The 72,089-nt window shown below is 43.7% G+C and overlaps 1 protein-coding gene across 1 annotated transcript; it reads left to right on the plus strand.

Moving 5' to 3' along the window:
- The first annotated feature begins 14,458 nt into the window (after positions 1-14,458).
- Positions 14,459-23,777, plus strand: HOXB13 (homeobox B13). The gene is made up of 2 exons (XM_053263602.1): positions 14,459-15,302; positions 23,320-23,777. The coding sequence occupies exons 1-2, from the start codon at positions 14,624-14,626 to the stop codon at positions 23,604-23,606; spliced, it is 966 nt and encodes a 321-aa protein (XP_053119577.1). The 5' UTR covers positions 14,459-14,623; the 3' UTR covers positions 23,607-23,777.
- The last annotated feature ends 48,312 nt before the right edge of the window (positions 23,778-72,089 follow it).

A 72,089-nucleotide genomic window follows, 5' to 3' on the forward strand; every position in this document is an offset into this window, starting at 1 on the left:
ATCCTCCTCCTCTCACTATTCAGTTCAGTTGTAGGGAAGCCCAGTCACTTATGAAGCCATTCCTGCCAATTTATGAAGCCAACTTTCTAAGTTTGCCCAATTTATGAAGCCAACTCCTGCTAACTTGGCAAAGTAACCTGTGCTAACTTGGCAAAGAGGCACCTTTTAACATGATGATTCTCTTTATTTAGCAGGGGGAGAGTAACTGGCCCTATCCACCCCCAGCACAGTACCTCCAGTGACTGTTGCTGGTATCTATCTCATGTTTCTTTCTAGATTATGAGCCCAATGGGGACAGGGATCCATCTTATTTCTTTATTATTTCTCTGTGTAAACCACCCTGAGCCATTTTTGGAAGAAATCAAATAAATAAATAAATAAAGTTCATCTTCCCTCAAAGCGATTGTACTAGTGTGCAAATGCACACAATTTGTCTAGCATCTACTTGTGGCATTTTCTGATGCCATAACAGAGAAAACACCAAGTTTTCAAGTGGGGAGGGAGAACTTCAAGAATCTAATGAAGCACAATCTGTTGTGAGGCATCAGAATGATGCCATCTATGCCATACCTTTAAAAATCTCCTTTTATTTTTATAACTCGTGTTATATGTAATTTTGCTTTAAATTAATAAAATATGAGAATTGAGAAAAGAAAATAATATTGGCATTATATTAAAGTGGTTTCACGTATGCTTTTTCCTAAGTAGAGATAATTCCACTTCACATGCAAAACAAAAATATATATGATGAAATCATTGTTTTTATACTTGACAAAACAAGCAAACATATGATCTACCCCCAGGATCAATCACACAGGCTATTTGCTGCAGGTATGCTGCAGAAAAATGCACATATAATAAAACATAATGAGGTAGACATATCATGCACGTAATATGTACACCTACATGCTTTAGCTTTATAAAAATCTTGTAGCATGTGAACATGCATTCAATGTAGGAAAAATACAGATACTTTCACAGGCTAATGTGCTGCTGTAATAAAGAGGTGGTGAATCTTATCCAGTAAGTCATAACCAAAATATAGTGTCCAAGGTTATATGGAAGTTTTACCTATCTATGATGGCTTGGATCACACATGCAATTCATTACTTCACTTGTGTAGTCACTACTTCACTCCCATCACTGCTGTAGTCATGAATTGATAAACACGTATTTAGGAGCTAGCCTGTGGTTCATACATTGCATGTTGGAACTTACTTAGTCACGACCGGGTTTTGTAATCCATTTTATTTTCATATACCTTGTCTGTTCCATTGTTTTTCTCTTTGAAAGTAGTTTTGTTGGCCAGGATATTATACTTTTCATTCAAGGCACTCACAATGAGCTAATACCCTGCTTTTAAGGATATTTACCAAAGCCATCATCATCATCATCATCATCATCATCATCATCATCATCATTCGATGTCTATACCGACCTTTCCTAACCCTAACCCTAACCTTCCAAAAATGCTCAGGACAGTTTACACAGAGAAATAATAAAGAAATAAGATGGATCCCTGTCCCCAATGGGCTCACAATCTAAAAGAAACATAAGAGAGACACCAGCAACAGTCACTAGAGGTACTGTGCTGGGGATGAATAGGGCCAGTACTCTCCCCCTGCTAAATAAAGAGAATCACCACGTTAAAAGGTGCCTCTTTGCCAAGTGAGCAAGGGTTCTATTCACACATTATGTTCAATGCATGTAGAGATCTGTAGTGCACACATGTACAGATCTGTATCACATTCAGATATCCACATGCTATGTTGAACCCACCTACACAGCAGTACTCTTCCTATCGGAATCCTGCAATAGAGGGGGCCTGGACTCAAGTTCACTTGTAAAATGAATGCAAGTACAGCAATTCACACAGAAACATGTGTGAGGATACAGACACCTGAAAACATCTGCAGCACAATGTCTGAATAGAGTTCAAGAAGTGAGTCCCGCTAAAGTCAGTGGGATTTACTTCTAATTAGAATTGACTGGGAAAGTTACATCTTCAGCTGTCCTGCAACCTCCACAGTCTCCATTTACTGTAGTCACGTCTGCTTCAACTTAACATGTTCGTGTATGGGGTGGATGTGCGGGTGAGAGAGACAGAAGGATTGTCTAGGTACGAAACTACGAATATTTCCACTGCCTATGGAAAGCCGGGCATAGAAAAAAAATTGAGGTGGAAATTGTTGGGACGGGAGAGAATGGGATTGGGATGTATTACTAAGAACATGGTGACCAGTGTTGAAACACATGACGTATCACTATTAGTGGAGCTACAGAAGTGATAGGATATACAGTATACTATCCTCCACCTCTCCAATCCTACCCCTTTTCAGAAACCATACATAAATCTACAGTTATTCAGTATATTCTCTGTACAGTGGTGTGCGCGCGCCTGCCCATGAATATATTTACTTATGCAAAAGAATGCCAGAAGATCCTAATATTTCTACACTCTGTGCTTGCATTCTTTCAAACAGAAGTTTGCTGTTCTGCTCGAGGTCTGTATATAAGTGCAAAGATATTTGTTTCACAAGGTGAGATGACTAATATTCGTTGCATTGTCGTAAGAAAAGAAGACCCACTTGACAGACCAACTTGCTATTGATAATAACGGTTTTCCACTAAAGAGTATCTTCCTATGTCTATAGCAATGGAAAATCGCCTCCTCTCAATCTCTCTCTCTGTGTGTCATCCATTTATCTCAGATTGCTCCCCCCCCGCAAAAAAGGCGTGTTTATTCGTAATTATCCTCCTGATTCGTAATTATCCTCCTGATCCAGTTTCAAGCAACAAGCCCACCTCACACCAGTACACACAGAGCGACTATGTGGGGAAAGGTGGACTACTTATAAAAACACTTTAATCTCTGAAAGTTACTAAAATTTACTTAATGATTTCCACTAATTAAAAAGTTATTACTGCCTGACGTTGTGAAAGAGTTCTAGAATGCTGTCTGAAGTTATTTTGGGATGCAATGGGGATTTTCTAAAAAGAAAAAAAAATATCAATTTTTATTTCTATTGTCATGCATTACCAGTAGTGTAAACTATCAAATGTAGTAGTAGTATGTAGTCAAGAATAGCTCAAATGCGTACACAGAGAGAGAGAGAGAGAGAATCTCATGGACAATACTCCCATTGCTTTTGTGGTGGAGTTACTTCTATGAAAAGCGGGAATTACTTTTGAGTCCGATATATAAGCACAGTGTTTAGTATACATCTCAGTCGTAAACTTGTTATTTGGAAATAAGTCTCAGTAATTGACATGAGACAAGTGGGACATACTTCCAGATAATTATGCTTAATTTTGCACCCTTAAATAGGCAAATCCATTTTGGATTCTAGACATGCTTTCAGGAAGGAGCATCATAGTTAATATTAGATAGTAAATCAACTAACCGAAATAAACGTCCTTGGAAGCAAAGTTTATTTCGATAAACTTACTGCCAAGTGCCAAGTTAGTGTAGGCAAGTAAAGGGTGGAACCTTCCATTTCAGCCCTATACGTTTAACTTGGAACCACTGGAATCATTGGGACAAACATACGGCCCAACCCAGCAAAACTTAAACAAACTTATAGTCAAACGTGCTTAAATCTCCCATTGAAATCAACGAGACCTTAAAAAGGCTTCCCTTTGATTGGATCGCACCAAAGCGTTTAGGATTGGGGTGGAAATTCCCATTTTATGTCCGAAAAAAGCCGTATAACTTTCACTATATAGTAGTTCCAGAGAATTGCAAGCTGGCTCGACACCTTGATCCTAAATGCATCATATTAATTTCCAGGATGCTTACTACTTCCGTTGAAATGGTCTTAGAACTCTTGTGGAAATAACATTAACAAGAAAGCCGTCGCGACAGCAGTAAAGTTTAGTAAGAAATACTTTCCATCGTTAGATCATCTGTCCTGGCCGACAATCTTGAAATCCTGCTCCACAGTCCAGAACGCTGCTCTTTCCTCATAGCAAGTTGCTACTTAACGGTGTGGCGGCACCGAAAGATTAACCAAAGCTTTGTGAACTACCCTCATCACACGTATGGAGTATAATCCTCAGTAAGCAGGGTATAGATGGATATATAGAAAGAGAAAATAGCCATTTAATTAACAGCCAGTTAATTAATTAATTAATTAATTAATTGCTGTGTGTAAAACCGCTTTGGAAACTTTGGTTGAAAAGCGCTATATAAATACTCGTCGTATTCGACGTATTCGTAAAATAGTCAAGTGACTATCTTGAAAATATATAGGATAAAACTTTCAATGACGATGCATTTAGAAGGTAGCAGAAAGTGGATGAAGACGGACCAACTTTCTTTTCTAAGGGGAATCCCCACAAATAAACAAAATACCCCAATGTATCTGATGTATACTGCATTTAACTCTCTTTCCAGAAAAGGGAATATACAATTTTAATTTTAATTCTGTGGGTGCTTTTAATTCTTTCTTTCTTTCTTTCTTTCTTTCTTTCTTTCTTTCTTTCTCAACTGCTTATAGGGAAAGAACTTCAGGGAAAATTTCTACAAGAGACTCATATTTATTTCATAATCTCAATAGAAATTACGGACTACGAAAGGGGGGGATTAGTGACTGCTAGGTGTTTTTTATATTATGGGTAAATATATGCACACCCATTGAACTTGGGGGATTTACCTGTGAGTAACCATCGCTGCATTCCTATACACTCGTGGGACTGATTTCAGTGGAACTTTCCAGAAAACATACACAGGATCCATCTGTATGGGTGAAACTGAACCCTCTTGAAAGTAATATTAATAGCAAATCACAGGAAAAGCAATCATGGGTACAAGAGGAAACAAAACTAATGATCAGACTGTGTGGAAAATCGCATGAAGTGTTTTTAGGCCATTTTCTGTTCAGGTAAAACAGAGAGCTAATTCTCTCCCCCCCCCATCCTAATGAAAACTGGATTCAGTTAATTAAATTAATAATCAGGCAGCGTGAAGTCAACTGGGATATACACCGTTAGGCTCCATTAATTTCCTCTCCAACAAGCAGAGCAATTAAAATGAAGTCCTGACTCCTGGAATATTAACTGACATCTAGTTGAAGAATATAAATCCAGAAGATGAGGGTTATAGGACGACTTCAGAATCCGAGTACTTCAGCATAGCTGGGATGTAGATCCAGAGGGAGAAGGGCCAATCCCTTGTGGGGAAAGTGGCAATGAATATAGACAGCTGAATATTGACTTCACATTTTAGTTTATACTTACAGTTTTAATAAACAAAGCTCCTCAAAAATCTCTTCAGGGTAGTTAAGATCCGTGAAAGGTTTGGTTTTATATTCCATCACTGGGCATTATTTTATTTTATTTGGCAATTTTAATAATTTCCACTTGTTTTGATGTCTTAGGAGATTCTGATTGTCAATATCACTCGCAGACAATCCAAAGGACACTTTTATTTGGATGTAAGTCCTACATAAATCAGGGGGGCAGAATGTATACCGCAATCCAACTATTAATCTTTTTTTAGTTATGCACTTAGTTTTCAAGTTCGCACTTGAAACCAGCATATAGAGTTCCCTCCCCTCCCATATTTCCTATGTCTATTTCAGTAGCATTGCAGAAAGGACCATAGATCCTGCCACTGTTCTGGCCTATAAATGGATGTCTGATTCTGTTGAGAAAGACGAATAATTTCCCAGACAGGGTGTTTGTGGGGCCTGCTTTTGGAAACGCCACCCCCCCCCCCCAGCCAAACATGTCTACTTGACTTCATTGGCACTAACTTCCAAATAAGTGTGCTTAGGATTGCAGCCTGAAATGGTTTTCAGAAACAGGGTTATGCCCTTTTCAACAGTATAGAGTTATATCCTATAAGCACTCAGTTTATGCTTATACGAAAGCAGATCCTTCCAAGCTTTTGAAGAGTTCTCCCGCAGTTTACTGAACTTCCCCCTGCCAAACCTAATAATCCCGTATCTCCCCCGAAAAGTACCTTGCCTCCCTCCGAACAACAACAACAACAACAACACACTGTGAGAAGTTGCTCCTCAAACTTTCCCTTTGTACCTGTGCTTCTGTATATGGAACAGAGCAATCCTTTGTATGTTTAGTCCCACTGAATTAAATGAAGAAGCTTACTCGCAAATAAGTGTCCATATTTAAGACTGCAGCCTAAACGTCGGGAAAATATATTTGGTACCGTAGGGTTTGGTTTTCTTGTCTTTAAAAAAAAAAAAGACCTTCCAAGACTATACATCTTCAAAAGTATAACTCAGGGTTTTTCAAACCGAGATAAACTCTTGGAAATGTGTGTTTAGAGCCTCTGAAACAGGGCTGGCCAGAGAAATATTGATTTCTCAACCAAGGGCAAATCCTTTTGTTAAAGGTGGTCTTAGAGGTGGCTCTCCTTTGTTTTTTCTGATCAACTATCCTCCTATTATCAGAAGGGGGAGGGGAGGGGGAGAGGCCACATGAGCAGAGAATTTGCAAAATATTCTGCAGAACCTGCATCAGATGTAGTTTTTTTAAAACTTATGACTTAAACTCACAACATAATTGTATGTAATAGCACTAGTTTCTACTCTTCTTGCTTTAATTTAGTTACCTTTCCACATCACAAGTCTCTGCTTCCCCTGCCATCCATGTTTCCTTGGATCGAGGGTGGCCATATACATTTGCACTGTAGCACGTAGCCTCTTAAAAGAGTTGGGAGGGAGGACGGCGGGGGGAGCCCCTTGTTGCTTTCAATCTCCCCCGCTGGTTGCCTCCAGGTCTGAAGAGGCAGGGGCTTGGATGAGCGAGTTCCACTAAAGGGGGAGCAACAGACACGAGCGGATGCAACAGGAGTAAACAGGCTCTTGACTTTCAACTTGACCTTGAACTTCCATCGCAGACCTGACCCTTTGTGGGATGGCACATCTTGAGCCTTTCCTCCGGCCTCTTCATTTCTTATCCCCTGTCAGCATACAGATACGACATTTTCCCGATAGCTAAAAACGAGAGAGACCAAAAGTAGAGTTTCCCTATCCTGGGGGAGAGAAGGAGACTTCATCTGGAGGCGAGATAGCTATTTTTGATCCTTAAATAAAATGTAGTCTTCTGGCCACAATAATGTCGAAATTCAGGAGAGATCGAGGAAATAGCTAGCAGTTTGGGAACGTCAGTCTACATCGCTATTCTAGCCACAGATCAGTTCTTAAATATTTTCAAGTGCTCTGAAAACTGTAAGGCAAAAATGATTCCAGTTTGTGGTTTTACTCTGTAGAAATTCATTGGGGTGGGGTGGGGGAGAATTGGAGAGGGGGAAACAAACCCAATTCAAATGATATTTTTCTCACCTCGAAGTCAACTGCAAACTCTCCCTTCCTGCAAATATACAACAGCATGTGTATAGTTGTCAAAGTAATGGCATGCCTTTTATAATAAAGATCGAGACGTGCCTGTTGCTGGTTTGGAAGTCGTGTTTAGACTCGGGACTAAATGCTTTTGAGAGTTGAACAGGAGGAGAAACTTTGCTCAAAACACACATTCAAGATCTATACCCCACTGATATTTCTACACTTCTGGAAGCCAGAAAAACGGGGCAGGCAGGTTAATCCATTAATTAATTAACGTAATGTTATTACTGTCCCTGTTCCAGTTCCAACAGTGAGCACGGTGTCTTAATACTAGCCATGTCAATGAAGACAGCTTCATCCCCGCCTAGAGCATCACAATCTAGGTCGTTTCATACGTAAAGCTAACTTAGGTTCTTGCAGTGGGCAGCCTCCACTGGCTATCCCGGTATATTGGATTTTTAGAAGTTACTTGTCAGGACAGGAGGAGTTCACATCTCTCGATGGTCATCACTCCATGACCTCAACATAAAGTATGTGGGAAACCTATGATCTTCATACTTCTCATACATGCCCCTGCTAACTGGGCAAAGAGGCACCTTTTAACGTGGTGATTCTCTTTATTTAGCAGGGGGAGAGTAACTGGCCCTGTCCACCCCCAGCACAGTACCTCCAGTGACTGTTGCTGGTGTCTATCTTATGTTTCTTTTTAGATTGTGAGCCCTTCGGGGACAGGGTTCCATCTTATTTGTTTGTTATATCTTTGTGTAAACCGCCCTGAGCCATTTTTGGAAGGGCGGTATAGAAATCGAATGAATGAATGAATGCACAACTTCAGCTGAGTCACCGAGTGATGCCTATGGATTTGTGAACAGTTCCTTTATCCTGTTAGATGTAGTGGAGTTTGCTTCCCGGTAAGCAAGCTTCCAGGTAACATTGCGATAAAAGGCGGTCTTTCTCAGCCAGACTAATACCTGGGGAACGAGTCTGCCAGATGGTAAGTCGCTGGAGAGGGAGAACATTCAGTTCCCTCCACCTACGGGCCTTTTGCTCTTTAAACCGGACTTCCAACCCTATGTTTTGGCACCAGATGCGAAAGGAGACACAAAAGTCTTCTGTGTAGGTAGGACACAGGTGCTCAGGGGTTCACACACACCTAAGAGGCATCAGTGGGTGTGTCACGCCAAGATCTAACTGCGCTGTGCTTACAAACTCATGTCTGCCAACACAGTACAATTTTTAATGCGCTTAGGTGTGTCTAACATCCAGCCTAATGAAAAACTCTGAAAAACTCGAAAGCTTGCTCATCACTATGTGACATTTTCTTTGGTCCTAACAGTGGTACTAATCTACTTGGAGATTTTGAGGCGTCTGTTTGCTTACGCTCCTACCAAGGAATTTAGGCGAGAAGAGGACATTGTCTATGCCTTCAAAAGTTTAGGCAGTATTTCAAAAAGTCTCTGTGTGTGTGTGTGTGTGTGTGTGTGTGTGTGTGTGTGTGTGTGTGTGTGTTGCTGCTGCTGCTACTACAACAAATATTTATATACTACTTTTCAAAATAGTTCAACAAACTTTGTGATTGTTTAGATAAAACACATGCCTCCCCACAAGATTTAGGAATATAATACTTCCGCTCTGTCAATCATTCCAGACGAAGGAATAAAACTTGACTAATTCGTTGTTTGGAAGGACCGCAAAATTAAAAATTAAAATTATGGGAGGGGGAACAATAAAACCCCACTTCGGATTCCGATCCAGTTTGCACAGGCTTTATACATATTTGTAAAGTACTGGATGATAAATGCAAAAACCAAGAGAGCCTTTTTAATTGTCAAACAGTGTGTAAAGTTTTGTTTGTTTCAGTTTCATGATATTTCTTCAGTTAAACTCAAGGGATATTGAATATTTTCTCTCAAGGATATTTTCTCTCAAGGAATGCGGTAAGGAGGATCACAGTTGTTGTTGTTTTTAAATCTGGCCAGTTCGTGGAAAATTCTACCTAGAGCTTCTCACCAGGGATTAATCTGTCGAAAAGGTCTGTCTGGAAACACCACCTCTCTTCCCTTTCTTCCCTGTTGGGTGGGGACTGTCCATAGTTATTCATTAGAGGAAGGAGCGCGCACTCCTCACCCCTTTCTCCAAAGAAGAGCTATGGAGAGTCCTCACACAGCCATATGTTGTAGGGCTGAGCTCTGGCACAAATGAAATCTTACTTGTATTTCAGTCTCACTCTCAACCCCACCACCGCCCCATCTGCAGTATTAGAAGGAATGACCTACCACAGGCCAGGGTGCAGATCCCACCCCTAATCCTTTGAGGAGTTCCCCCTCATTTTACTGAACTCCCCCACGCAAGAACCAATAACCCATATCTTCCATTTCCCTCCCACCCCCAAAGTATCTTTCCTCCCCCGCCCCAAAAAAAATTGAGGAACTGCTCCTCAACCTTTCCTTCTGTCTGCATCCCTGGTACACGCACCGAATTGAGAAGACGAACCAGAAAAGGCTGATAAAGGCATTCAGTATTTATGATACACGACTCGTTTGCCTTGGTTATCCGAAGAAGTCACTCGCCCTGAGGCAGAGTCCCCTGAAAGTCTGTGGAAGTCACCTCAGTGAAACCTTGGTTGTGTGAAGGGACTGCCAAAAGAAGAGTGTGAGGAGGCTCAGAGTCTGAGGAGCTAGGTGGCCAGATTTGGCTTTTAAAAAGCCAAATTCTGGCTTCCGGCCCATTTGATCCACGAGTATACCCCTTAGGTTCTGGCAACTCTGTTTGCGGATTCCTTTAGGTGATTTCACTCTATTCCCACCACAGGACTGCTCCAGGCCTTTGCAGAGGAGTGGGTAGGGGTGAAACAAGTTTATTTTTATTCTCAGTTTGTACAGGCCCTAGACCCAAGCAGGCGCCTGTCAGTGAGTGTTAAAGAACAAGCTAATAAGTTGTCTTAAGGATCAGGCAAAGTTATTCACTTAAAAGGGTTAGATCACTATTCTTACAAGAAAGGGCTTTACCTGTTGCGAATGGTTTCGTTGGGGAAACTGATGGTATATCCCAAGATCTACAGAAACAGAAGAGCGCTCTCTCGCTCTCTCTCTCCATCCCCGTTCTGGAAATCTGGAATAAGCTTGATTATTTCTAACCTAAATTCAGTATTATTCTGGAACATGATTATAATTACCATTCTGTGCACTCCTGGCTAGTATCAACAATTCAGTTTTTGTTGTTCGCAGTTGTTCCTGTGGAATCTCCAGGAAGCATCAAACATCAACATGTAAATCTAAGCATATTTGCTTGGAAGTTTTGCCTTCTTGATTTGGGAGAGCTTTTTCCTGAATTAGAGGGTTTCGGGGCGCAACTTTAGTCTATCATTACAACACACGCCTAGCGAGGACCTGTCATTTGAATGGACTAATAAGCGCACCAGAATAGTGTCCGTTGCCAGGGTTATATCTTTATTGCCTTCTGTGCTTATTGCAGTAGCGTAGGCTTGCAGAGAATACTGTAATTCAGTACAATTTCCTTGACGTATTAATATATTAATTATTAAAAGTTTAGACTGCCTTTCAACTAAAGGTCAATGTGGTGGGAAAGAGAGAGAGAGAGCAAGAAAGAAAGGCGTTACTGAATCCTCAAGAGTGCCAAATCATGCATTATTCGGAGTCCTATGCGCTATATATCAAGGCTGTTCTAATGCAATAATAAGATAATAATAGATAATACTCTAAGCACGAGTATGATCTCGTTTTAATTTTAATTTTGTCAAGACTTCCAAGAGTCGATATCGCTATTATTATTTGAGAGGGGAAGCAGAGTACCTTCTTTTATTCATCCTCATGTTAAAGTCTCTCCCCTCCCCCATAATTTAGTAGACGATGTGTGGGTTGGTTATCACTCTGCTGAAATAACAGGACCAGGGTTATACCTTACAAGCTGTGGGGTGAGTGGGAAGGAATTTTGGCTTCTTGTATACTGGAAATAGTGTTTGTAATAGTTTATGCTTTGGGAAAATCAATACAATGGTGAACAAGAGCAGCAACAAGTAGATCACAGTTATTTCTCATTAACAGATGGGGAATCGAGGCTGAGATATCTTGATTTGTCTCCGTGTAACTCATTAGATACCTGGCTTTATACCAAGTCTAATAGGAGTTATCCCACACTTTATGGTAGTGCCACGTATGTAGAAACACACACACAGAGATTCATTCGCGCGCGCCCTTCCTCCCTTCCCCCGTCCTTCCTTTGGGTTGTAACTGATGTAATAAGCAGATGGATCTATTAAAGTTTTGATTGCATTTTTAAAATTGCCCCTCAGTTTGAAGGGCATGGGAGGCCACAGAAAGACACTGGTGTCCTTCCCGTGCCAAACACGATTTTAAAAGCGAAATTTTAAAATAGATGTTTTTCTTCTTGTTTGTTTTGCATACAAAAATATTTGATATTTTCCATTTCAGTGTGAAACCACTGTGGATTTTCCTGCAAAAAACTCTCTCTGTCTCTGTCTGTCTGTCTGTCTCTCTCTCTCAGTCTCTCTCAATATCAATCTCTCAATCTCTTTATTTAAAATCTGGACCTAAGAAAAACTATGTTTAATTAAATCCTATTAGTTTCAATTAGGACTTGTTAGTTTCAAGTAGGACTTAGTTTCAAGTAGGACTTGAAACTAAGTGTTGGCAACACTTTTTCTGGGTTTTTCTCCCATGTTATGATTCATTATTAATTTAGCTCTCTGTTTTGTAACCATAGCCTTATACAATCTTTAAGGCCATGGTGTGGTGAGGGAGAAAATTTTGTAATCCTCTCAGCAAGCTAACAAAGAAAGTTTTTACTGTACTAATGTCCATTTTGCAGAGGTTGAAAGAAAATCATTATTTGCCCCAAGTCACCGCTGAGCTCGTGAAGGAAAGAGGATTTGAACTCGGGCCTCTCCGGGTCTGTCTTGGGTCCTTCACCTCTATGGCAGCATACATAACACGATCAACAAGTCATAACACCAGTGACATTCAGAGTGTTTCTCTCCTACACTGGATGACGCTTCCTTTGAAGGAGCAAACTCAGCAGAAAATTGAAATCGATTAGGGCTGAAATTCTATGCAGAGTTTTCTGGGAGAAAGGCATGCTGAACATAGAGCTTTCAGAATAAACTTGCACAGGATTGCATGCCTAGAAATTGGAATAAAAATCTTCCTTTATTTTAGTTCCCGCTTTATTGATTTATAGATTCGCCATTACGTTCTGCGATGTATGCCTGTGAAAGGAGGGAGAATAAACTCACATTTAAAAACCTGTTTGTGGATTTTAAGCATTCAACAATGCTTAGGAAAAAAGAAGCAATGCCGTCCTGAATGCATTTCAGAAGCAAACTTGTTTGATGCTCTTCCGGCTTCTCACTGTTTCTATTCGTAAACACATGAATAACAAGCATTCAGAAGGGGAACAAAGAAACTCCTGCATTTAAACAGTAGAAACATGGTTTGACAGTGGCTACTAAATAAATAAATGTCGTCTTGAAGGGGAAATAGTTGTTAAAAAGAACTAGTGGAATTCTAGTGGACCTTGTGGGGAAGAAAAATAGTTGCTTTGGGGTGAGAAGCATATTGCAGCCTGCAGGCCGATTTACGAATGGAAAGGTAGATGGGCGTTGTTAGTGTAGCAACTGTTATCAGTATTTGCTCTTTCCCCTCCTGTTCTCAACCCGAGTTGTATTTAGACATGTATATCCTACTCTAAACTTATTTACTTTTGAACTCAGTCTCATTGATTCCAGCAGAACTTACTTCGAAGCGAAAGTTATGCTTCTAATCAGTTATGCACCTTGGACCATAAAACATTGACTTATTTGCATTTTTATTTTTATTTTTTCAGCATCCAAGTGAATATGTTTAAGATGTGGTGCCAGTTACTAAGGTCACAAGTTCTGTATTGATTAATCCATACTTTGCTTTCCCTATTTTCTTATCACATGCATAGGGAATAATATGAATTCCTTCCTTATTTCTTTTCTCTCTCCCCCCCTTTCTTTTTCTCAATATATCAATGTCCTGTTTTGCATGCCTCATGTATTAACCCTCACTTTTCATTCCTAAAATTAAAAAGACTTGGGTTTTATTTCTGAAGCACAGTAGTTTTATTTCTAAAGTGCTTGAAACTGAGTCCATGTGTTCATTTGCCTCCGACCATCCAGTATAAATTTTAAAGAAGTATCCGGTCTGGTTTAGAGCAATATCTCTGAATTATAACCTGCAATATGATATAAAAGAACACAACTGCAAATAATTTGTACAGAGCTCAGAGTTTATGCCCATGTATCTTATCAGGAGCTTGTCCTTCTTTCCTTCTTTCTTTCCTTCCTTCCCTTCCTTCCTTCTGATGGCTTTTTCATACTAATTAAATAAAAAAAACCTTAAAACTGTGAAACTTTAACATATACAATCCTGAAAAGAAGAGTCACCACTGCACTGCACCGTCCACGGCCAGCCATGCAAGGATCAGGAAACATCCATCATGTGTAGATATTAGCAGATATTCTGGACTTCCATTTAAACAAAATCTGCAAATGTGCCGGAAAGATAGAGTGCAGTCCATAGGCCATGGAACTTTTATTTATCTTGCATACATCAGATTTGAGGTAATCCTTATGAAAAAGCGTTCCGAGATTGAGTCTTTCTTTCTTTCTTTCTTTCTTTCTTTCTTTCTTTCTTTCTTTCTTTCTTTCTTTCTTTCTTTCCCTCTCTCCCTCTCATTCTTACTTTATAAACTTGTGTTACAGACTGTTGCTTCTATTACAAGCTTTTTCTACATTAGCGAATGTTTCCCCTTCCACTGCATTATGCCTGTTCCAAATGGGGGAGCGGACACTGGTGTGGCGTAGCCCCCTCCCTTAATCTTGGCAGCTTGAAGAGAAAGCAGCAACCCGCAAAAAATGATATCCAAGCCCTTCCTGGCCAGAGGTTTGTCACGTGCTGGCTCCCCCGCCTCTCCGCGTCTTGTCATAAAAGCATTTTTGCTTCCCCCTCCTCATCGCCTCCCTCTCCTTGGCCTCCCCACAACGTCGCCCGTGGATGCGTCTCAGCCAATGAGCGGGCCATTCTGGGAAAGCCACGTCCTTTGCGTCGCGCGCGGGGTGGGGGGGGGGGAGAAGGAGAGCTAACCCTGGCAGCCCAGGCGACCCTCCTTTGGCAGTCGCCAGCCTTTTAAGACGATCCCCCGCCTCGCCTACCCCCCAGTAGTCCCCCACTCGGTCCCGTTAGGCCGGCGAAGCGGAGCGCCCGCGAGAAGCGGCCGCCCATGCCCCGGACCGCGGCACGCTTCGCTGGATGGACCTGGAAGCAGCCTTCGGAGAAGCCCGGAGGAGCCTGGATGAGGCGCCCCACAAGAGCATGGACGGCTTGCTGAGCCCGTCCCCTTTCCAGGCCAGCAGCAGCCACTGCCGGAACGTGGCTCTCGGCGGCCCCAGCCCCTCGATGCACGGCCCCAGCTACCCTCCCCTGGACGGCGCCCCTCCGGGCTCCGGAGAAGCCTCCGCCAAGCAGTGCATTCCGTGCCCGGGGGCCATCCCGCAGGCAGCCTCCTCGACCACCACCGCCGCGCCCTTCTCCTACGGATGTTTCGGCGGCGGCTACTACTCGTACCGGGTGGCGCGGAGCGCCCTTAAGCCGTGCCCCGCGCCGCCGCAGGCCGGCTACCCGGCGGAGAAGTACGTGGACGCCTGCAGCTCCGCAGCCAGCGCGGCTGCTCCCGAGGAGTACCAGACGCGCCCGGCGGAGTTCGCCTTCTACCCGGGCTACGCGGGGCCTTACCAGCCCATGGCGAGCTACCTGGACGTTTCTGTGGTCCAGACCATAGGGGGGCCACCTGGCGAGGCCAGGCACGAAGCGCTCCTGCCCGTGGACCCTTATCACGAACCCTGGGCCTTGGCCGGAGGCTGGAACAACCAGGTGTGTTGTCCGAAAGATCAAAGCCCCGCAGGACACTTTTGGAAAACTGCTTTCGCAGGTAACGAATGCCGCCCACATCCCTCTCCCCATCCCTCCTTCAGCTTCTGGGCTGGTTGCTTGGGTAGGTTTCACCCTGAAGTGGGAAGCAGGTGGCCCCTGACAGGAGAGGGGCTCCGGGCTCGGCTCTGCCCTGGAAGCTCCTCTTCTTCAGGTAGGGAGCGAAGAGTCTGTGGCGCTGGTGGCTCCCGAATGTAGTGGACGGCGGCGCTTGGAAGCTGTGTGCGTATTACTCTCCACTCCCATCTCCCCCAGGGCTACATTGGTCTAAATTGCCATTCCTTCTCCACTGAGAACTCTCTCAAGTTATGTTGTATGGTGTGTATAGTGTATATATTATATCCACTGAGAATTCTCTGAAGTTATATTATATTATATTATATTATATTATATTATATTATATTATATTATATTATATTATATTATATTATATTATATTATATTATATTATATTACTTCTTTGAATGCTCAGCCGAAAAAGAAACCAATTTAGACCTATACTATACTATACTATACTATACTATACTATATACTATACTATACTATACTATACTAGTCGTATTCTCTGCCGCTTTCATTTAGCATAATAAATCACCATGGGAGCCTTCGGCTCAGTGTGTATGTGTGTGTGTGTGTGGGGGCGGAATGGATATATATCATGGGTAGCGTCCAAACTAAGTTAATCATGACCAAGTCCAGTTTAAATTCATAGAACTTGAATTGGCCATGACCAACTTGACCCATTTATTTCAGTGGTGCTAAGTCATGACTAACTAGGCTGGATACTGCCCTAGATGCATACAGGGCAGAGCAGTTCTCATCACATTGGAGCCTATGGCAGAACTCCCTTTAGACAACACATGAGGGTTCTTCCGCTGATTTCAAATACTGAGTTGTTCTCTGTATCGCAGGAATGTATGAGCTCTAACAACTGTGTGTGTGTGTGTGTGTGTGTTTTCCCCCAACGTAAAGAGTACGTTAATACCACCCAGGGAGGTGATTTCCTTTTTGTTCTTGTTATTTTCAAGTTTCAAATTGAAAAACCCGAATCCTTGGGTTATTGTTGCGTCAACTGCCGAGAATGGCTCCAATTTAATCTGAACCCAGTTTCCCAATGCTCGGGCCTTGGACCGTGTGAACGAATCCTCAAGACGAGCTTGTCTCTGAGCAAGTGCAAAGTGCCTTCCCCGCACCACCGTATAGCCCCTAAACCAACCCCGAACACAACTGGGATTAGGGTGAGGGCTTCTACGCCGCAGACCATGAACGGGACACAGCAGGCAGGCTTAAACTCCAGCACCTGTTATCAGTTAAGCACCGATCAAACCCCAGTAAATCAGCCCAGTCTCCAAAGAACTGCATTGCCACAGATGTAGAGGATCCAGGGGTGCAGCTATAATTGAGCGGATGGCCTCCAGCTCCTGAGCGGCCCCCAGCTCCACCCCTTCATGATCTCCCTCACTCCGAGGGAGGGAGGGAGGGAGGGAGGGGGCGAACACGGCCCCCACTCCCCCACCCACACCCCTGAGAGTATCCCATCTGAGATCAGGTTTCGCCTCTCTGCCTTGGGTTGTTTTTCTCTCTCCTTGCTTTATTTGCTCTTTTTTGCTCCTTTGGTTTATTTGTACTGCTCAGGCCCCGATCCTTCCCATTCCTTGGAAACTTATTTCCTCTTTGGTAGAGGCTCTGTCAAAAGTGCTCTGTCAGAGGAAGGAGGTGGTTCCAAATAGTACCTCCTGGCACATGGTGGTAATTAGACTGCAAAGTGCAGTAGCAGAAATTGATGCCATTGCTATCCTTAGGGATCAGAGGGGCATAATAAGGCATGAGGGACGGGGCAGGGGAATAATTTATTTCAACAGGAGCTTTGTTGCTGGATTCTAAACCAGTTTACTTGTAAGTCCACCCTATGGAAATGAATGGGGCTGACTGTTTGCTCGTCAGAGTCTGTGATGGACTGCAGTCGCTTCAGTTCTTTCTTTAAAATCCTGGTATTTCAGCTTTATACTGAGATGTATATACTGTCTGATGAAATTAAGCAATGGCACAGGAGTGGAAACAAAGGACTAAATAGCAGAAAATCAAAATTTATCCTTAAGAAAAGATTGGGAGTAGATTTATAAGGAAGTAAATACATACACTTGCAAAAATGCATAAATATCTCCAGTGGGTCTAGTGGACTCCACCTGGCGGAGTGATTATTCTTTTGCTTATGCTATTCATGAGGTGCTTGGGAGGGTGTGGTGCATTCCATCTGGTTGCCAGGGGGTGGGCTTGATGACTGTTGGAGGGCCCCTTCAGTCTCTGCAATTCTCTATGCAGTGATTCTTTATGCAGGCCCTATTATCTTTATGCAGGTCCCTTTCAGTCCCTGTGATTCTTTCTCTTCAGTGACCACTTGTAACTGATGTTCTATAAGACTTCACCATAAGGGGTCGTGGAAACCTTCCTCTGCCCACTCCCTGAAGCCACTGAAATTTTTCCTAAAAACAAATCATGGAACCATACAAAATATGATAGTAAATAAAATTCTGCCTGGTGAAGTGTTCTGTGAAACCCAAAAGTTTGCATGCTCCTATATCAACTTTAGTTACTTCCATAGAAACACACCATTGTACCTGCTTTGTATAATGCATACCATTAATGTGAATAATGATATATGAGTAACAATGCAACAGGCAAAATTTTCTCTGATTAAATTAATGCAGACTTTAAATGATTATGTAATCTACATATGGCTTTTAGATAATAATAATAATAATAATAATATTCAAAATGCATTGGTTTTCAACATTAAACAATTTTGAATACAACAATGTTTAATTGTTGCCATAAAACTCAGACTCCCTGATTCTTCTCCCACCCCCCACTCCCCAATAACATATTCCTGATCCTGCTTCTTTGCTAAACTAAATTTAACAAAATTGATTATTACTTCATTACAATCCACCGTCACATCTCCCACCAAATGGAGAAAATACAAGAGAAAGAACGTTGTTGCTGTTCTGAAAATGGTTTACACAGAAAAAACAAAGAAAGTAGTTTCTATCCCCAAAGGGCTCTCACTCTAGAAAGAAAGCACCACCACCATTTATATACAAGCTAGACACCAGCAACAGCTGCTGGAGGGATGCTGTGCTGGGCCTGGATAGGGCCAGTAGTTCTCCACTTTTCTTTTCTTTTCTTTTCTTTTCTTTTCTTTTCTTTTCTTTTATTTATTTATTTATTTATTTATTTATTTATTTATTTATTTATTTATTGTTAAATTTATATACCGCCTTTCATTAAAACAATCCCAAGGTGGTTTACAGCAAAATTTAAAAACAAGATTGTAAAGAAGACACAATTAAAATATTAAGCTAAAATATTTAAAATATTTATATATTTTTTGTAATATATATACACTTTTAAATGCCTCTTTGCTCAAGTTAGCAGGAGCTGTCTTCAGCGAGAACGGTCCCTGAAGAAATAAAGAAAGGGGACGGAAGGAAATGAATAAATAAATATAAAAAAGGAGAGGGAGGGGGAAGGGGAAGGGTTTCATTTATTTGCCAGATGTCTTTAGGCACTTTGGAAAGTAACTTAGTCATAATCTCAAGGAAGTCCCCCACATTTGCGATACCAATGAACAATGAAAGGACTTCTGGCACAATTCCGTATCCTAAACAGTTTTTACTATCCCACAGAATATTATTATTATTAATAAAATATTTATTTATCACTTTTCAACAACAACAATAACAAAAACGTTCTCAAAGTGGCTTACATAGCAAAAGCAGTGAGAAAATTGTTCCCTGCTCCTAAAGATCTCACTGTTTGAAAAGGCACAGAAGGGAACACCACACCAGCAACAGACACTGACAGGGGTGCTATGCTGGGATGAAAAGGGGGGTTGCCTCCCCCTAGCTAAATGGAAGAGTGCCAGCCAGCTCTTGAAATGGTGCCTCTTTGCCGAATCAGCAGGGGTTATACTTGGGCATTAGGATTTCATAGCACTTTTTTCAAGGCTGGCTTTCAGCAAATAAAACAATGCTCTCCAGCCTCCCACTATTAATAACATAATTAATCCACATTCTAAGAGATGCACAAATGCAGCCTTAGAGCAGAATTCTGTCAGGTTGCCTTGAAATTAGTGGCCAAGTTCCTTCCTGTGGATTGAAACTGGGGTTGAGAATTCCTCGAAAGCATTAGTACATTTTATTAATGGGCACATGTTCCAAGCTGCAGCATAATACTAGCTTTGTTTCAGTAGCCTCAATTGCCACATTGTCTATATCCCAGCTAGTATCGAATAAGTTTTTTTTAAATTCAGTATATTGCAATATTTTATGCCCTCGGCAATTATTTATTATTACTGTATTATTGATAGCATTTCTAAACTGTTTTTCTCTTTAAAAATACACAAGAACATGTACAGAATATATGCCATAATATTATTTACAATTCAGTATTATATTCACTATGTACTGTAGGCGCCAAGCCAGTACCAGAATTTTCAGATTTAGGAGTATACGTTACAATGTCCCATGTTCTCATTGAATATGAGTATAATTTGTGTCTGAACTATTCATTTGTATAGTATTTATTTATTAGTAAATTCCATAAAGTAATACAGTAAGATCCAGTATTTTGCATTCCTTGTCTTTAGCCACTAACAGAACATAAAAAGTAAGGGCATAGCAGGAAGTTCTCTTGCACAAGATCCACTGAAATGAAGGAGACCAGTGCAAGTGTTTCTTATGCATTTTACTTGGCACTTGTGTTAGATAATTTTCCACTGGATTGTGTCCTAGTGCTTTGATTCAGTGATGTACTTTGCAGTACTATTACCATCATTATGACTGATTGCACACTTACTGCACATTACTGCACGTTGAGTAGTTCAATACATGAACTCATAACCATTCAAATTCAGCAATACATCACCACCACAACAACAATATATGCTCCATTCTATCACAGTAATACTGTATTGTGGCACTGTAGGCCTCAAGAAGTAGAAAGGTTCAGTATACATTTCTGTAAGATACAATGCTGTGCATTAGCTCTAAATACACAGAAAACACAAACAAATATTCTATTCAATATGTCAATATCTAATGAATAGTTGGGTTTTATTTATTTACGGTCATTAACTAGAATAATATATTGGAATATATTTCTGTGGTACTAAAGTTAAGCACTTTTAAATCCACAGTTTTTAATGGCAGACTTAAGCAAGTTTATATGTCTTTCATTGCAAATGTAATGGGACTTAAACATGTCTAACCTTGGCTGGATCTGCCTATGTTTTTTACAAGACTAGTTTAGTAAAATATACCCAGATACATCCAGTTCCATCAGAAGAATCACCTGAGAACTTGGATCTGTGTGATGTGTCTGTTCTTTTGCCATTATATGCATGTGATTTAATTCCCAGATTGGATAATTCCTGGCGGTTTTTAAGATCTATGTGAATGTGTATACATTGGTCACAAAAGCTGTTTTGACTGTGACAGGTGTGTGTGTGTGGATCCATCTGATATGACATGTCCCTGATCTAAAATTATATGTCTAATTTGGACAAACAGAGAGAGTGAGATTTAGATTTGAGGTTGTAACTGTGCCTTTTTTTAAAAAAAGTAGCACATAATTGGGACAAAGACTACAATAAACCCTTTAAACTAGTAAAGCTCATGTTTTGTCCCCCTCACATATTTTACTAATTTTAAATAGCTTGCTTTCTGTATCTGTCCAAATGTCACTTCAGAATCTTGGATTCTTGCATTCAAATCAGTATTCAGTGTCTAAGAATTCTCCCAAAGCCTGCGTAATTCTGATGCTCACTACAGTGCGACTGTCAGAATGCTGTAGTATGCTTTAGAACTGTATAACCTGGGAATATCCATTTAAATCATACATTGCAAAATTGCCCACTTCAGGCTTGTTGTTGTTGTTCTATTAACTGTGTGTGTGTGTGTGTGTGTAGATAGATAGATAGATAGATAGATCTCACTGCAGGCCGGAAGCCTGTACCAAAAGATGTAATATTCAGATCCACCAACATGCAAAGTATTACTTCAGTAATATTCCTTGCTTTAGTCTATACTCCTAGAGAATAACAAAATGCACCATTGATTTCTGAGATGTATTCATTATTATAATTGAACATATTATGCCTGTGCTTTGTCAGCTGCACTGGCTCCTAGTCCAGTTTCAAAGCCCAATTCAAGGTGCTGGTTTAAACCTTTAAAGCCCTTAATGTCTTAGGACCGGGTTACCTGAGAGAGCACTTTGCCCCATATGTCCTATCCGGGACCTTTTCCGGGTGCCCCTGCTAAAGGAGGTGAGGCAGGTAGCTACTAGGGAGGGCCTTTTCAGTGGTTGCACCCCATTTATGGAATAGCCTCCCCAGTGCGGTTCTCCTGGCTTCATCACTTTATTTTTTTAGATGCCAGGTAAGACCTTTTTGTTCACTCAGGCCTTTTAAATTCTGATTTTCAGATCTGATCTGATTTGATTTTAAACTAATTTTAAAATGAGTTTTTAAACTGTTTTGTATTGTATTTTGTATTTTTCCTCTTTTTGGTCTGCTATGATTTAAGGTGTTATGTGTTTTTATTATATGTTTTAATCCTGTGTTGTAAGCTGCCCAGAGAACAATTTGTTATGAGGCAGCTAACAAATCGAGTTTATTCTTATTATCTGCACTTGCAGCCTTGTACAAATTCCAGTGACTCACACTGGGAAGCAGGCAATGTGTTTGGTGGTATTAATGATTGAGCAAAAATGGAAGTTTGCCAATTGCAATCCATGTAAATGGAGGTGAAGGTGGGATATAAGGAGGACAAAAAAGTCATGCAAATGAGACCATTGCTAGAACACATATGTGGATAAACAAACTGATACTGAATGATTTTCCAACACTCCCCCACCCCTAAATAAAATTACGTAGGAGCAAGTCTAAGGGAAATCAATAGGGCTTAACATCAAATACATTATTTATAAATAGTATAAAAGCTACTCAGACAAATACAACTTTGTGGAGATGAATTTGTAACACACACACACACACACACATTTGAAATTTGTAGACCGCCCTAAACTTCCAACTCTGGGCAATCTACAACATAAAACAGATTTAAAATGAAAACCTTAAAACAATTAAAACCTTAATACCTCCATTATAATTATTCAAAATAAATTAAAACACAAATGTGTCACTTTTCCTATAGGGTGAGAAGAGTTAAGGCTTGGAAAAAAGAGAAAAGCTGTCTGATATACCACCCTATTGTGTATGTCCTATTAACTACGATGAACTTAGAAGAAAGTGAGGAGGAATTGCTTCCAACAAGAAGATTAATTAAGCAGAATATCAGTTTCCAATTTTACCCCTGTCTGTATTTGACAACGCACATTTATTTAATCTGGTCTAATAAGGTCACACTTGATTTCGCTGGGACTTTCTCCCAAGCAAAGCTATTTAGAATTGGGGTTATAATATCACATACAGAAATGGCTTCACCATCATCGAGCTGGGTAGGCCGCTGGAGAAGGGGCAAATTGTGTGTGAGAATAATGCAGGCAGAAAGAACACTTGCAAAAGCAGGGAAAGGCGGGGGGGGGGGAGTAATAACAAGCAGGGGCATAGCTAGGAGAGAGGGCGCCCTTCTCCGCGTGGCCCCTTGGAGTGAGGGAGAGAATGAAGAAAATAGGCAGGGGTGGAGCTGGGGAGCCCTCAGGAGCTGGGGGAAGTTCTTTGAACCCATCTGCTCAATTACACCTACACCCCTGATAATAATCCAGTTAACAGAGTCGAAGTTGGGAGTGAAGAGGAAAGCCCTCTATTGCATATTCGTCAATTTCACCCTTGTTTTGACACTGAAGGGCAGCCAGACAAAGGACTGGGCTGAGCTAGTCAATTTCACTCTGCCCAGGGCTGTAGTAGTTTCCCCAGCAGGCCTTTCACCCTCACCGGCGGCTAGTTTAACCAGCTCTCCTCTTTCTTCCTTCCTTCCTTCCTTTCTCTGGCTGCTCAGAAGCGGTAGGCCAACACCCTCCGGAGGGCTGCTCCTTCCGCCGAGGCCGCAAGAAGAGGATCCCTTACAGCAAGGGGCAGCTGAAGGAGCTGGAGAAGGAGTACGCCAACAGCAAGTTCATCACCAAGGACAAGCGGCGGAAGATCTCCGCCGCCACCAACCTCACCGAGAGACAGATCACCATTTGGTTCCAGAACCGGAGGGTGAAAGAGAAGAAGGTGGTGGCCAAGGTGAAAACCACCAGTAGCAGCACTAGCAGCAGCAGCAGCAGCAGCAGCACCCCTTGAGATCGAGACACCGCGCACAGAGGGGGAAAGAAGGAAGCAAGGCAGGCAGGGTGGCAGCCCGGGGGGCAAGAGAGGGAGGCATGGATTCAGACATCTCTGGGGTCTCCCCAAGGCCTTGCGGGACAGGAGCTGGAAAGGGGGGAAAGGGGGGGGGGAGGAAAACAGCAGGGGAGGCGGAGGGATTAAACCAGAGTGACCCACGAGGGATCTACAATGGCTTCCTCTCTCCCAGCCCCGCCCGTCTCCACTCTTCACCTCGGCGGAAGCAGGCGAAATTGGCTTGGCCATGGCCTTGTCTCTGCGAATCTCTCGTTACCTTTAATTTTTTTTTGTTATTGTTGTTTTCTCGAATAAGTTAAAACCCGATCTGCAAAACAACTGATGATTTGCGAGCGATAAAATGTTGTTGTTATTGTTGTTATTCTTGTTATTATTATTATGTAGGGAGAAAAAGAAAACGGTGTGCAATTTGCAGTTTATTTTTATGATTTTTTTTTGCCACTTTAGTGCCATTACTATGCGAATTATATTCTCTTTCTTTGTATGAAGTTCAGTAATTGAGAGCTGCATTGCGCGGTGGGGGTGGGAGAGAGAAGACCAGAAAGAAAATGCAAGCAAGGAGAGGCAAACTGCCTAAAATCGAACCGAATTTTAAATAAATTCTCAATAATCCGGATGGCTCGGCTTGCTTTCGGTTCCATTTGTCTGCCGGTTCAACAGGAATCATGTACAGAACTCAAGGAACGGTTTCCTCTTTCATCTGTGTGGAATATTGATAGCTATTTTTACTTGAAAGAAATAATCTATGTTTTAGGGACCGTGTACATTTGCGGGGTAATCTATACTGAAGTCTCAGTATACACTCTCTGCAGTATATATTTTAGGATTGCATGCGTGTATATGAGAGCTATCCACCGATTAAATATGCCTTTGTTGATTAATTATATGGCAATCGGTTAATTCGTCGATTGCATTTGCATAAATTTGCATACTACCAAAATCTCTGTATAAGTGCCTTTGAGGACACAGAAAGAAGTGAGAGATAATTTACGATTTAGCGAACTAAAGGTACCACCCACTGTTACAGGGAAAGTCCGTATTTAATATCTTCATTGCGTGTAATATTTCCTGTGATACTAACACGCTCAGTCCATCTTACTCTCATTGTTTGGAGTCTGAGGCCGTAAAATGTTTTTCTGTATATAGTATATGGAAGAGAGATTGAGGCTGCCATCCTAAACCCATTTACCAAGTCGTAAACCTTATTGAACACAGTGGGTCGTTTCGAGTAGACGTACGTAAGATTGCCCTGTACTGCTGCAAATCTAGGCACAGGAGTCAGTTCCTTGCGAGTAAATGAGCATACGGATAGATTTCTCTGCAAATATTTTTGTTGGTTTGTCATCCTGCTGCTTTCAACACGCCTTTGGAAGTAAGTTCTGAAACTCATGTGAGTCAGTTCTAGGTAAATTGGTTTAGAATGCGGGTGCTTCAATGAGTTTGGGGTGACGTATGTTCCGATGACTGGGTAACAGATAGATGCTATTATTACTGCCAGTACATAACAGTAATAAATACTCCTATCACCAGACTATGACCAGACTATTACTATTGGACTTAAGGACCAATTATTTCTCGGAGCATTTCATGAGGCAGTTTTTTGGTTTAAAGCCGTAATTTCTAAACCAATACGATTTGGAGGTGATGGAAAGTAGAAAAGAGGGCGGGAGACAGAAGTTTTACACATTCGAAGGAAATACGACTGCGTAAACCTGGTTTACACTCCGATACTAAACGTATTACTTCGAAAAAAATTCCACTGAAATCAATGGGTCGATCAAAACCAAATATTTTTGTAATGGAGGAGTCCCAGGTCAAAGGAAAATCCTTGTTCTAAATGTGTGGAGGGGGGTTATTTAGAAATCTATCCAATAATTATGTCAGCCTGATTCGAAATGCGTGCGGGTGCTTGGAAGTAGGACCCATTCATTTCAATGCGATGGACTTCACAAAATGTGTTTAAGATCGAGGTGATTTATATGTTCATAAGGTATAGTTGTCTACGTATTTCCTCCCTTGTACTTATATACTAATGTATACCATTTATCGTGAATGCCAGAAACAGTGTTCATGATTTAACACGAAGGGGCCCAACATCAGTACACCTAATAATCAATGATAGTAATAAAATAACTGAATGCACAAAAGTAAGTCCGTGAAAACGGTGTTTTAAACTTGCAAACTCACAAAAATTGTGTTTGTAATGTCTAAGAAGTAACCAAAAAAGTAACAACTGAGTTTTTTGTTTGTTTAAAAGGAGTAGACAAAATTCGTGTGTGTGTGTGCGTGTTTTGCTGAAAAACCTCCATGTTCTAATCTGTAGCAAGTAATGGTGACATTCCGAGTCAGTAATCAGCACCCTCCCGCTCAACACCTCAACACCGTCTGACTGGATTGTAAACTGCAAAGAAGATTGCTCGGTTTTATTTTAAGCCCTCCGCGTTTTTCTCTTTCTCTCCTGCCTCTCACATTCCTAAAACTCACGTTGTGTATTACAGATAGTGGCAGACTTTTTGTGTGCCCTGGCTCCCATATTGACAAAGGACCAGACGTTTAAATACATAAAAACCTAATGAGAGGTTCACCATCAGTACACTCCCATAAATCGGTGGCGTAAAGGCCAAGTTCAAGGATGAACCGAGCTTTCCTTTCTTCCTTTCTTCCAATCTGTACTGTAAACCCACAGTGAGGGATTCTGAATGTTGGTGCGCATTTCCCCCCTAGACAACGCTTGTACTGAAAATGCTGTGCCTGATGCCAACTCTGATTTCGGAGCCACTATAATATTGCATCTGCTTCTGGCATGTGACTGATTACGAGGGGGAGTGTCTATAGTGGTGGCTGCTCTAGTTCTCCCCTTCCCCTGAAATACTGTAGGGCTTCTTAGTTGTTTCACGGGAAGCTCTGTTCTGCTATCCATGGGGAAATTCCTCGGGTCTATTCACAAGCTCTTCGCCCCACCCACCATGGCCCCAATCGCTTGTGTTGAGATGGAGGCAGGAGAAGCGGTGCATCTGGAGGATGAGGCGGGAAAGGTCCGGGGATGGTGCTTTAGGACTGAGCAAACTCCTCGGTCTACCAGCGTTTGCCGCCTCCTGTAGTGAAGGGGGTGGAGCAGTTTCCCAGCCCAGTAAATCAGGTGTTAACTTTGACAACAGAGGTCTGGTTACTCCTGGCAGTTAGGCCGCGTTGACCTTGACTCTGGTCTCTCTCCCCTTCCCCGGAAAAGGAGGTTCTTAAGGTCAAAGGAGGGGAGGAGGTATTAGGATTGTTCTTCGGGGAAGAAGAAAAGCCAGAGCTCTGGTTTGCAAGATTAGGTCACGATCGCCACCTTCTGGTTCCGAGTGTCAGCGCACTCCGTAATTCCTTCCATCTTTTCCTAGTCACAGTGGCACGTGGCGTGTGTGTGTGTGTGTGTGTGTGTGTGTGTGTGCCTGTATAAGAGGTGGTCTTCTCGTCGCCGTGGATTATAGCAACAGCAAGAGAGAGGGAAAGTGATGAGAAAAAGAAGAATATGACATGGTGGTGTACGAAAAAGAGACATCTTGAACAGTGCTGTTGCACGAAGGGTCCCATCCCCACAGGCATTCTTCACGAAAGCATACATAAGGACGACTCTTTTGGAACAAGACACGCAAGGAAAGCATACATAAGGACTCATTTTGGGACAAGGCACTGAGTGCCAGGAGAGTGCCTATAGACAGGTATACTTATATTCTTCCATCACCCTATGAACCCATCTGCTTCCTTCAATGCAAATCCGAGATTACTGCATAATTCGCCCCCACAGGTGCTTCACACCATCTCTGTGATCTTTACCTCAGCCCCTTAAGGTGTCTGGCCTTCTAGTCCAGGAATTCTCAAACTTGGGTCCCCAGATGTTGTTGGATTACAACTCCCATCATCCCCAGCCAACCGTTGTGGCTAGGGGTGGTGAGAGTTGTAGTCCAACAACAACTGGGAACTCAAGTTTGAGAACCCCTGTTCTAGTTCAATCCCCAGTTCCGTGCAAGAAACTGCTACACCATCGCTAGAAGTTGGCTGCCCATGCTCTGTCTGAAGCCTCTGTCTGTCCTAACCAATTTTAATTAATAAATAACTTACTGAGCTGCACTATCATTATATACATATATGTATAATCTATCTATCTATCTATCTATCTATCTATCTATCTATCTAATAATATAATATACATTCTATATAGCATATATTCCTAATAGTTATACTAGGATCGTCTTCCCTTTCTTCTAATATTTGTTTTTCTGATGTTTAAGAGTTGTTAAATATTTCTAAGTTTTAAGGCATTAATCGTTCCTGCAAATTGTCTTGCACCTCAAACATAATTTTGCGTAATGATATTCGGTGGTACTGGACTGCTCCCCCCCCCATACGAATCTGAGTGGAAATCCATTAAGGCAAATCCTAATTTTCAGTGAGTAATACTTTTTTTTTTAAGCTAAAAACTTTCTTCTTGGAGAATCGTATTCAGTGGAACTGAACTTCATCTACATGCAAATGTCGGTGAACATTCATTAGGAAATTTATGTGGTTGTTCCTTTATCAATCTTCGGGAAATCCAAATCTTCCAGAATGGTCACAACGGAAGTTAAAGACCTCGGCCCATGCGAAATCTGAAGTATTTCAACTAATCGTGGTGTTTTGAAAAGTGTGTGTGTGTGTGTGTGTGTGTGTGTGTGTGTGTGTGTGTGTTGTCTTCTCCCTTGGACATTAATAATGTTAGGGTTTCATATTACCATCCGTAACAAACTTAATGTAATCTTTTTTGTGCTTCGTGTCCGTGTGAAAGATGAATAAAACTTAGGTACTGTATATCATCATGTTATTTTGTCCTACAAGGGTCCGAAGCTGCTATTTTATATGATATGAAATAAATCTGATGTGTATCGGAACTATTATGGATTCTCAATAGAAAGAAAAGCCTCCCCGCAAAATAAATGCACGCTCTCGCTCTAGCTCTCGCCCTCTGTCCCCGCCTCCCAACCCCCAACCCATTCAGACTCTAATTCTCTAGGAAGCTTCATCCATCTTGGAAAGAGACTGAACGGAGACGGTCCCTTTTGTCTGACGACTGAGATGCAAGCCAAGACAACTCTGTTGGAGTAGACTAAACGTAATATCCACATGAGCCGCAGACTTATAGTGAGTTCAAATAAAAACGAAGAGGAAACACAAGGCAAAAGACGGAGAAATGACTATGGCTTTTTTGTGTGAGTGGCGCGTGTATTTAACAACGTGCCTACATAACCTTTACAGGCATGATTCCGCCCAAATTAAGCCCTTGGCCATCCTATTGAATCCATGTGCTCAGCCCTCATATAGAGATCAGTGAGACTGAAAAGAGGTCAACTTTGCCTGCTTTGTGTGTCCATACATTTTTTGCTTTGTTCGGAGACATTCGGCAAAGTGTAGAGAGATAAATGTTCATTCCCTCTCAGGAGAAGGCGTACATTCCTCTGGAAACCCGACTCAGACGATAGGAACATAGGAAACTGCTATATACTGAGTCAGACCATTGGTCTATCTAGCTCAGTATTGTCTTCACAGACTAGCAGCGGCTTCTCTAACGTTGCAGGCAGGAATCTCTCTCAGCCCTATCTTGGAGAAGCCAGGGAGGGAACTTGAAACCTTCTGCTCTTCCCAGAGTGGCTCCATCCCCTGAGGGGAATATCTTACAGTGCTCACACACCAAGTCTTTCATTCATATGAAACCAGGGCAGACCCTGCTTAGCTATGGGGACAAGTCACGCTTGCTACCACAAGACCAGCTCTCCTCTATCTAGTTAAACATTTTAATTCATTGCGACAGAAGTAATGTGCAAGTGCTTAACTCCCCCATTGAAATCAATAGTTCTCCCCCCCACACCCCTTTTTCTACAAAAACGGAACAATAAAATAGCACACACACAAACATCCGAACACACTGAAAAGCAACGCCAGTAAGGTTTAACATGTCTAACACTGGCTGGATCGTGCCCATTGCCTGCGGCCACGTGTCAAACACAGCAAGCCTGTTGCGCATTCAGGGACAACTTACAATAACTGGACAAGAGGTGTTTTTGTTTATTGCCTCATGGATGCTGGTATACACAGGAAGTTAAGTGTAAGACAGATTTGCAGCGAGATCTGGTTATCTAGCAATAGGCAACAGCGTGGATAACCAACCTTCCCGCACAAATCCAGGAGAAGATTTCTTCAGGCCGGTGCCTTATTTGTGACACTCTTTCCCTGCTTAGGAACACAAAGAAGCGTCTCCTAAAGACGCTCCCCCGCCCCCACTCGAAGACGTCGCAGAATCATCGCCTCCCATTCCATCACACGCAGGCCCGGGGAGGTCACACAAATCGTAACATTCGACTCTAGAATAATCTGATCGCCTTTAACAGAACCACCTCTCTGGAGTACTTGAGACCAGCAGATTCAGTTCCTCTCCCTTTCCCTATTCCAGACAAGCAAGGTTTTCACATTCCCTCTGACCATAAATCACACACCCTTTAACTATGGGCTTTTAGGTTCTCAACATATGGGATAAATGTTTTGTTGTTTTTGTTTTTTAAAATACATGATTGTCCTTTCTTCCCTCCTCCCATATTCAGATTCACTTGAGAGGGTGTGGAATCCATCCTCCCAGCGCTGCAACAGTTTGGAGGTGGGGGATGGAAAGGGCTGTTTGAGAGCCATAAAGATCTTACCCGGTGGTTGCAGAAGCACGCCTGAAATTCTTGTTAAAAGTCCTAGAAAGATGGGAAACGTCACAATCAAGAATTTTCCCGGGTTGTTTTTTTTTTTAAGCATCCAAAGAAAATGCCTGGATTCACCTTGCCCCGCGCGCCCTGCCATGTTTCAGTTTGTTATTTTCTAGGTATATCTTATGTAGGTATACCATCTATGTATACTATCTCCTCAAAGCTCTGGATCTCTGCGGAGTCTAAAGACTCCCCCCCCCCTCCAATTTAGCCGCCACTGGCTATTTCCCGCTCCCCTCCCCAACTTCCAAGTCTCTGGCCCTGTGAATGGAGCTTTCCGGAGACCTCCCAAGGCCTAGTAAACAAGCGCGGGCCGGGCGGGGCGGGGGGTCGGGGTCGGGTTTTTGTTGTCAAGTTCAATGGCAAAACCGCCTTTCGGCCGTTTCCGGAGAGAGGCATCTCTCAGTTCTTGGAAGCAGACTGGGGGATGGGAAAGGGGCTTGGGAAAGGAGGAAGCCCACGGAGCTCCACGGATTAGATGTGAATCTCTACACCACTGGGGGGAGGAAAGCCACTAAGAGAAAAAGAAATCGCCGTGCAGTGAAATCCCATGATTTATGAGCTTGCAATCCTGTCCATATTTACCTGGGAGTAACCGCCTCGGAACACAAGGGGCTTACTTCTGAGCAATCAGGCACAGGCTTGCAGTGTTAAAGTTAATGACATCTGGTTTATCTCAACAGGGATTCCCTACCACCACACACACATATCAAGCTTTTGAGAAGTACCCCCTCATTTTAGTGAAGTCCCCCACCACACCTAACAACCCGGATCTTCAGTCCCCAAAGTATGTTTTTCTCCACCCAAAAAGTATATTTGATCTCCCCTCAAAAATTTTAAGTGAGGAATTACTCCTCAAACTTCCCCTCTTTCTGCACCTCTGTATCCCAAGCACTCCATAGATATATGGACTCTCCTCTCCTCTCCTCTTAGATCAGGATAATTATTCTCTAAACTTGTGTGTGTGTTGTGTGTGTGGGGGGTGTTTCTAAATGGAAGCAAGTAAACCCCATTCATCTCCACGAAACTGAGTTTATTTCAAGAAGGCTTATTTTGAATCAAGATGCGCTATTAATAGCTTCCTCAAGACTGCAGTCTGTGAAGTCAAGTAACCTTCCAATAAGTTTCCAGGAAGACTGAAGAAGTGGGTTGTGCGCTGCAATATTTGAGATGGAATTTCTTAGGACAGTGCATTGCACACATTTTGAGCAGCATCTTTCTTTTAAACGTCTATTTTTCTCTGAGTGGAATTTTAATCCACTCGGATGATCCTGCCCATGGAAGTCCCATTGGATTGAATGGGCCATCTTTCTTCGTTGTGAAGGATCAGGGTGGGTGTTAGACCCATTCAAAGGCAGCATATCAGAACTCCTTGGATGCTGAACGGGGTCTAGGGCATCTCTTCACAAGAAAAGGAAACCAAGACAGCAAACACATTATTGTTGTTGTTATGAAGAGAATATTTATATACCGCTTTCCAACAAAAAAGTTTCCAAAGCGGTTTATATAACAAAAGGTATATTTTCAAAGGAACTCACAATCTAAAATGAAACACAAGGGACACACCAGCAACAGCCACTGGAAGGATGCTGTGCTGGGGTTGCATGAGGACAGTTATTCTCTCCCTCCCAAATAAGAGAGCTTCCACTTGCAAAGGTGCCTCTTTGGCCAGTCCGTAGCGGTTCTGTTAACAGGGTCCAATTAGCAAGGCTCATATTAGCATAAGCTTTTCTGACTGGCTGTTCATAAGCTCTGCCATTCACTACTGGATCGAGTAATCTCACTAAGGATGAGTGGGGCCTCTGTGCCTAGTCCTGATGGGCATGCAGGGAAGAGAGCTGGTCTTGTGGTAGCAAGCATGACTTGTCCCCTTAATGTGTGATTTTAGTAATAAAGCTTGACTTGACTTGACTTGACTTGTCCCCTTAGGTAAGCAGGGTCCGCCCTGGTTGCATATGAAAGGGAGACTCAACGTGTGAGCACTGTAAGATATTCATTCATCCCCCTTAGCTATGGAGACACTCTGGGAAGAGCATCTAGGTTCTAAGTTCCCTCCCTGGGAGCATTTCCAAGATAGGGCTGAGAGAGATTTCTGTCTGCAACCTTGGAGAAGCCGCTGCTAGTCTGTGTAGACAACACTGAGCAAGATAGACCTATGGTCTGACTCAGTATATGGCAGCTTCCTATGTTCCTATGACGATCCATTTTCCAACACCACCGCCACAAGGGAGGCAACAGCCACTAGAAGGATGCTATGCTGGGACTGAATAGCGACAGTTGCTCTCCCCCCTATATAGGAACATAGGAAGCTGCCTTCTGCTGAGTTCAGCCATGGGTCCATCTAATTCAGTACTGTCTATATTGCCTGGCAGTGGCTCTCCTCCAAGGTTTAGACAGGAGTTTCCCCCAGCCCTACCTGGAGTTGCCAGGGATGGAACTTTAACATACTTTTTGGCTAAACATACTAACTTAGATGCAGGTTCTACTGAAATCAACGAGGGCTTATTTGTAAGTAATCTGAGTTACCTAAGATGTAGGTAGCTCAGGTTTTGGGTACTGCTGGATTCAAGGGGTATCTTTCAATAGGAATTGGTTTCCTCTCATTGTTTCCCTTTAATGTCACAAGGCTCCCTGTTCAAACGCTGCTGCTGTTAGTACTAACCAAAGCCGCTCTCTCGGATTTGGAGAGAATCGAGGGTTCTTATCTGGCTGTCCCCAAAACACACAAAACTGCAGTCATCGTCCTCCATTAAGACTGGGACAGGTGGGAGAGATTTGTGGCTGTCTTCCAAGGGAGCAGGACCACACCAAATCGACTGTACACTGGCTGCACCTAAATGTATTTACCCTCACGGTTTTCCTGTCCCCTTTAAGGGCTTTACAGGATTGTAGTAAATTGACCCCAGGCAGGTACTACTGTCCACTATACTTTCCCATCCTATCTAATTTTCTGTCGAAGTCGTCTCCTTTACAGGGGGAAAACGTTGGGGCAACTAATTTTCGTGTGTGGGGGGGTTGTTTTTGTTGTTTTATTTCATGAACTTTATCTTCTATATAGTTGGCTGAGCCAGGGAGGATTTCTCTGCCTGTTTTAGGGGCAGAATGTGTGAGAAAAACAACAACAAAGGGTCCTCTAAGCAGAAGCCAGGTCTCCTTCCTTCCTTCCTTCCTTCCTTCCTACCTGTGGCTATGGAAAAGCCAAACATCCCCCCCCCCAGCAAGGGTTCAGTGACTTATCTTATCTCCTGTCCATCCCCTCTCCCTCCCTCTTTTTCTTTCTTCTTTTGTTCAAGATTAGGCCCACACCACAATAGCTGACCTGATGGGGGAGGGATACTGTTTGGTCGGCAAAGTGCTTTGCTATTGAACTTGAAGTCCACGTTGTAAACATTCCTTGACTCCACAAGTATTTGAGGAGGATGGCATTAAAGAAACTTTGTGATTCACTGGGGTGGGGGTGGGGGGAGAGAAAAGGAAGAGAGAAGGTGTGAACGTGTGTCCTCCCCCCACCCCCCACCCCGCATCCAAGGCATTTCAGCATCCAGCATCAGAACAAACCCCTGTAAGAAGAAATCCACCAAGGTATTTCTTAGGCTTTCTTCTATAAAACAATACATTATGCTTAAAAAAAACCCAACAGAACTAGGTTTTTAAAAGGCATGTTGGGAGGTGTGTGTGTGGGGGTATGCCTGGAATCAAAATGAGAAACAAACGCTGAATTTTGCTTACAAAGTTGTTCGACTGTCGATGCTGACCTCTGGATTTGTTAGGCATGATACAAGACTGTTATATTTGTCAGTGCTCTCTTTCAGAATTCCCTTGTTTCTTTCCCGCCCCCTTCTCCTCTGTTGAGTGGTAGTACATATATCATTTCTGATCGGCTCGTCTCACCTTGTAATTTGCAATTACAATAGGCTGCGTGGGGTGGGGAATGAAAACCAGTTGCATCACTGCTCAGTAATCGAGGCACAATCCTCCGGGAAAGTCTCCTGCGCAAGCCCCAGTGAATGGGGCTTGACCAGGACCATTCCCTTGAGGACTGTGCTTATAGTCAGCTAGTAACTAGTCCCTAACCTTGCTAACCAGAACAAAAAAAGCTCTTACTTTTGACTTAATATTAATGGGTAAAAATTGGCTTTATCTTATATGGTAAACAATAATAATGGTCGGCGGTGAGTGTGTGTGTCTCTCTGTCTGTCTGTCTTGTCTGTTGTGAGGCGTTATTGGCGTCCAAGATTTCCCATAGGTGCAAAAGAAAAGTCTTTCTTTCTTTCTTTCTTTCTTTCTTTCTTTCTTTCTTTCTTTCTTTCTTTCTTTCTTATCCGCTCAGTTTAAAGGAAAACTAAAAGCGGGCCACTTTCCTGGATTTTTCCGAGAGTTTGCGATTGATTAACATTCTCCCTCCATTTCCACGCTACCAACTGCAGGGAGTCGTGATCCGAATACGAATGTATCCAATGCAGAATCCACTCTTCCTTCTTTCTCTCTGTTATAGTCTTCTCCTATGCAGTGCTTGCATACACTGACAGCACGCTTTTAAAATGTGACTGGATTTTCTTCCCCAACAGCTTCAGTTTAGGCTAGAGTTTAAAATTAAGAAGCTAATTTCTTGTTTGTATTTATCAGCCTTGTTTTTCTAAGGCCATGTGTGTGAATGACGTTTCACTGTTCACACTTAAGTATATTACTACTACTAATTCTACAATTTCACAAAGTCACTAGTAGGCACTTAGGAACAATAGCAGGCCAGTAGGGAGTGGGCACTGAGGATCATTGTCAACCTGTGTATTTCTGCCTTTCGCTTAAGGTGCAAGATAAAGTCCAGATTTCCCCCTAAGATGTGATCAGAACTGATATACTGCCTGCAAATATCCCATTTTATTCGTAGAGAAGCAACCTGATTAAAAAAACGAAGGAATGTAAGATTTCGTATCCACATTAAAAAGCAAGTTTCTAGTCTTCAGGATTATAGGAAAACAAATCTTAAGACCACATGAAGCCTTTAGACGAGTGCGCATCTACAATTCTGATTTCGGACCCTTCCTCACAACAGTGCATCCCTTACATGCCTCCTGGACCCCATTTCACGTTCATGAGATGGGTGTAGTGTATATGCTCCCGAATTTGGAATAGTTCATAATATGGCCTCTATGAGACAAAGGCGCAAATATTTTCTCACAGCTAGGGATGTGGTCTTTTTCTTTTTTCTTTTAAAACAAGCCATGTAGTAAAGTACACACAGTTCGTCTCCCAGTTCTCAGCGCTTATTTCCTAACAAGTTCATATTTAAAAAGTTAGTATTTAGGTTTTGTTGCCCTTAAATTGTTAAATCTATTTATACTTAGGGTATTTACAACTCGAGCTTTACCATATTAGGTGAAAGTAAGTACTGTTGATCTGAATGTAAATTGCCCCAGTTGGCAAGCCCGAGTATTAATATATTATTAAACCGGTAGATTGTCGAGGAAGGAACTGTATTAAAAATGTCGGACAATTTTACCAGAAAGTTTTGTCAAAAGTAGGTATCCCGAGGCCTCCGCGTTATAAGAAGCCATCGGTGGGAGAAATAGAATTTGGGAGACAGGCCAGATGCATCATTCTTCAAGAATCAGAACCCTTATAACAACTAGGGGAAAAGCTGTATCTTTAAATTAACAGCTGGCTAATTAACAGGAAGAGACAGAAGATTAATATTCACTAAGAAAAGAGAGAGAGAGAAGTAGCCGATCTATATAAAGTTATATTTGAAACCGGTGTTGTAGGAGAAGGAGAAGGAGACACATTAGGTGGAACTGATTTTTAATAGGTTACTAATATTTCTTGTTTGGTTTTAAAAGAAATTTTTATTGGCATTAAACCCCCGTGAAAGATCAAATGCTGATCTGTGATATCATCGGATAAATTCCTAGGTTTTGTGAAGAGAGAACTGTATAATGGAGAGATAGAGAGATGTAAACGTGTAATTATCATAACAGCATAACAAAGCCAGAAATCGCTGCTGCAGTGAATGGTCTTGTATTATGCACTATAGTACTTTCCTTTCTTTGCCTTTTGGCCTTACAATGGACCTCTCTCTCTCTCTCTCTCTCTCTCTCTCTCTCTCTCTCTCTCTCTCTCTCACACACACACACACACACACACACACACACACACACAAACACACACACAGAGTGCAGTGAGGAGGACAGAAAAGCACTTTGAGGGGGTAACCTCGAATGCTTGGGGAGGGAGGACTGCACCCCTGCACACACACATTGGGGATAGCACCTAGTGCATCTGATGAAGTGAGCTTTAGTTCATGAAAGTTTGTGCCACAATAACTCTTTAGGATACCAAAAGAGCCTTTTTGGGATACTTTTACTGCTGCAACCCTAACACGGAATTTCTTCCTCAATGGATCCAAAAACCATAAAGGAAGAAGCTAAATATTTTTCTCGAGGCTCAGACATTATTCCGTTAACGTCATCATACATTGTCTTTCCTTTTTTTAAACTCTTCGCAAATAATTTAGGCTGCAATCCTAGAATACTTACCTGATAACTAGTTATTATACTTGATCTAGTATTGGTGATTTTATTGTGTATGGTAGGCTGAGCCGCTCCTGGAGTGTTTAAACTGCAGTGCGGCGGATCAGTATTATAAAGAGAGAAAACCTGCGGACCTTGTGACATCATTCAATGTACTTATGAAGAACTCTCATTTGATTTCAAATTCGAAATTTACTTACAGCGTTAGGATGCAACCTTAAAGACAAAACTGCTTTTTGCAGACTGGTTCCAGTTAAACCCCAGTTTAATTGGAATGCGGATAGAGGTGGTTATGGCATATTGAATCTGCACTTTCAGGTGGTTTGCGTTTGTAAATTAAGCAGTTTTATTTTTTCCAGTTAATATAAGGAAGAAGAAAAATCCTTCGCATTGGTGGCAGGTTTGGTTCATGCTCCAGCACCTGTGAGCTTAATTTCTGGAGTGCAGTCCCTCCTCTGTTGAAATCAACAGCAAAAATGGCCTTAATTTTTTAGGGGAGTAGTAGGACTGCAGCCATGAACTCTTACAAACGATTTATATTGTGTGTGTGTTTTCACACAGAGAGCCACACATATATGCAGTCTAGGAGTAATCAATCTTTGTGGAGGAAAGTTTGGGATTTTTTTTAACGGTGAAGTACCCTCGATTTTTAAACACTCCCCAAACGCAGTTTCTCCCAGATTCATAGTCACCGAGGCTGATAACTTTTTAACGAGGTTTATGAAACTCTCCTGAAGAAAAACAATGCTCTGAAATGTATGGTGGGCGGTGGGTGGGGAGTGGATTATCGCTTTCAGAGTCTATTATTGGATTTCCTCCTTTACACCTTGTTTTCCAGCTATAACATAATAGTGAAATTTGAGTCTTCCTACTGGTTTGTGTGGAAAATGACTAGATTTCCTAGCTGGTAAAGAAAACGGTTAGAACATATATAAGCTAGAAAGTCCTGCTTATAGTGATGGGGAAAAGAAACAGTAAAAAAATTAAATAACTGAAAAATCTATCTATCTATCTATCTATCTATCTAACCCTTCCTCTAAACGCCCTTTCTCCAAAGACATCAAACTACAGTCATTTTATAGTTCAATTTACTGGGTTATATAGTCGTTTCTGGGAGATGCGTATATGGGAAGCTAGCACTGCAATGGTAGTAAGGTAGCAAAATAAAAAAAGCAGAGCGAAAGAGCGCGCCGGCGCGCAGTAGAGTCTAGGAATATACGTATCTGGACGGAAGCAAATAGGACAGAACGGTCAAAATAGACTGCTGCACAAGGATTCTATCCGGTTAGACATTCGTGTGATGTTCCAGCAACCAATCATAACGCAGTATTCACATGCCTTCCATTGTTTTACAAACGGAGTAGTTTCATTGCTAGCTTGGAGCTACGTTTAGGATATTGTACTGTTAACTTTGGCAGGAACCTGTGAAATGTGTATTGATCAATGTAAAGTTTGTTATCATGTAAGATGCTTTTGCCTTCAGCAAAAAAGAAACGATCCTTTGTATTTGTTTTGCCAGTTGAACTTTGGCTTGCCAAGGCTTCCAGGAACCTTGGAAATGGCAGAAATACATGAAGTATTGCCTAAGTTAACAGTGGCTCTGAGCATATGCAAAGTGCATTGATGGGATCATGAGTAATACAGCTGCTCTACACATCTGGGAGGTAGCTCCCAGGTTTATTTTAATTTTATTAATTTTATTTATTTATTTTACATTTATATCCCGCTCTTCCTCCAAGGAGCCCAGAGCAGTGTACTACATACTTGAGTTTCTCATCACAACAACCCTGTGAAGTAGGTTAGGCTGAGAGAAGTGACTGGCCCAGAGTCACCCAGCTAGTATCATGGCTGAATGGGGATTTGGTTTCCCCGGTCCTAGTCCAGCACTCTAAACACTACACCACGCTGGCTCAAGGTTAAAAGTGAATTTCCTCGTTCTATTTCTTTGAAACCACAATTTTAAAATATGAGGATGACTACTACTTCTACTACTAGTATGAATGGGTTGCCATATAAAAATGGTAATTAACTATTATTGTGTTTTTATTATCCCAAGGACTAAGTTTTAACCAGAGCCCATCAGGGCTTGATCCAAGGAAACTCTTCAATGCAGAACTCAGCTCTGGAACATGTGAAGGAGCATTATATCTCTGAACCCATGCAGAAGGCACTGTCTTTGCACAACCAGTTCATACCTGCCAGCATGTCCCTATTTTCCCATTCAGGTGAATGGAAAAATAAGGACAAGTTGGCATGTATGCTAGTCTCCCTACACAAGTAGATTTACAGAGTTTTTAGGTCTGAGGCAGACAGGTATGAGCTCTTGCATTTCTCAATTTAGAAGTTATTTTTAAAAATAACTATTGTTTTACACAGTGGCAAGCCAGTGCTGAGGCAGATCATTATTTCAGCAGGTATCACCTCCCTTGCTGAACTGTAAGTCTCATAGATCATAGGGTAAGACTCGGGCCTAGTTCAGCTTCTCACAAAGAGCAGCTGGGAGGTCAACCTGTATCTGGACTGTGCTCACTTTAGATTGCAGGTGGGAGAACCACTTCTGAATATTCTTCTCTACTATCTTACCCATCTATCCACACACACACATACTACAAATAGAAAACTAGACATCATGGAGAAGAGTTCTGGCCTAGTCCTTACAATGACATGTGCAGGACTTCTGCTCTGGTGGCAGTTCCACTTCTCTCCCCAGAAAACGCACCAGATCCCTACACACTTTTTGCTTTTTAGTGTGCTATAAAGACCCATTTATTCTGCTAGGCTTTTAGTGGAATGTATTTGAGCTCTGGTTTCATCTGGCTGGTGCCAGTTTTAAAAATGGTTTTTATCACTGTTTTGTTTTTCGTTATGATTGTTAGCTACCTTGTGAGAATTTGTCCTGAAAGGTGGGAGAACATGTGTAAAAACAAGCAATGGTTTTCTGTGTCTCTGTGTTTGAAAGACACATTCTTTTAAAATGAAAGAGTATTCAGTGATATGAGCCCTTGGCTGCATTCTGAAGTAGAATCCAGATACAAGTTTGCCACCTCATCTGCTCTTCAAGAAAACTAGGCCTCAGTTCCATGCAACTGTTGGTAGAATAGGAGCCTGTGATTGGCCAAAATCTGTCCACTGAGTGATTCCTACTGTCATATCACCCATCTGCCATTCTGTTCTTTTCCTTTCATTTCTGGCATGTGTTACCATCTCTCTCTCTCTTTTTGTCTTTACCCCCACAACACACCTTTGAGATAGATCACCACACACCCCTCTTCTAAAATATGTAATCCTGGTCCCAGCCAAATGCTAGCAGACACATGGATTCTCTTATTCCCATCTGTTCTGCTTTGTCTCTAATTTCTTATGCAAATAAATGTTGCTCCTTATGCGACTTGGATACCTGTACTAAATTTACCTCAGAAAGGAGGCTTGACTATCTCTTCTCCACTTCTGTGACAATGAAACAATGGCTGTGTTTTGAATTGCAGGAGGTTTTAAAGAAGCCAAGTGCAGGCAAAAAGTCAGACAGAGACATGCTTATCACATTGGGTCTCTCTAGATCATTAAACTATAAAAAGGACTTCCATCACATAATTATTATTCCAGCCTTCAAAACAGGAGCAGCCCAGTGCAATGGGGCAGTATAGCTGTCTGTCTGGGATGATAGGATTCCAAGGCTCCCCATGCCAACCAAGAGATCCCTTGAGTGGGGAGGGGAACACAATTTTCCTACTCCAGATCCTTGAAACAAGAGAGACTGAGATGTCTGTTTTCCAGCCCCTTACTCCCTGCAAAGGAATGAACAAAGGTATCCATTCACTTGCATCATTCAGAGAAAAGGGGAAAAGGGGATTGGGGAAAAGCCTAAAAGGGGGGACATGGTTTTCCCCCAACCCTGAGGTCTGAGGTTGGGAAACCATGACCCCCCTTTTAGGATTTTCCCCAAACCCCTTTCCCCCTTTTCTCTGAATGGATTCCTTTGCATGGAGTAAGGGGCTGGTAAACTGACATCTCAGTCTCCTGGAGTGAGATAGGTCTCCCTCTCCTTTCCCCTACAATTACTGCCCCTTCCATTTGCTCTTTTATTCAGTTGCACAAGAGAAGGGATTGCAAGGTGAGGAAAACCCACAGGGAGGAATCATAATTGCCTCCACTTGCAAGCAATGATATGCTGCTGGGGATGAAGCTTACCTAGGAGCAGCAAAAGAGCTCGAGCTGGCCTTTCTGCTGAAATGGAAGCCCCAACTCCTGTCAAATGCAGGCAAAATGTGGCCCATGCAAAATGAGATTGTTCTTGCTGGTGATAGGGGCAAACAACTCTCTTGTGCTGGCACTATAATTCCACTGCTTATGTGTGGAGATCGATGCCTTTGTAGGGTGTGGATAGTGCCATGTAGCTTCCAGGCATGGGCGTAGCATCTATTGGACAAGGGGAGACAAATGTCCCCAGCACCAGAGAGTCAGGGGGCCCACAAGGCTCTCCCTGGTTCAAGGATGGAGTGCACCCTGCTACCACCACCCTTTCAGCCGGGAGCTATGTGAACCTGGGCACCTCTTCCTTGATCCTTTCTCCCCAGTGACTCCCCCTCTCCCCATCGTCCCCCTTATCCGGGCACCCACTTCCAACAGCCCTTTCCATTCACCTTCAGGTGAATTCCATTTGCCTTTAGGCTTTCCCTCTCTCCCCACTCCTGGGTCCTCCTTCTCCTCCAGATGAGGTAAGGGCAGGGGCATTGCCACCAGAGTGTCTGCGGGCGCATGGGCAGGGTGCTCCCGTCCTTCCCAGGGCAAGAGTGGCTGTCTCACTTCTTCCCCCCCTTCGTCCACGTGGAAGAAGGCATGCTGATGCCCTGACAGGAGGGGGTTGAGGTGGCAGCCGAGAGAGAGGTGGCAGCCGAGATGAGTGGGACCCATCACACTTTACTAATAGCTCCACCCCCTTGCACCTGGTGTCAAATGCAGGGGGCGTGGCTTGGGGCTCTGGGGCTCGTGCATGCTTCATGCGTGTGATGGAGGCCCCCGCCTGTGCTTTGTCCCTCGGCCCCTGGGAAGCTTGCTGTGCCCCTCTGCTTCCAGGAATCCTTGTATACAACTTCACCTTCCCACTATAATTTTAAAGGCTCACCCCTCTCTAACCATCCTCTTTGTTTGCTGTCTGTAACACATATATATTTCTTTTTATGAGAAAAGGAAGGAAAGACAGGAGCTCTGTTAAAATGGAAAATTATAGGAACCTAAAAGGGATGGGCAATCTTGTTGGTGACCACTAATGAGAAATAATTGTAGCAATATTAAGAGGCAACCTAATCCAAGACGTGATCTATATGTGTGTGGGAATGTATGAAATGAATCATCACCGTGACAGCATCTGCTGATGAAATTGTCTCCCTATGACACTGATATATTCACAATTTTAATTACATTAAAAGAGAACATCAGAGGCTGAAAAAATAGGCCTCAACAGGACCAAGCTCTATAAATAAGCCTTGACAGGACCGAGCTCTATAAAGAAGTTTGTTTCAGCTATTTGCATTAATTTCGGTTATAAATACAGTGCATGTAAAATTAGGCTTTCTGCGTCTTTAAATACCATTGCCTGGGTTCTTCAGCAAAGAGTTGACATATGATCACCTAGTGGCACTCAATGGTTAATTTCTAAAAGGAAAAATGTTGAAGCCAAAGGTAGTCTGGATGCCACCCCTTCTGATTTGGACAATTTGCCATTGAAAAACCTAGATGTCGATGAATTATCATTACTCAGTGTGTAATTGCATAGGGCAAATGCTGCTTGCCTCAGTTTGGAATCATGAGCTTCCTTCATGAGTATTAAGAGAACAACTGTTTTCTGAGAGTTTTCGCACATCTCAACAAATGCATATTGATTCATGTGTGCTTTATCATATTGACTCTGGGAATTATAGTTCCCAGCACTAGCCATGGTAGAAATCTCCTTGGAAATTGTTAGAGAGCTTGGAGAGGAGATTTATTTATTTACCCCAGCTGCAGCAGAAGTGCCCAGGAGGTTTTTCACACACAGATTTGAAGCATTTTAATTCGCATAGCCGTCAGCACCTCCATCAACACCTTCGGAGAAAGCAGAGGCCCTGGAGGTTTTTTTCAAAAGCTGCTGGAAATAGAGTATTTTTTTTTTTTTACCCTGGACATACCTCAGCATACCTCAGGCTAAACCAGAATCTGCAGACTCCATTCAGAGAAAAACAAAGCCCTGTCTGTTCTGGTCCCTGAGAGCCCACAGGGAGGTCGAGTTAAATCCAGCGAATATGTGGACTGGCACACTCCAATCATGATTGGATTTGGGGGAAAACCTTGTATGTAAAACCTCCAGGTAAGGAGAGTACTGCTAATTAATATTGTCTGGAGACAGAGTTCTAAATAAAGTCGTTTATTTAGGAAATCAATCAGGGGGATAGATAAAGCCAGGGGCGGAGACACCGTTGCGTGAGCGGGTTCAAAGAACCCGGGCCGCTGCCCCCAGGGGCTGCGCCTCATGGCCCCAGACACACACCCCGCATCTATTATCACCCTTGAGGGGGACACACCCTTGAGGGGTGTCCCTCAAGGCTCCATACTTTCTCCAATGCTTTTAAACATCTACATGAAACCGCTGGGGGAGATCATCAGGGGATTTGGAGCTGGGTGTTACCAGTACGCTGAAGACACCCAGATCTACTTCTCCATGTCAACTTCTTCAGGAGCTGGCATATCCTCCCTAAATGCCTGCCTGGAAGCAGTAATGGGCTGGATGAGGGAAAATAAACTGAAGCTGAATCCAGATAAGATGGAGGTACTTATTGGGTGGGGTCAGAACTCTAGAGATGATTTTGATCCGTCTGTTCTAGATGGGGTCACACTTCCCCAAAAGGAACAGGCTCGCAGTCTGGGAGTACTTCTGGATCAACGTCTCTCCTTGGTTTCTCAGGTTGAGGTGGTGGCCAGGGGTGCTTTCTATCAGCTCCGGCTGATACGCCAGCTGAAAGGGCGGTATGCAAATCAGATAAATCATAATAAATAATAATAATAATGTCAGACGCGGTGGGGGGGGGGTATGATTTCGCTCCCAAACGGGGCTGCGTGGCCCTGTTTGGGACTGAAATTGGCCCACGCTGCATTGGCAGTAAGGCCGGAGTGTCTGTCCCTGCCTTTTCAAGACAGGGAGAGCTGCTCCTGGCCTCGCTGCCAATGCAGCAGGGCCAGTCTCCCTCACAACTGGGGCCGTGCTGCCCCACTGGGGAGGGAGAACGGCTCGCACTGCATTGGCAGCACGGCCGGAATGGCTCTCCTTGCCTTGAAAGGTAGGAAGAGTTGCTCCGGCCAGCGCTGCCCAATGCAGCACAGGCTGATCTCCCTTCCAAATAGGGCTGCGCAGCCCCTGTTTGGGAGGGAGAACACGCCCCTGTGTCTGACATCAGATACGGGGTGGGTGGGGCTAGGGGGCTGCGGTGGCAGCCGAACACGGGCTGCTGCCATCCTCCCTCCGTACCTGGATAAGGCCTATATGCTTTGCTGCTAGCTACATATAAGAAGAAGGGAAGGGAGAGGGAGGAAGTCCCTCTCTCCAGGTGAGAGAATGAAACCTGAGACAAACAAAGGGCAAGTAGTGTAGGGGAAGCATCGCCAGAAAGGGAATGCCCGTACTGGCTGTCTCTACCCCTAATGCCCCTGGTGGTCAATAGGGTTGCTCATGCTAAGAGTCAATGCCATCAGGAGCTGCATCTCCAACAGAAATCCAGCCCCCTCTCTCAAAACAAACACACCCAGGAACAAGAAAGGTTTTCAGATTGGGATGGGGGGACAGCAAGCACATAAAATGTTTGCAAGAAGCAATTGAGGGTACTGACCCAAACAGAGAAAGTACTCATCAGATAAAAGGCTGATTGGTCAGGTGATCTGGTCTACGCATGAAGTTCCCAGCAATCAACAAGAGTTTTATTGAGAGTATGGGGCTGACATTAAAGAACTTCTGTGTATGTGCCTGCAAAGCAGTTGGCTGTTGGCATCCGGTCCTTTGAATGCCAACTGTGAATGCACAGAAAGCAATTTTACATTCCAAAATGGAGATAAACTCTTTTGGGGGGAAATGCTGCTCTATTCATAATACAGCTAAGCATTCTGAGCTGGACAAACACATATTCTGAATCAGGCAATTGTGGATTTCAGTGACATATCCAGCACATAGTAAATCTAGTCTCCAGAAGATGATTGCTGGTGCAGCATCGTGACTAAGAGACTGAGCTAAAATTAGAAAGTTCCTCTGTTTGCATCTTATCTCTGTCATGAACTCACTAGGTAGCCTTAGGCAAGTTACTCCCCCCCCTCAGTCTCAGCAATATGTAATATGGCTGCCATATGTAACATGCCATATGCCATATGTAACATGGGGATAATGACACCAGCCTATCTTGTTGGTTTCGTGGTTAGAGTGTTGGACTAGGACTGGGGAGACCTCAGTTCAAATCCCACTTCAGTCATAAAACTCACTGGGTGACTCTGGGCCAGTCACTTATCTCTCAGCCTACCTCACAGAGTTGTTGTAAGGATAAACACAAGCATGTACACTGCTCTGGGCTTCTTGGAGGAAGAGAAGGATAAAAATGTAACTAACTAACTAACTAACTAGACAAGTATGGGCCTGCAACAAAAAATTGCAGTATAGGGATGATTGCATAGGTTATATCTCATGGTGAATGCTGTGAGTATATTATGTGACTGTGTGCATGCATGTGCACATACACTGACCAGCAGATTCAGTGTACAACTTTCTCCTCCATTCCTCAGGAGAGTTCACACAGCTGCAGTTTTGGGGGGTTGGGGGGTCTTCTTTGGGTGGAGGGTTAACCCCACAAACACCAAGAGCATAAATGTGTCAGAGATCTTCCCCTTCATAAACACAAAGCAGTGAAATGGCCAGTGAGAAAACCAAAGAGTTTTATATCTCTCCCCTCAACACTCAAAAGCAGAAGGGGTTGTGACTGTCTTGGTTGAAGGACTGTTCTTCAAGCTGGGAAATTTCCTACACTTTTTGTTCATGGCTTCTCCCCACTTCCCACCCCCACTCGCCACTGATTTCCATTAGCTGTTCTCCGGCTTGTCTAAACCGCACTCTGAGCCTGTGAACATTCCATCCCACTGACTTGCATGGGGTTAGTTTGGGTGGAGCGTTGGCCCACTTGGGGTTTTTTATTCAGATTTTTTAACACCAACCTATCTGCAGATCACCCCAAGTCTGAGGTGCATCCCATTCGCCCACAGGCACTCTGGTTATTTGTCATAACTATTCCAACTCATTCAGAAATAGTATATCGACAATGAATGTGAAGTATTTCACTCAGAAATGCTATACACATATTTTCATGTTCTCCTTTTCCCTCCCTGCCACCATTTAATGTTTACTAGAAAAATGTCTGAAATTATGTCATAGGCAGCACAGGGATGGGGTAGAAAATATTGTAAATTCCTGCCTATTCCTATCTGCATAACCCTGCCCCTGCCTACTCTAGGCTTAGTTACTTGTTTACTGTAGAGTGTGTTAATACAGCGTGACAAAACAATGGATCATAGGAACTGGATTTGAAACTTATAGTGTAAGCCTCCTTCTCATGGAAGTGACAAACCTGTGCCTAGGCTGTATCACTTCAGAATGCAGGAAGGGACTTACATGACCGAATGGCTTTTCAATTAAAACAAACATTAATTATTTATTTATTTAGCTAACCTGCCTTTCAGAGTCACCTGAACCCAGTGGTGTCTTACAAACATATTTAAAACAAAATCACAATACAAAAAAATATTAAAGCAGCAGAGCAGGAGCACAACTAAAAAAATAGCAGCAGAACTAAAACCAGCTTAGCTCTAGGCAAGAAAGAGAGTGGTCCAAAGAAGGCACCAGACCATGACCTCAACATGCAGGGAAGATCATGTGTCCTGGTTGCTACCTTGATGAATGGCCAATGCTGGTAACTAGGGATGTGAGAGCCGGTTCGAATTCAAACTGGCTCAACATCAAACAGGCCCGTTTCGAGGGCTCAATGTCGAGCCAGCCTTGAACTGAGCCTGTCCCAGATTGGATAGAGATCGAGCTGAACACCCCCGGCTGGTTCAGGGGTTCTAATTATTTTTTTTAAAGCCACAGCCACGGGGTGTGTGTGTGTGTGTGTGTGTGTGCCTCCAGAAATTCCACCTCCCCCTGCCAGCCTCCCCTGGTATCATAATGGTCCAGTTTGGGTGGGTTTTAGCCCATTCCAGGCCTCTGTATAATTGTGGTGGTGCATGCACAATGGACACCAGTGTGATCCTGGTTGTGTAGGTGTCCATTGCACATGCGCGGTGGCCTTCAAAGTGGCCACCACAACTAAACAACATGGCCACCACAACTAAACAACACTGCGACTAAACAGAGGCCTAGAATGGGCCAAAAACTGCCCGAACTGGGCCATTATGATATTGGGAGAGGCCAGTGGTGGGAGGGGGAACCTCTGGAGACCCCCCCTGCAGACACAGCAGTGCCTCCAGAGGCAGTGAGTTTGTTTTTAAAAAATGTCTAGCCCCCCCCCCCACCAGCTTGAACTCAAACCGAACCAGGAGATGTTTGGGGCTGCACAAAACTGAACATGTCCTGTCCAGTTTGAGTCTGGTTCAGACTCAATCAGAACTGGGCAACCCAATTTTGTGGACACCCTACTGCTAACTGAACAGGGGAAGCACTTCCCTCTTGGCTCTGTTGATCTCTTAATGGATTTCTCTAACTTTGATGTTATCCTTCTGGACCAGTCAGTCAGTCCAGTTTATTGTATATGACTATAAGCCATTACAAAGCAATTACATACATACATATTCCAAAACAATACATACATACATGAATACATACATATTCCAAAACAAAGAATAAAATAAGCTAAAATATCCTCACATTAAAAGATCGCCTTTACAGTTTAGTGCAATATTTTCCAGAAATACAATATGGATAGACTTAGCTGCTTTTGCAAACAAAGCAGTTTGTTATGTAATATATGGATCAACATCAACCAGCAATCAACAGAATTTCTCCTTAACATTTTTTTCATAAATTAAATATAGGATTTGTCCTAAAAATTTCTCTCTAGGGTCCTAATAGAGAGTGCAGTAGAATACATAATGCTCTGTCCTCAACTTCATAAGTGCCACAAAGACTCATCTAAATAGATACCCAGATATTTGAAAGAGGAAGTGTGTTCTATTTCATATACACCCATATTCCATGTATATCTGACCTGGCATTTACTGAATACCATCACCTTTGTATTGATCAAATTTATTTAGCATTATCTTAAATCCAGCCTTAGTCAGCGATAATAACACCATATCATCAGCATACATTAAAACTGCAATCTTTCTGCCCTGTACAGACTGTCTGGCCAGGATGCGACTGAGTAGCATGGTTTTGTGTAGGTTTTGTTCTTCCCAGAGGGTGGGTCCAAGAAGGTTGTGCTAGAACACCAGGCTGCTCAGGCCTTTGGCTTGTGGGGCTCTACAGGGTTTCAGCTTGTCCCCGCTGCTCTTTAGCATCCACATGAAACTGTAGGAGAGCTTGTCAAGTGATCTGGGATCTGATGTCACTGAAGGACACCCAGCTGTATGTTTCTTTTCCATCAGATCCCAGGGAGGAAGTAGAAAACCTTAACTGATGTCTGGAAGCTATCTATTATGAAAAGCTATCTGCTGTGAAAATGACAAATATTTATATACCACTTTTCATCAGAAGTTCCCAAAGCAGTTTACACAAATATAAACAATCAATCAAACACACAAGCAAGCAAACAAATAAAATGGCTCCCTGACCCTGTCCCCAAAGGGCTCACAAACTAAAAAAGGAACATAAGATAGAGACCAGCAACAACTGGAAGGATGCTGTGCTAGGGATGGATAGGGGTAGTTTCTCTCCCCCTGCTAAATAAAGAGAATCACCACTTTTTAAAAGGTGCCTCTTTGCTCAGTTAGCAGGGGAAAGTATACTTTGTAGACTACTACTACAAATATTTATATACTGTTTTTCAACAGGTTATCAAAGTGGTTTGAGAAAATAATAACAATAATAATAATAAATAATAATAATAATAACAAAATAATAACAAAGTAATAATAACAAGATGATGATGAAGAAGAAGAAGAAGAAGAAGAAGAAGAAGAAGAAGAAGAAGAAGAAGAAGAAGAAGAAGAAGGAAGAAGATGGCTTCCTGTCCCCAAAGGGCTACAATCTTAAAAAACAAAAAAACAAAAAAACAAAAAACCAACCACTCACAAGGTGGATACCAGCAGCAGCCACTCGAGGGGTGCTGTACTGGGTTTGGATAGGGTCAGTTTCTTTCCCCTTGCTTAGCATAAGAGAAACACCACTTTGAAAGGTGCCTCTTTGTTCATGTGGACTAATCAACTGAGACTTAATTTAGACAAGTCAGTGTGGGTCAGAGGGGGAGCTGACATGAAAATGGTATTCAGCCTGATTTCCCACTACCTAGTAGGAGTAGGTGTGCAGTCTGAAGGTGCTCCTGGATCTGACTTTGCACCTGGAAGGCCAGGTTGCAGCTGTGGCCAAGGATGCCTTTGTGCATCTTAAGCTTTGCACCAGCTTCAGCCTTTCCTGGCAGATCTGGCCACTGTTACCCATGTATTAGTCACATCTTAGCTTGATTACTGCAACATGCTCTACATGGAACTGCCTCTAGAAAGAATTTGGAAGCCGCACATGGTGCAGAATAAGAACATATAGGGAGCTGTCTTATACCAAGTCAGACCACTGGTCCATCTAACTCAGTATTGTCTACATTGACTGGCAGCAGCTCTCCAGAGTTTCAGGCAGAAGTCTTTCCAAGCCCTACCTGGAGATGCTGCCATGGAGCAAACCTGGGAGTTTCTGCATGCAAAGCAGTTGCTATCCCACTGAGAATGCCACTGCCAGCCTTTTAATGGGAATTTGGTCTATAGAGTATACTACTCTAATTCACTGTGGTCTGTACTGGGCCCAGTTCAGAATGTTGGTTTTGACCATATAAGGGGGATCTGGGAAATTACAGGCCAGTTAGTTTAATATCTGTGCCGGGCAAATTGATGGAAAGCATTCTCAAAGATAAAATTGTTAAGCATATACAGGTGAAACTCGGAAAATTAGAATATCGTGCAAAAGTCCATTAATTTCAGTAATGCAAATTAAAAGGTGAAACTGATATATGAGACAGACGCATTACATGCAAAGCGAGATAAGTCAAGCCTTAATTTGTTATAATTGTGATGATCATGGCGTACAGCTCATGAAAACCCCAAATCCACAATCCCAGAAAATTAGAATATTACATGGAACCAAGAAGATAAGGATTATAGAATAGAACAATATCGGACCTCTGAAAAGTATACAGTGTACTGTGCTTGATTGGCCAGCAAACTCACCTGACCTGACCCCATAGAGAATCTATGGGGCATTGCCGAGAGAAGGATGAGAGACATGAGACCAAACAATGCAGAAGAGCTGAAGGCCGCTAATGAAGCATCCTGGTCTTCCATAATACCTCATCAGTGCCACAGGCTGATAGCATCCATGCCACGCCGCATTGAGGCAGTAATTGCTGCAAAAGGGGCCCAAACCAAGTACTGAATACATATGCATGCTTATACTTTTCAGAGGTCTGATATTGTTCTATTCTACAATCCTTGTCTTCTTGGTTCCATGTAATATTCTAATTTTCTGGGATTGTGGATTTGGGGTTTTCATGAGCTGTATGCCATGATCATCACCATTATAACAAATTAAGGCTTGACTTATCTCACTTTGCATGTAATGCGTCTGTCTCATATATCAGTTTCACCTTTTAATTTGCATTACTGAAATTAATGGACTTTTGCATGATATTCTAATTTTCCGAGTTTCACCTGTAGAAGAACAGGCCTCACTGAAGGAGAACCAGCATGGCTTCTGCAAAGGTAAATCTTGCCTCACCAACATTTTAGAGTTCTTTGAGAGTGTAAACAGGCATATGGATAAAGGTGATCTGGTTGATATAGTATACTTGGACTTCCAAAAAGCTTTTGACAAAGTTCCTCATCAAAGACTCTTGAGAAAACATAGCTGTCATAGGATAAGGGGACAGGTTCATGTGTGGATTGGCAACTGGTTGAAGGAGAGGAAACAGAGGGTAGGAATACATTGACAGTTCTCTAAATGGAGCGAAGTAAGAAGCGGGGTCCCCCAAGGTTCTGTATTGGGACCAGTGCTCTTTAACTTGCTCATAAACGATCTAGAAATTGGGATTAGTAGCGAAGTGGCCAGATTTGCAAATGACACCAAACTATTTAAGGTAATGAAATCCAAAAGAGATTGCGAGGAGCTCCAAAAGGATCTCTCCAAACTGGGGGAGTGGGCAACAAAATGACAGGTGTGGTTCATTGTTAGCAAGTGTAAAGTGTTTCTTTACTTTACTCTAGTCCCGAGTGAATTGGGGCAATTTACATACTAGGGCATATTGGGGCAAAACCAGCCAACTTCACATATACACTTTTGGGGTCGGAGCTGTTGGTGACTGACCAGGAGAGGGATCTTGGGGTCGTGGCGGACAGCTTGTTGAAAGTATCAACACAATGAGGCGGGTCTCACGATCACAGAGACCCGCCTGGAGAGGGTGAGCGGGGAGAGCGGGCTTAGCCCACTCTCCCCGCACATGAGCAGACAATCTGCTCTGGGCAGCCGAAGCGGCTGCCCACCCAACTACCAGCTCCATTATGGAGCTGGTGAGTGCTGGGGGGAGCAGGGGCCGATCGCCCCCCGGAAGCTCCAGCATGCCCTGCACGAGTGTGCAAGGCATGCTGGAGAGACCCCCGGAGCTGGGAGGTGGCTTTTTGCCTCCCCTCCGGGGGTCTACTCGTGAGTAGCCACGGCGCAGAGCCACTCCACGGCAACTCACGATTGCTAAAACTGGGTTTAAGCACTGGGCTACAGAAGCAGGTGACCCGCTTAGGAACCACCAGGCTCGCAGGCGAGCCCGATGGTTCTCACAGGCTGCAAAAATCGGGCTAGGTTCCCTTAGCCTGATTTTTGCAGACTGTGTGAATAGCCCCAATGTGTGGCAGCTGTGAAAAAGGCCAATTCTTGCTAGGAATCGTTAGGAAGGGGATTGAAAATAAAACTGCTAATATCATAATGCCCTTATAATAAATAAATTGATGGTGTGGCCATGTGTGGAGTACTGCCTACAGTTCTGGTCACCATGCAACAACAACAACAAATATTTATTTACCTTTCAACAAAAAAAGTTTCCAAAGCAGTTTACACAGAGAAATAATAAATAAATAACTCAACTCATACCTCAAAAAGGACATTATAGAACTGGAATGCAGGAGAGCAACAGCAGGAGAGATGGCATGCCCTGACCGCTTGCCTGTGGGCTTCTCAGAGGCATCTGGCGGGCCACTGTGTGTGGAGCAGGACTAGACAGGCCCGATGTAAGATTTCCCCATATTATGGAAAACACACCAGCAGAGATTCAAACCAACAACCTCTTGCTCACTAGGCAAGTCATTTCCCTGCTGCATCATTAGGTGGCTTATACTACTACTATACTACTACTGCTACTACTACTACTAAAGAGGGGGAAATGAACAGCATGTCTCAACTGACCAAAGGACAGCAGCAGTGGATAATGGGGTGGTAGCCATAGTGGCAGGAGCTGGGGACTATCCCCCACTACCCCCTCCCTCAAGTTCTTTAATGTTACAGCCACAAGCCAAACCAGAAGAGAAAGATTACCGTTATATAACAATAAATTGATTGTATATAATTAAAACAGGCTGAAATTAGAATTAGTTAAAATTTTTGACAAAATTGAAATCAGAGTGATTAAAAAATTTAAAACCAGCACCTGAGGCTACCACCTCACCCTGCCTCATGGAATGGCTGTCCGTTATTTGGTGTAAGGCAGCTTGGACAAGTTTTATGCATCTGTTTTTAGATCCCACTTTATTCTCTGCTGCTGTGCTTTGTTGTTTTATTGTGTCAATGTGAGAGTGTCTTGTGTTTATGGAAACCATTTATTATAGTTTTAAATTGCTAGGGGTAGGATGAATACGCAGAAATCAATTAATAAATTTTCTAGTCCATAGGGATGCCTGGGAAGATAGGTGTGAAATCTGAGGCTAAGTAGAGTCAGGATCCTAGTTTTTACTTAGTGAAACAGCAGAAATCAGAGGCACGGCTAAGTAGAATCAGGACTCTAGTCTCCCAGGCTCCCATCATGCCTGCTAGGGCCAAGGCTGGCTTCGACTCAGCTGCTTTTTGACTAGGAAATGGCCAATACATTCTGAACTGCAGAAGATTTCAGGGAGCAGAAGCATTTGGAATATCCAGGAATCCAGGGACCCAGCTGGCCTAGAACCCCACTTCAGAGATTTTCTGTTAGCATTTCTCAAAACAGTGAATTGAATGCCAAGATGTCTGGGCATGGCACTACAGGCAATGCAAGCATCCATACTTTTAGCAATCTAGAAGTGATTGCTGTCTGGGAGAAGAGAAATATCCCAGACAGCTGAGAGATTATCTGGAAGAGATGAAGGATAAAACCAGGGAAGCATCTGGTAATCATCATGCACCAGCTTTTCTGGAGTAGATCTTTTTACAAGGCAAAATTCCATTCTTCTGGACCTGCTTGTACTATTCAGCTACTCAGAGAAGAGAGCCACAGCCACATCCCCCCTCTTCCACACACAAACATTTAAAATACCGCAGCAGCACAGGCAGGGTGGCCAAAAGCCCATACTCCAGCCTCTATTTTCCAGAACCCTTTTCATGGAAAATCTATGAAAGGCCTTTTTATTGCTTCCTCCCCCTCCACACACACCCCAAACCCCAAACACATGAATAAAACCCTGCTCTCCACATTCTCTTGTTTCAAGCCCTTTGGAAAGACTATGTTCAGCAGCACCACCAACAGCAATAGACCATCGATACATGACTCTGTGTTGTCATAGTACTATAAAAATTCTTGTCATGATGGTGGGCAGCAGGGTATAGATGGAGCAAAGATGTATATTCCAAAGGCCCCTTGGGATGCAGTGCACCTCTGTATGGCTTGTTTGTTGCACAGAGCAGTGCTTCCCAACCAGTGCACTGTGGCATGCTAATGTGTCATGGGATACTTACTGGTGTGCCATGCTGACTTGCTCTGAGTTAGCTGCAAAAACAGGGAGTTCCCCGCTTTTGCAGCTGACTCGCTCCATAATGCACCAGGAAGCTTAAATAATAAATGAGTGGCAGCTTTATTGTATGTATGTATGTATGTATGTAGGTAGTTAGTGAATTTGTATACCGCCCCAAACAAAAAGTCCCTGGGTGGCCCCCCTCTACCAAATGCTCCAGCAGGCAGTGTGCCCCAACATTTTTTCCTAATCTAAGTGTGCTTTAGGGCAGGGGAGAACCGGAGATAGGGAAACTGGAATACAGAGTCATATTGCACCCGGGGGGGATAGCCTCAAGGATGGGTGAGCGGGGCAGTCACTCAGGGTGCCTACCTGAAGTGAGTATTGAGCTGAGTTTGGTGGCTCGCTATTTGAGGAGTATACTGTCTGCAGTGAAGCTGCAGAAGGTCTGTGAGACTTCAGTGAGATCCCAGAACAAATGCAGGAGAGCACTGGTAGCAAAGCACCTTAGAGAGTGACTTCTCCATGACCCCCATCGCTCATTGAGGTCATCTGGAGAGGTCCGTCTCCAGTTATCACCGGTATGTCTGGTGGTGACTCAGAACCGGGCCTTCTCTGTAGCTGCTCCTGGCCTATGGAATGCACTCCTGGCAGATATCCGCAGTTTAGGCTTGCTGTCAGCCTTTAAGAGAGCCCTAAAGACTTCCTTGGTTGGCCTAGCCTTCCAAGGTTTTTAATTTTTTAAAGTATTTTAATTGCTTTTAAATTAGGGACATAGGAAGCTGCCATATACTGAGTCAGACCATTGGTCTATCTAGCTCAGTATTGTCTACACAGACTGGCAGTGACTTCTCCAAGGCTGCAGGCAGGAATCTCTCTCAGCCCAATCTTGGAGATGTGTCTTAATTGTTTATATTGTTTTAAGTAGTGTTTTTTTAATGATGTTTAGGGTTTTTAAAAAATGTTTTTTAAACCAGTTTTACACTGCCCAGAGCCTCTGGATGGGATATTGTAGAGTAATAGCTTTTTATATTTGAGAGTACATATAAATATAAGAACTTAGGAAGAGCCTTGATAGATCAGGCCCAAGGCCTATCTAGTCCAGCATCCTGTTCCATGCATCAGGGAAGCCTACAGGCAAGAGATAAAGATATGCCCTCTCTCTTGATATTGCTCTCCTCTAAGCAGTATTCAGAGGCATCCTGTCTCTGAATACAGCCATCAAGACTAGACTAATAACCACTGGTATGCCTGACCTCCATGTATTTGTCTAAACCCCCTTTAAAGCCATTCAAGCTGGTGGCCATCATCACATCCTGTGGCAGATAATTCCATAGATTAATTAGGTGCTCTCTGAAAGAGTACTTCCTTTTATTGGTCCTAAATTTCCTGGGAATCAGTTTCATAGGATGACTCCTGGTTCTAGTATTGATGAGAGGGAGAAAACCTCTCTCTATCCACTCTGTTCACAGTATGCATAACTTTCTAGACCTCTATCTCCTCCCTTAGTTGCCTTTAAATCTTTTAGTCAACAGTATAAAAATTGTTGTGTGATGGAATATTTTTAACTGGCAGCATTAGCTTGATAGCATGCAATGGTAATTAGTATTTGACAGACTAACAGCTGGTGAGATTTCATATTTGATGCCTGCCAAAATCAAAGCAATGGAAACAAAACAAGTAGGCAGCATTTTAGATTGAATATTGAGATTAAAATTTCACATTCAAAATGTAAACTGAAATTTTGAACTCAAAATGCCTCATTCAAAACTGGAAAAATTTGAATATTTGTGAATATTCATTTCAGGTTCAGGGACAGGGGCGTAACGATGGGGGGCAGGGGGGGCACGTGCCCCAGGCGCCACCCCGGCGGGTCATGTGGGGGGCGCCAAAAAGTGGCTTCCCCCCACCCCCCTGGATTGCCCACCGAGTGTGGCGGCGGGCGGGCGGCGGCGATTTGGCGGTGGTGGGCAGCGGCGGGTCGCCCGCGGCCTGCCGAGTGCGGCGGTGGCTGGCTGGTGGCTGGCGTGGCGGCGCCAAATCGCCGCCGCCCGCCTGCTGCCACACTCGGCGGGCGGCCCGCCGCCACACTCAGCGGGCGACCTGCCGCCGCACACCACCGCCAAATCGCCGCCACCGCCTGGCGATCTGCCACCTAGGGGGTGCCGCCGCGCCCACACAGGTATGTGGGGGTGGGGGGCGGGGTGGCACCATTTCAGGGCCAGAGCTTGCCCTGGGCGCCATTTCCCCCCGATACGCCACTGTTCAGGGAGGGTCCGGAACATATTTCCTGTTCTAATGGTCCCAGCCACTGAAAACCAGATTTTCTCCTATCTCTGTAGCCTCATCCTAGATTCTGTTTCTTGATCATGCCAGAGTGTGCTGGAATGGAATGTTGGGTTTTGTTTTATTTTTAAATGAGATGACATATCAGGGATTTGCAACCAAATATTTGCCAAATTATGTATGAACTGAAATATGAAATTCAGTTTCCTTCTCAGACATGGTTTCTTCTCTCACCAACAGTTGTCTGGCCTTCAGTACCCATGTCTCATGGTCTTCTTCCTTCCATAATTGCTCCTATTCTCCATCTCACAGCAGTTATTTCATTTCATTTCATTTATTTATATAACCCATTTATATACCACCCCTTATAAAATCTCAGGGTAGTTTACAACTTAAACAAACATCAGCTAAAACCTAAAAATCATATAAAACAATTTTTATATAAATTTATTATAAATTTGTGGATGTTCTGTGACATCACAGAAGTTCAGCCAATGACTAGAAAGAACAGACAGACAAACAGCTTTATCCTGTGCCCACCAGGGCCAGGATGCTAATTTGGGGGTCACTGTGATGTATCTATATATATAATTCTCCTAAACATACCCGTCACTAATCCCATGTGTGGCAGCTCTCGTGAGAGTTTGCAAGTGAACTGCCAATTAGTGACAGGGACGGGCAGAAACAAACTGCTGGTCAGGAGAACAGCCAGGCAGCCAGGGAAGAGAAGTGGCGGCCCAGCTGGCCACTGAGGGAGGAGAAGTGGTGGCCCAGCCAGCCACTGACAGAACACAAAATGGGGCTGAAGGTGGGGGGAGCACAAACTGGGGCTGAAGCGTGAGAACACTGAAGATGGGGGGAGAGAGAGAGAATTAGGGGTGCAGATGCTCTTCACCAGGTCAGCTAGTTACAATTATTTTATTTCAATGGGACTTGCACTGGAGAACCTCCAAGTGGATTGTGCCCTATAGATCAGATCTATCTGTCTACTGCCTTCAGTGTTACCCAGCATCTGTTGCCTGAGGCAACTGCTTCAACTTAAGTCATAATAGGATTATCAAAGTTATAGCACTTTAATAGGGCTGTTACTTCATGTTGTTGTCTAAATAGTAAGTTCATAGGAGCTTCAATCGTTACGTCTTCCACTTCAAGGGGAGAAGATTCTATGAGCCAAAAACTGAAGCCAGAATTATCCCTATCCTGCCCACAATACCGAGCCCACAATTTATACTGCAGCAGGGAACAACTCATATGCTACCCATCAACTCCCTATTCTAAAAGAGCTGTCTTCTTCCAACCCTGTAAAGTAGCTCAGGATTAAAACCCTATATTGCAGGGGAAGGGAGTGGGTGCTAAAAACTAAGGCAGACTTGCTTAGGTCCACCTGGTGAGTTCAGGTGAGGTATTTAAACAAAGCAGGAGGATTTCAGAAATATAAAAGGAGCTTTCTAAGTGGTAAGCCCTGTGACTCTAATTCAGGCCTGCTCATCTTTGCCCCACCCCCAGCTCTTTTTGGACTACGACTTCCATAATCCCCAGCCATAGTGGCCAATAACCAGGGATAATGGGAGTTGTAGGCCAACATCTGCAGGAGGGCTGATCAGGCCTGCTCTAGCTCAGCATTGGTGAACCTAAGCTCATATTACGCCACAGAGGAACACTGCCAAAACTAGCCAATTATACTATTGGTAGTTTCAGGATAATGGGATGGGATTAGCACCAACATTCCATATTCCCTATCAGTCTCTCTTCAGGGGGTTTCATTGTGCAAGATGCAGAGGCCTGGCACATATTTGTGTTTTATTACTGTTGGAAATAAGTTGGAACAAACTGTCTTTATTGAATGGTCTTACCTCCGAGTGCACTAATGAAACTGAACAAGCTCAATAAATTATATCTATATGGAATGGGTCTTGGAAAGCAGTGTCATGGGTTTTCCAAGACCCATTCCATTTCCAAGACAGTGTCACTGGTTTCTACAAGGGCTTTCCCTGGAGTGCATGTTTGCACAAGCACAAAAGAGTCAACAACATCTACAGGCCACCATTGTTTGGCAATTCAAGTAGGGCAAATATCAAGCCAATGTTGATCCACAGACCAAAACCTTTGTGCTCCTTCAGTCCTACTTTGCTTGAATTTGAAGTCTTAAGAGATGCTTGAGAAGAGCCAGAATTATTCGGGAGAATACATAATTTTCAAGAACATTATCCTAACAGCTTGCAAAACAAGCTATTTTTTTTCCTTTTTCCTGTTTCCAGTCCAGTCATTGTGGGTGACCAAGGATGGAAACTGGGGATGCCTGAGAACAGAAAAGTTCTCTATTGATGGCAGAGAACCTTAAAAAAAACCCATATCTAAATGCTTTAAAAAAGCATTTGTAGCAACAATTTGAAAAGCCATAGAAGTTGTCTTATACTGAGGCAGATCATTGGTCCATCTAACTCAATTTTGTCTACACTGGCAGTGGCTTCCCAGCTTTCAGGCAGAAGTCTCTCCCAGCCCTACCTGGAGATGCCAAGGAATGGACCTGGGACCCAGGGGCGTAGCCACTATTGTGCAAAGGGTTCAAAGAACCCAGGCAACTAATGGTAGGAGCTGCCGAAGCCCCCAGGGGGGCATCACAGGGGGAGCCCCAAATGAACCCCCCCCGCCTGGGCTACTGGGAGCCCCGAGCGAGTGCTTGCCTATCCTTTTCAGGCAGCCTTTGCTGGGACCTTCTGCATGCAGAGCACATGTGCTACTACTGAGTTATAGCCTATCCCCTAAGGGGACTTATCTTACAGTGCTCTCACACAGTCACGCCTTGCAAAACAAGGCAAACCTTGCTTAGCAAAGGGGACAATTTATGCTCACTACCGCAAGACCGGCCCTTCACACCCAAATGCTCTTTGGGAGAGACTGCATCATTTGGCAAATGATGACTCACATGCCGTGCACTGTCGTAGAGGCGGTGGTGACAGAGCTGCCTGTGCTGCTGTGGGGCTCTAAAAACACAACAGGACTGCTGCAGAGCACTGGGCTGTTATGCTCCTACTAACAATTGCACATTGTGATGCTACTTCCATTATGCCCACCGGAAGCAGTGGCTCAACAGTGTCTCAATTGCACACCAGTTAGTAGGCACGGAAGAGCCTCAAACTGCAACAGCACAGGCATGTTCTTGAGAGCAGAGTTTCTTAACCTTGGGCCCCCAGATGTTGATGGACTACAACCCCCATCATCCCCAGCCACAATGGACATGGCTGGGGATGATGGGAGTTGTAGTCCATCAACATCTGGGGGCCCAAGGTTAAGAAATCCTGCTTTCGAACATCTCAGCAGCACAGGCAGCTCGGTAACTGCCTCCATTACACTGTGTAGCATGTGAGTCAATATTCTCTAGACTGGTTTAATTGAACTTCAGGGCTGTGCGTAGCTGCCACACACTTCACCTGAACTCAGTTCCATCCACCACTCTCAATCTCATCGGCTACTCTGGTTGGGAAAACATGGTCCTCTGACCTCCACCCTCAATGTAATAATGGAGGGCTGTTCATATTCCAGACGTCTTTTCAATGGCTTAACTCACATGCCATCACTTTTCCAACAATCGCTGTAAATATTCCTGAAACTGTGTAAGCAAAAGCAAACTGTGTATGCACAGACAAATAAGGGGTGCATATTTATCTGCTGCTATTATTCCCATGGATAGCTTATACTAGTTTGTGTTGTGGGTGGGAAAATAAAACTCAAGAATGCTAAAGATACATTTCCTAAAAATTGTTATATATAGAATCAGATAACTGGAGGGTTTCCAGAGGATAATCTAATCCAGTGGCCCACCCTGGGGAAGTAGTGATCTGCTGCTCAGAGAATTCTCAAGAGATGCTTCAGGTTGAGCATGCCCCAACCTTTTCTTGAAGGCTGCCTAGGAAGCAGATTCTGCCATCTCTCAGTGCAGCCCCTTTTAAACAGGTTTTGATGTCCTCTCAAGGCCAGTTCAGACTCATTCAAACAAACAAACAAACAAACAAACAAACAAACAAACTTTTCCCATAGCATGCACCCTGACCACCTCAAGGACACATTTGTGTGGGTAAGATGACCTGGGCTGCAGCCAAATGTCACAAAGGGAGCTGCTGAACTAGCAAAAAGGTTGGTGCCTCACAAATGAAGGTATTATATAGCCAGCAAGAGCCCCTGACCCACCCCTTCTTGGATCTTCAAGCCAGCCCTGAGATAGAGACTTGAGCTGGCCTCTCCTTCCTCCTTGAGATGTTTTTGGTTAATCCATTCCTTGATCCAGGCCTGCTTTTGAATGGGGCTTTAGTTACTTGTATTCCAGTCCTGGAGTAGAGGCAGGGCTAACAAACAGCCAGCAGCAAGAGCACAGAAAAGTGTCTGCACTGGCCTCTTTCATTAAATTATTAATATTCCTGATTCCACTCCACTGCAGAGGTACACCTAGGTAATTTTGGAGCCTGGGCCTAAAGGCCTATGGAGGCCCCCCGCTGCAAGTTAAGCATCATTTTTTAACATGTAGGTTCTTGCGGGAACAAACCACAATACCCAGGACAGACTAAAGATGATTTGGGGGCCCACAGGGGGTGTGGAGGCCCTGGACTTTGGCCCCAAAGTCCAGGGGTAAGAGCGCTTCTGCTCCACTGCTTTGACCTTGTGTACTACAACTATTTCCCATGGATTCTACACTCCTAACCTACCCCACAGGGTTGTTGTGAGGATAAACCATACTCCATGTACACCACTCTGGGCTCCTTGGAGGAAGAGCAGGATAAAATGTGGTAAACAAATACATAGGACCATCAGAATGGAAGCCTGAGCAGCTTCAGAGCTGGAGCTCAGCTTTTATGTGGCATTGTCTCCACTGCTGGAAATTTGGGAGTAATGGAGGAGGTTCTAAGAACAGAGTACGTGCTTTGCTGCGGGGCACTGAGTCCCCAGAATTCCAGGAGGTGAACTGCAGGAGGGGTCACAAGCTCTGGCTGCTCTGGGGGCTCTTAGGGGCTCCTGTTGGGGCTGCAGGTCTCAGCTAGGGCATCCTCCTCCTCCTGCTCTGAGAGAGTTTACTCCAGATCAGAATCCAGGTGAGTCCCAACAGAGAGATACCCTGAAGTGATTCCAGTGATCACAGTGGCTGAAAAATGTCCTGCCCTGATTGTTGTCCCTGCGGACAGCATCATAAAGAGAAGAAAATTTTCAACCATCTGAACCCTTATACTTAGAAAAATTATTCCCAATGATTAATTAGATCAGTGTCTCTGTGATCATGTCTGTTTGATAACCATCAATCAGCTTATTATGATCAAAGATCCGTTTATTGCCATCAAAGAACAGAGCAAAACAGAGCAATAATCCAGTCCTATAGTAAAATCCATCTTCCCAAAATCAAAAAGGTTTATCTACAATTAACCATAGCTACTGGTTAAATGTTGTTAGCTGCTGACAGGTTTTAACCTCCCCCACCCCGCGCCCACAAAAAATATGGCCACATTGTGAGCGAAAGCAGCCTTAATATCAGATAGTAAGAGCTTTACATCAAACTCAACTTCTCAGCCAGGAAAAGTAATAGCAATGGAGTTATAAATCTATTACAACAATAATTAGAAAAAGAATAGTAAAACAAAGCACGCTGAACCGATTTGACCACTCCTACGCCACAAGGGTGTAGTCTTAGACTTGAAGACTAGTGGAATTTTAGTAAACCTGCCCTGCAAAACTGCTGACATTTGATAACACATATTAAGCAGATGCAACAAACCACCTTAAGAAAGGAACCTCTTACTTCACACATGATAACTAGTTACTCCCCTTCCCTTTAACCCGCCCCCCCCATATTAATGTATAACAACACGAGCTATTCAGAGGGAGGTTAGGGGTGGCTAATCACCAATGTCTGAACAAACAGGCCCCATCTCATCTAAATGTGGCGGCCCAGCCCACCTGTTTTGCACTGGCCACAAGTCTTCCCACATACCTTGAATTAGATTCTAAATATATGCTTCCAAGATACTCTGAGCATTTTGAGACCAGAGAAAAACATGCAGGCAAACAAAACACCAAACAGCATGAATGTGTGTTCATGCCAAGCTGCTTATGTCCTGTGGCCAAGATGGCCTCTAGCCTGTGTGAGGTCAGGGCAAAAATAGTTTGCAAGTCGACCCACCGATCCCACTCCCAATGAATGGGGGGAAAGCTTAAAGATGCACAAACTTCAGAAATTCTTTAAAAACCACCCCTTTGCCCAATTCTTTTGAAATTTGGATGGTAGCAGGCACCCAATGGGGCACTACCACCCAACCCACTCTTCTGCCCCCAAAACCCCTTTTCTGCCCCCGAAACCCCCTTTCTGCCCCGAATCTGCCCCAAAGACGCGCAAACTTCAGAAATTCTTTAAAAATCACCCCTTTGCCCAATCACTCTGAAATCTGGATGATAGCATGCACTCATTGGGGCACTATCACTTGACCCACTGTGGCACTCCTAGGAGGCAGCCACAGGCAGAAATAGGCATTGTTTTTTAAAACCACAAGGCTACACTACCCTTCTAACCACCTACTAGTACTAGCTAACAGGGATCCCTCCCACACAGAACCCCTGTTTATACTTCTTCTAAACTAAACAACACACAACTTTTTAAACTCAACTACAACCCAAAACCTCCAAACAAACAAAACCTTGCAAGCAAAATTGCAACCCCAAACCTCCCTGTTTTTCCCAAACAGGGAAAAAACCCCAAGAATACACAATTCCAGAGGTGTGTGTGTGTGTGTGTGTGTGTGTGTGTGTGTGTGTGTGTAAATGGGCACTCACTCATTCTAGGGCTTCGCCCACATTATGTCCAGTTGTCCACTTCTGTGGTCTGGTCCCTGAGTCTACTCTTCTTCAATCTTCTTCAGTCTTCAGGTTTGGGGAGGCTGGGGCAAAAGCCTGGGAAATCTGGGGGGAAAGGCTGTGGCTGGCCAGGTGGCCAGTGGCCACAGGGGCTGGGGCTGGTGGCTGGCACAGACACAGCAGGCACAGGCAGGCAGTTAATCTCTGCAGCAGGAAGAGAGTGAAAAAAGAATTCTCTTCTTCTCAGGAACAAAAAACAAACAATTCAGCAGATATAATCCATTCCCAGGCTGGCATGCAGCAGCAGGGGCAGGCAGGCGGGGCTCAGGCTGGCAAGGCAGGAGGCAATAGGCATGGCAAGGCAAGGGAAAGCAAAGCTCTCTTTCTCTCTCTTCTCCCACGAGGCATAAAGGCAGAATGGTGGCTGCTGCCTCTTTAAATCTAATTGAAAATCCCTCCTTGAACTCCCCCCACCCTTGTCCCTTCTTCGACCCTTCCCCATGCCAATGTGGGGTCAGTCAGGAGTGGCAAGAGCCAAAAGAGCCAATCTGGAACCAGGAGGAAATCGTCAGCAGATCTGCCCATGCTTTCGTTCACTGATCTGAAGCTTGGAAGGGTGGGAAATTCAAATAGACGTCAAACACAAAATGGAGACTACACAGAGATCGCCTCAAAATGGAGGTCCAAAACAACAAAACCTTCAGCTCTGAAATTCGAGCAATTTGTTTTGGCGCCCAATCTTTTGGAACTTGCAGATCGGCAATTTGTTTTGTGCACAAATCGCCCGAAACAGGCAGATTTGGGTACAGATCATTCTGTACCCGAAACATTTCGCACATCTCTAGTCACTAGGGCACCGTTCTCTTTTTCAGCTAGGCAATTAACCCTAGGACATGTGAAATATCTCAAATGGGCCTTTGAGCGTGTGCAGACACTCTCTACTGAGTAACCTGAAGATCTGTGATTAGCCAAAACAATAACTGAGAAAAGGCATCCAAGTGGACTCGAGCCAAAGCACATTTTTAAAGTGTTATTTTGGCTTTGACCCTTTTGCACTGGGACATCAAAAACTGCTTATGAGATACTTGCAAAGGACTTTGGTGAAAGGACAAGTTTTTGGGGGGGTGTGTGTATGTCAGTATTAGGGTTGACTCCACTGTGAACCAGGGTGAAGCTACCCCTCCTAACTGAGCAAAAAGGCAATTTCAAAGTGGTGATTATATTTAGCAGGGAAGAGCAACTGTCCCTATCCAGCCCCAGCACAACATCCCTCCATTGATTGTTGTTGGTGTCCACCTTATATTTCCTTTTAGACTGTGAGCCCTTTTGGGTCAGCCAAGAACTTGCTTATTTATTGTATTTATATATTCTTTATTTTTCTATGTAAATTGCTTTGAGTATTTCAATTGAAAAGCAACATATAAATTTCAGTAGTAGTAGTAGTAGTAGTAGTAGTAGTAGTAGCAGCAGCAGCAGCCATAGTAGTACTTGAGCTGACAGATTGTGGGCCAGTTCTGAGCCCTGGCACAACAACCTACATAGCACCTCCCTCATTAGCACCTCCCTACATAGCACCTCCCCTACATAGCACCCTAACCCTAACCCCTCCTAGAGCAGGGGTAGGCCACGTGTGGCTCTCTAGATATTTTTGGATTACAAGTCCACTCACCCCCAGCCACATTTTACTGAAGCTGGGAATGAAGGGAGTTATAGTCCACCAAAATCTGGAGAGTTTTCTCGCCAGAGGAAGGAATCATGAGACGGCTTCTCAGCATCTCTGTGTGTTGCATGTTGCCCACCCTTGGCCTACAGAAAGGCAGACAGATTGGCACTTTGCTGCTTTTCCAAGAAAAGAAAAGGAAGAAAAGAGGTCTGAAAGAAGGGAGGAGTTGGGAGTCTGATTTTAATAGAAAAAATAGAAAAGGGAGGGAAAGGAAGAGGGCATTATTTGGCGCCAGGTTGTGGGCCAGCACTTGTTGGGGGGAGTGCCACATTTTTGGAAGGGTGAAAAATCTGACTCTAAGAAGGGGAAAGGAGTATGAAGCTTATCCAAGCAGTGTATTTTATGCTGTCAATGTGGTGTCCAGCACTTCTGGAATCCTCTGTTTTGTGGAATGTTCCTTTGGGCACAAAAGTCCAAGAAGGCTGCCAAGATCTTTCCATGAAAGCAGCTCATGAGATTAATGATGGATCAGGCTGTGTCAGTAGCAAAGAATTACTATGAATCTCGGGTATTCCTCCAGCCTTTTCCTGCCCTCTGAGTCCTTCCAGGCCAGAGGAGAGCTTGTCAGAAATCCTTGCAACTTGTTTGCACTTCAAGAGCACAACTTACTTGGGAAACAATAATAAATTGTACTCCAAAGTGCTGGTGTACAACTTTAAGTATTTGTGCATGTTAGTGTTTCCTTAGACATCTGCAGCAGTGCAGACCAACCAGAAATGCCTGAATAACACTGCACAACATGTTAGCCAGGATTTATAGGGTTGCATCCAAAGGAAGTTAGTCATGACTAAGTCATATTGAATTTAATTAATTAATTTTTATTTTTTACATTTATATCCCGCTCTTCCTCCAAAGAGCTTAGAGTTAGTATGGTTATTTTTATCCTCACAACAACCCTGTGAGGTAGGTTAGGCTGATAGATACATGACCGGCCCAGAGTCACCCAGAGAGTTTCATGATTGAATGGGGATTCAAATTTGCGTCTTCCTGGTCCTAGTCCAACACTCTAACTGCTACGCTATGCTGGCTACATTCAGTCATGACTGCAATGAGTCCCATACATCTCAATGCGCCTTAATCATGACTAACTTTATTTGCATACAACCCAACATATTTTAGCCAAACCAGATGTGGCCAAAGATTAACAAGAGAGGGAGTGCAAGCTAAGAGTGTTGTCAGGAAAGAAGTCAATATCTAAAATCAACCTTCAGTTGCTTTGCTGATTTTGGAGGGACAGGGGAATCAGAGTAGACACTCTTTTCGGTGCCTAGGAACTTTACACAATTACCTAAGCTAACAATTCCTTCAGCCACTAATATTTGGCATACACATACTTTTGGGGTTAAATAAACAGGGGGTATTTTCAGTGGGAAAACAGTGTAAAAGTAAATGGTTAAATGCCCCTTACCTCCAGTCTATGGGTCGCGTATCCCATGCAACTACAACTTTTGAGTAAAATCATGTCCCTAACAGAGAGTGCCATGTTTAGAGTCATATCTAGCTTGGCCCAAAAGACTATTCTTTAGCCCACAATAAGTCATCATGATGTGTAAACCACAGTAGGGTTACATTCAAGGATAGCTGTGTTCATTTGCCACAGTAAAATCAAAGGAGTCTTGTGGGATCTTAAAGACTCACACATTTCTTATAGCATAAGCCTTTGTTGGACCAGACCCCACTTCATCAGATGCAGGGTTGTTATTTCTGCTGAGTTAAGTTCATAGTTCTGGCAAATGGCCCCAAAAGATTTGGCAGAAGGATGTAGCTGCAGCATCTTGAAATTCTTTGTTACTGTATACAGAGATGACTGTTTCAAGATTTACTTACACGGTTTGTACCTCACCTGTCAGTCTGGACCAAGCCTATTAGAAAACCTCAAGATTTGACTCCTGATAGTGCAAGTAGACCCTGAAGCTCTAAACAATTTGCATGCTGGCGCTGTCTTGAAATCTAATTAGGGTTTCTTCTCTTGCCCCCACTCATTGCCGGAAACTCCACAATAGCCAAATATGCAAGGAGGCTGTGAGAAGAAGTCAGCACAGATAGGAACTCTGCGGTGGTTGTCTCTACCACCGTGGTTGTCTCTACCACAGTGGCTTACACATTGTGTTCTGGGGAACTCTATGATGCTTACCAGGAGTTCCTCCATGGGAAGATCAGCCCTGGTGAACATTCTTCCCTTCAAGGCAGCTTGACCAGCATGACTAATCTTCCCCTCTAGTGTGCATTCTATGGCACACTGGCAGTTCATACAGGGCAATGGTGAGGACCAACAGGTCTGACAAGTGTCTTGTTAGGACTGGGTTTATGTCCTAAAATATTACTCTTCAACTCACAGGGCTTCCAAGGCAAATGTTCAAGGGTTCCTAGGTAGAAAGTTGATGTGGAAAGTAGAAATTGTCCAGTTCAGACATACAAGTTAACTGGAGTTAAGCATGGCCGAGGTCTCAGTTCTTAACTCTAAATCATGCTGCAGGTGTTCACCAAACTGTGGCCAGACAAACTCCACTTGAAGGAAAGGGGAGCCCCTCCCTGCTGCCTGGCCACTGGGGCACATCCCCGCAACCTCTATGATAGGCACAAAGCATGGCTTCTGAGTCAGCATTTGGGCATAACACTTCAGCGGCAAAACCTCAGTTGTTGTTGGTGAAACTTAGAGATAACAGAAGGTTTCACTTGGAGTTTGGTGAGGCAAACCGGAGTTAGCTTTTGGCCCATAACTGTGGTTTCGTGCGTTCGGGTGTTCAGGTATACTACAGTTACAACCTCAGCCAACTATAACTGTGGTTATCCTGTATGTCTGAACTCAGCCATTGTAAAAAAATGCTCATCTGTTATATGGAGGACAGGCCCAGTGGGCCTAGAGTAATAATAATAATAATAATAATAATAATAATAATAATAATAATAATAATAATAATAATAATTCGATTTCTATACCGCCCTTCCAAAAATGGCTCAGGGTGGTTTACAAAGAGAAATAACAAATAAGATGGCTCCCTGTCCCCAAAGGGCTCACATTCTAAAAAGAAACATAAGACACACACCAGCAACAGTCACTGGAAGTACTGTGCTGGGAGTGGATAGGGCCAGTTACTCTCCCCCTGCTAGATAAAGAGAATCACCACGGAAAAAGGTGCCTCTTTGCCCAGTTAGCAGGGGTCTAGATTAGATGAAAGAGGAGTGCTCAAAGATCTATTGCCTGAGCCCCACAGAATGTTGGTGCTGAGCCTATACCCTGTGCCTTACTACACTGCGGAAATTATGTCTGTGCCCAGCCTATCCCTGGCCAATGTGGAACCATAGTAGGCTGCCTCAGATGTTATTCCCAGGGTTTTCCCAGGGTGAGGCTGATCTATTGCACTGCGGGTGTGCTGACCCCTGCAGTTTCCCCAAATGTGGGAAACTCAACTGCATAATTTATGGTCTGCTGTGGCCGTGTGCATACGCTGAAGGGAAGGAAGCCCCGTCCCCTCTGTGTCACTCACTCGTATGCCCGGCCACTCACACTTATAGCAGGGCTTGTCTGAAGAGGGGAAAGTCCTACTCATGATGGCAGGTATGTCTGTGATTGCGAAGATGGATCACCTCGGTTACAGCAGCATGGATTTATCATGTCTGAAGCTGCCTATTTCACATGGTCAATCCTAAGAAAACAGTCAACCCTTGGAAAATACTATAGCCTTTTGGGTCCTAGTATGAGTCAGGGTAAGGCCGTCACCTCAGGCACAGATGCAGGGAGGTGCACAGCGGATGGTGAGTGCTGGGTTCCTGACCTCACCACACCGTCCACTGCCGTCACCCTTCCTCACCTTGCTGGGGCATGCTGTACATTTCCCCCCTTTGCCCTTCTCAGCTCTTATTTCTCCCCATCCCCTCTGAAGCTAGCAATGCTCTTGGCCCCACTGCCTGGCTTGGCGACATAGTCCAAGCATGCTCCAGTCTTGCTGCCATTGCCTCAGCAGCCTAGCCGGAGAATGCTGAGCACCCACCTGCAGATGCAGGAGGCATCGTGTTGTCATTTGCCACAGGCGACAAGACGTCCCTGCATAGAGGAAGCCATTCTCAGAGTGTTCTGGAGCAAGACCTTGTTAGAGAACAGGCAGCTTAAAAATGAAAGGCCTGGTGTTTTGCAACCTATGTTATTTTAAGGATCCAAATTTCAGCATTTTCAGCAACTCGATGGACATGCTTCCTGTGTGAAAAGCGTGGATGGGGGTTGATGGGAAGGGCAGACAGATCTTGCAAATGAAAGCATTAACCCTACCCACAGCTCTGAAAACAGACCAGTCTTCCATTCAAGAGTGGAATGTTAACAAGAAGCACCTGGCAGGTCCCTCCAGCATGCCCTCCATCTTTATAGTTTTACACACCTTGTTAAATTTAGCCAACCACATCAGTTTACTTATTGCTCCTCATGATTAAGCACTTTACAGATATTTCCATGCAGATGGAATGTGATCAGTCCCAACACATTATCTGTGTTCATTTACCAACAAATCCATTTGCCAATCAATCAATCAGTCAATCAATCAAGCCTTCTATAGAGCTCCTTCCTGAGGCCTGAAGGTTATGGTCACGTCGGAGCTTGGGAGCACCTTTGCACTGTCTATGGCAGCCACATCAATCATGTACAGGAAAGTGGAAAGGGTTAAGAAGAATGCCCCATCCCCACTTTTTCAGGGAAGTGGGGTAGAATGAATTGTTTTGGGGCAGAGGAGGATATACAAATACGACTAATATTTATATACCGCTTTTCAACAAAAGTTCCCAAAGTGGTTTAACCCTGTGGCCCCGTGGCCAGGGCTAATGGGAGCTGTATTCCAACAACTTCTGTCAGGCCAAGGTTGCCCAGCCTAGGCCTGTCCCAAGATAGTATCAAGGCCTACATACAATGTGTACATCATTGCACCTGTTATTATTTGTAACAATGAATGCAAGAGTTTTGTGGCCAAGTTGGATAGTGTCCTAAATGTGCATTATATTCTGTGAAGATTACAGCTTGAACGTTGCTGTCATCAAGAGCTCTTTTCCAAAGGAAGAGTAACAGCATTGCAGAACAGGGCTGACATCCAGAACTGGTGGAGGGATGCCCACCTAGCTGTCTGGAGCACCCATCCTTCGGTGGCTTCACCAGGACTTCAGCGGACTTGCCAGGACTTTGGCAGCTTCAGCGGCTACATCAGGGCTTTGGCAGGTTTGTTAGGACTTTGGTGGCTTTGACGGCTTCGCCATGACTTTAGTGGCTTTGGTGGCTTCATCATGACTTGGGTGTCTTCAGCAGTTTCGCCAAGACTTTGAAGGATTTGGGGGCTTCAGCAGCTTCACCAGGACTTTAGGGGCTTCGGCAGCTTTGCCAGGACTTCAGCGGTCTTGCCAGGACTTTGACAGCTTCAGCGGCTACAACAGGGTTTCAGCAGGTTCATGAGGACTTTGACGGCTTCACCAGGAATTTGGCGGCTTTGGAGGCTTCACCCGGCGAAGCCACCAAAATCCTGGTGAAGCCACTGAAGCTGTTGAAGCCCTGATGAAGCTGCCAAAGTCACCTGGTAAAGCCGCCAAAACCTCCAAAGACAGCTGCAGAAATCCTGGTGAAGCCACCAAAGCCAAAGTCCTGGCGAAGCCGGCAAAGCCTCCAAAGTCCTGGCAAAGCTGGTGAAGCTGCTGAAGTCCTGGCAAAACTGCCAAAGCCACTGAAGTCCTGGTGAAGCCACCAAAGTCCTGGTGAAGCCGCCTGGTAAAGCTGCCAAAGGCAGCTGCTGAAGTCCTGGCGAAGCCGTGGAAGCTACCAAAGTCCTCGCAAAGCTGCCAAAATGCTTGCAAAGCCATCGAAGTCCTGGCAAAGCCGCCAAAGCCAGCGGCTTCAGCAGCTTCACCAGGCTTTGGTGACCTTACCAGGACTTCAGTGGATTCAGTGGCTTCACCAAGACTTTGGCAGCTTCTGCTGCTTTGCCAGGATCCAAAGTGGTTTAACAGATATAAATAAATAAATATGCCTGCCTGTCCCCAAAGGGCTCACAATCTAAAATAGAAACATGACAGACAACAGCAACAGCCACTGGAGGAATGCTGTGCTGTGGATGGATAGGGCCAATTGCTCTCCTCCTGCTAAATAAAGAGTATCACCACTTTAAAAAGTTGCCTTTTGCTCAGTTAGCAGGGAATATCTTTCCATTTCTCCATCCATCAAGCTTGATGAGCCTTTTAGACCATCATTTGTATAAAAGCCAGCCCCCGCAGACCTTTTTTAAAAACGAAAATTCAAAACTGCACATTGGTATGTGAGTGTAATCTGTGTGCATAGTATGTACTGCTACAACACACACCTGTGCATTTCCTTGTCTGTGCATACATTCTGTGTTGCTTAGAGTCACATGCCATGACATTTGGAAGTCTACAAAAATGGGAGAAAATGCTCAGAACTGGGAATTTGGCAGCAGTATTATAGAAGCATTAACTGGTGGAGACTGTGAGGGTTAGTAGCAGTGGTGTCTGTGGGAAGCGTCTTTGGCAGAGGAGGAGCAATCTGGGTTTAAACTATTGGGGAAGTTAAATCCAAAACAGATTGTGAGGAGCTACAAAAGGATCTCTTCGAGCATTTTGAGTGGGCGACAAAATGGCAAATGTGGTTCATTGTAAGCAAGTGTAAAGTAAACTGACTAGGAAAGAAATCTTGGGGTCATGGTGGACAGCTCATTGAAAGTGTCAACTCAGTGCACATCAGTTGTGAAAAAGGCAAATTCCATGCTAGGATCATTAGGAAGGGGATTGAAAATAAGAATGCTAGTATTATTATGCCCTTATACAAAACCATGGTGTGGCCACATTTGGAATACTGTGTGCAGTTCTGGCCACTGTATTTTAAGAAGGACATTGCAGAACTGGAAAAGGTGCAGAAGAGGGCAACCAAGATGATCAGGGGCCTGGAGCACCTTCCTTATGAGGCAAGACTACAGCATCTGCGGCTTTTTAGTTTGGAAAAGTGGCTACTACGGAGAGACATGATAGAGGTGTATAAAATTATGCATGGAGTAGAGAAATGAAAGAGAGAGAAATTTTCCTCCCTCTCTCACAACACTAGAACCAAAGGTCATCGGCAGTGGCAACAGCAGCCCTGGCACAG

Source organism: Hemicordylus capensis, chromosome 6 (genome assembly GCF_027244095.1).
Source record: "Hemicordylus capensis ecotype Gifberg chromosome 6, rHemCap1.1.pri, whole genome shotgun sequence".
Lineage (NCBI taxonomy): Eukaryota > Metazoa > Chordata > Lepidosauria > Squamata > Cordylidae > Hemicordylus > Hemicordylus capensis.

What these genes read in the sequence shown, in the direction of transcription:
- HOXB13 (XM_053263602.1), top strand. Translation starts at nt 14,624, where the DNA reads ATGGACCTGGAAGCAGCCTTCGGAGAAGCCCGGAGGAGCCTGGATGAG. An exon ending in TTGGAAAACTGCTTTCGCAG is followed by an intron (nt 15,303 to 23,319) that starts GTAACGAATGCC and finishes CTGGCTGCTCAG; the next exon opens with AAGCGGTAGGCCAACACCCT.